The sequence below is a fragment of the Notolepis coatsorum genome (assembly GCF_963971535.1).
Source record: "Notolepis coatsorum genome assembly, chromosome: 20".
NCBI lineage: Eukaryota > Metazoa > Chordata > Actinopteri > Aulopiformes > Paralepididae > Notolepis > Notolepis coatsorum.
The window spans coordinates 10,002,711-10,074,799 of record NC_140184.1 but is presented as its reverse complement, the minus strand read 5'-3'; the positions used below and the strand labels follow the sequence as shown (position 1 = coordinate 10,074,799).

Below are 72,089 nucleotides of genomic sequence, written 5' to 3'. Positions count from 1 at the left end.
TGGCTAGGTTAAGTTATGAAAGCTGGAGGGAAAACAACATTGTATTTGAAGTTACTGCACGTTGCCTGTACATTACCTGTATAATTATTTAAGGAAATCGTGCAGCAGAGTGCAGTATCTGCTTTTTTGGGGTTAATTAAAATAATTACGTCATATTTTTGTATGCCTAAAGATTACTTCATTAATACATGTTAAATCTGGGTACTATCATCTATCTACCTTTAACACATTTTGGATGGCAAGTCAAAACACTTTAAAGCCATTTTTCTCAGTTTCACTGTTTGGAAGTTACTGCGGTCTGCCTGGGTTTTGAGTGTGATTTTGTAGTTACTACAGTTTTTAAAACCCCATATCTCCAAAACTGAGCGACATTAACATCTGAAACTTGGTCACAAGATAAAACATTTATTGACAAGTTCAATTTCACTCATAACTCAATTTAGACTTTTTTTCAAGTTACTGCGGTTAGCCTTGACAGGGCAGTATAGTACAAGTGGAGAAGTACAAATAAAAATTTAATAAAAAGGCAGTGTAAACAATATAACAATATAATTAACTCTGGACATGCTCATATGGGCACCAAGGTGCGATATGAGGGTATATATGCCCTCTCAGTTATATTTGCCCTACAATAAATATAGTTACAATATATAATATATAATACAATACAATGTTTACAAACATTACCAATGTAAACAAACCTTTTACAGCACGAGAAAACATTATAAACTAACATTTAACTAGCAATTCTACGTTCTGAACAGGGCTTCCCTCTAGGCCCTGTTCACGAGGAACAGTCAGACATATAGGTGGGTAAACACTAGCAACTAATAACACTGGGTCTGCTGTATTTGTCCTTGTGTATCCTATATAACGTTAGGTTATGACTATAACCAAGTTCTGTTAGTTAGGGGCGATGCTTGGCTTCGCCTTCTGCACTATCTCGCGTACGTGCACGCGTACTGAATAAACCACAAATGTACCTCTAATACCAGTATTAGTCTGACCACACCCCTCATCAGCTTACCTTCATAAGCAGGTGTGTGGTCACCTGCTCTCCTCCTTCCCAAGCTTTCACCACAAGGTGAGGTCAAGGGCTGCAGCGGCCGTCCGAAGCCAAGCATCGCCCCTAACTAACAGAACTTGGTTATAGTCATAACCTAACGTTCTGTATCGTTAGTGGCTTAGCTTGGCTTCGCCTTCTGCACAAGGGAGGCCAAGCGGAGCCACTTGGCTGACAAATACACCCCGCTGACAGCCCCCCAAAACCATCAGAACAGGGAGGGCCGAGCCCCCCCGACCCCCCCTAATGGGGGGTATCCCCCCTATTAGAGGCTTCACGGGAAGGCGACGGACCCGACCGTGCGAAGAGCTCTCAAGCAACTTAACGCACAGGGTGAGCAGACCGTGGCTTGACCCACGACTACACACACGCACAACCCGCATGCCACCCGGGAACGAACGGAGGAACAACCTCGTTACTGCCCCCAGAATCACGGGGTCAAGGGCAAACCCAACCCCGTGGCAAGGCCGTAGCAGCGGAGCACGAAGGAAGACCCAGACCCACCAAAAGGACTGGACTCCCTGGAATGGGGGCCCGGAGAAGTCCATGATGCCAGCATCAAGACCCCACCAGGTGGGCACGTAGTGCCCCGCCCCCCACATCGCCAGCGTATTCGGACAAAGGCCCCTCAGTTACTGCACCTGGTATTCCCAGGCGGAACCAACCAGGCCAGTAAGCCGAGCGGGCCCCGTCCCCCCAATAGTACACCGCCTGGCACACTGACCCTGCAGAATAGGCAGTCAGCATGGCCGTAAGCACACAAAAAAGGTTAACCAACGGAAGCAGGCAGCGCACCGGGGAAAAACCAGGCAACAGGCTGTTAACCCTAGCCTGGAGACTGCGGACGAGACAGGCGCCAGAGGGGACAGCTGAACACAGCCGCCCCGGCGGAAGGAGCGTAAGCTGGCGGTGTTGCATGACCAAGCCTCCATTTAACAACCCCCACCCAGAGGGGTCGAGGCAGAGAAGGCTGACACGATTGGCAGACGTCATGAACGTGCAGGGGCACCCTCAACCGGTGAACCCGGGAGTTGACACTGCTCCAACACACCAGGGAATCAACCACCTCGGTGTTACCCAATGCGGTGGTTGTTCCTATAACCCCTCAAGAAAAAACTCCAAAACACACCTGCGGGTATACACCGGCTATACCGCAGTACAAGTGTTTCAGTTTCCAAAAAGGGTTAACCCAGGCCTACGGGTCGCAAACATCACTTCGGACCGGGCCTGGCGGTACGGGAAGCACAGGGTCACCAGAGGAGGTCAAAAAACCACCCCCACAGGCCCCTCTTCGCCATGCGTGAGAGAGGAGCGAAAAACAATGGAGAACCAGCCCCTAAGCACACCGTACCTGGTATTCCCCGGCGGTCTCCCAACCAAGTACTAACCAGGACCAACCTGTGTAGCGGCCGAGATCCGACGAGATCGAGCGCGTACAGAATGGCATGGCTGTAAGCCATGACGACAGTGCTGAGTAAAAACATACCCAACCAGGGTCTCCATAGCGCTTAACCCTGTGACACCCAGACCGACCCGGCATTTTTCCCCCTGAAAAAAGCCCAAGTCCCTCAGGGTACCAGAACAGCAGATCTGCATCCCCGGCGGACAACGGGTTCAACTGATCTGGACCAGCGTGACCAGAACCAGTCCCGTGCCCTAACCACGCCGACATGCCCCAGGAAAAGGGCAGATATGCGTGTTGATCTTAACATGAAAAGAAGGCGCCACCCAGACGTCGGGACGAACCGCGCCTGGTGGCCCACCCCAAGGGCGTGAGACCCCACTACATATGTTCAGATCCATCCCGTCATCATCCCCCAGACATGAACGAGGATCCGTCGACAACCCACCCAGGTCATGGGATGTGGTCGCCGGAAGAGGAAAAACCCCCATCTCAGTTGCTTTATAAAAACGCTGTTTCAACCACAAGCAACTAAGGCGTGCCAGTCAATCGCCTGTTTACAGCGAGCTAGCACTATACGTGCGTCGGGACACACCCCCATCAATGAACAGGCTATTTAGACCTGCCATTGAATCCCCAAGGCGCCCAGGGGAACGACAAGAGGGGTGTGACACTCCCTAACTCCAACACTTCTGGAATAGAAAGAAGGAAGCATCAACAGTATGTATCCCAGTCTACACAGCCGGGGTAAAAAATGTACACATTTTTACATCCCACCACCCTCCCATAGGAAAGAGACGGGGATCCCCAGAGAGACTTCCCACGCGAGCTGTACAGATTGAAAAGAATATATTGCACCTTGAGCCATGTAAAAAACTGGTTTTAGGGCCTCCGGGGAAGAGGCACCGAACCCATACACACTCAATAAACGAATTGAATCGAATATACATACAATAGAAAAGGACCCTTCTAGAGGGTCCACTCACTTTGACAATCTGAGGAGGAAGGCTCTGTACTCTGATGGAGGCTTCCTCACATGGATCACATGGAAGAAGGAGTCCGAACTCACAGAAGGCCTGAGTAGGCGCTTGGTGAGGAGGAGCCCTGACCACCCCCCCTGAAAACAGATCCATCACATGGACCTGAACAGCACACGGAAGTCCTACCAACAGAGACGCGCACGGTGACGTACTCTATGGCGGGGGAATTCCTGCGGTGCACACGCCCAATATACCAGGCCGTGGGACCAGGAACTCCCTCCCCCCCCCCCCCCCCCCCCCCCCCGTAACGTGCCGAACCGCCACGTGACGGGAACCTTGAAGGACAGGGGGTGTACCCCTGACCGACAGAACAATGGGGAGAGGAAAGGTTACCAGTTCACCCCTTTACGACCCCACACCCATGATACGACGTAACGACAAAAAGAGAATATGACACAGTCATAGTCAGCTCTATGAAGCGTTTCACAGCTCCACACAGCGCACGAGCTAACCTGCTATCTGATTTTTACTAAGGAAAAACACAGAATAGAGAGGGCTCTAAGAACCCCGGTCCAACATACACATGTGCTTCTGTGGCCAGTACAACCCAGTTGTAGGTCACATGACACACACAACCCATCATCATCACAATGAGAGAATACATCATTCTTGATTAGTATCGACCACAGGCCTTGCTAAGCACACGACAGCAACCAAACCAATTTCCCTTTAGGAAATAAGTTTCTCCAGCAGATTTAGCACAACCTCAGCAATCAAGCTGAGAGTTACATCGTATCCCTACCACACAAAAGACACAATTAATGCACAACATGTCTGATAGGAGGTGATAAAGTCCCCAGGGAACCGGGGGGGGAAACACAATCCTCCTATTTCACCCTCAATACGGCCAGTTAAAACAGGAAAACCTGTTAATGTGTGAACTCACTGTTCATTGTCATTACAGTCTGAGAAAGAACATTCTTTTACTCACTCGTCACCAAGCATAGCTTCATAGGTTAGTTGCCTTAGTAGTGAGTACACGGTACACATAAACACCATGATGTTTCTCACACAACAACCAGATCAATACATCACGACCTGCACGGAGAAGCTACTGCCAGTGACAAAAACAGCTCACACACAACCCGCAACGTATCTCAAATGCATTGCAACAACACACGTTTTGGGAAAAAACACCGTCATTCACAATACATTTAGCAAGGTAAAACCAGAAGACGTGTTATGAGGGTCTGGCCAACCCCGTACCTGCCCGGAACGCAGATCAGCGAAGTGCAGTCACAAGCGTCCCGTGTTGTTCGATCCGGGCAGCGTCGCCGCTCCACCAGTCGCTACAGTCCTCTTTGTTGACGCAATCCCCGTCTAGGCTCGGGCAGGGTTGACGAACATCCCCTGTCAAGGATGACGTCGTGGTCAAAAGTGTAAAACATGTTAAAAATCAAAGCACGTTCAACAGAATAGCATCAAGCTAACGGCTGCTCCAGCCGTTCGGGTGCTATCGCTTCCGCTCGCGAGACGCCGATCTACGACGCACGCGATCAGGAGCGAGCTCCCGGCGGCGCGCGAGAAGCCAAGCCACCCCGCGCCAGGCCACCGACCGGCTAACCGTAAGCTATGAACATGTAAACAATGACATAACACTCACCCAGACAGGCCGCCGTTCTGAACCCTCCTCACTTTTTAAGAGAAAAGGAAAAACAAGACGTCAACACCGCTTCACAACGGTGATAATAACACGTCCGGCGGAATCAGCACAGTACCAACTGGCCTGTATAGCTGACTTTGAACATGAATCTGCCGCTATCGCACATTACATGCACATATCCCCTCGTGAAGGAATACTCTCATTTGGATATGAAAGATGGGGTCTTAACACGGTGACAGAGAGAATCCACTCGTCCAGAACACACAGGGATCACCAGTGTCAATGGTCGCGGCCCACTAGTTAAACTATAATGGTCGCCAGACCAAGGCCTTCTGTCGCCTAGACGGCTAACAAAGGACCCTAGCCTGGGGCCGGTTTCCATAAACTTCGTCTAGTAGCCCCCATAGCACTAACAGACAAGTGGAGCCCGCCAGCAAACACTACTCACCCAACCTGGAACGCACCGCTCCTCACAACAGCGGCATGTCCGACAGTTCAGCTGTGGCTTGACAGGTTTCACCCCAACAAACACAGCAAGGAACTGCAGTTGAGAAGCATGCAGCGGCGTGCTCCCAATACGAAAACCGGTGGAGGGTTTGTAGAATGATCATCATCTTCTAGACACTCCAGTACGAAGACAATATCGCCGTATTTTCTCGAAAATAGTGAGAGAGAAAATAAAGATATGATGTCAACGTATCCTTGTTTCCCAAGCTGTTCCTAATCCAATTTCTTCCATCATGGTGTCAAGTGTGGGGATCTACCGAGGCACCTCTTCCTTGTGGTGAAAGCGAGAAGGAGGAGAGCAGGTGACCACACACCTGCTTATGAAGGTAAGCTGATGAGGGGTGTGGTCAGACTAATACTGGTATTAGAGGTACATTTGTGGTTTATTCAGTACGCGTGCACGTACGCGAGATAGTGCAGAAGGCGAAGCCAAGCTAAGCCACTAACGATACAGAACTGCAAGGGCGGAGAAAATCACTTAAATGGAGTGTAACCAGCTGGCAGAAACCAGCAGGTAATTGTCAGCCTACAAAACAAACAGCAATGTTGAACAACTGGGCCGTAGTAGCCGTCCTAGTTGATCATTATTACCAGCATGGACAATACCAGTCCGGTTATGTTAGCGATATGATTTTTTATTAATGTTTGAATGACAATCAGCAAATCTCAGGTGTTCTTTATGTCAGCACATTATGGCTATCAATCTTGCTGATGCTTCAGGGAAGCACAAGTGGCATCATGGCATGTTGCCGGGCTTACTGGCATGTTTATGTGTTGCTATTCGCTACTGACAGAGAGTTTGAGTCTGTTTTCTGGGCACTGACACGTGGAATCGAATGCGGCTTTGAGGAGAAATGAATCATAGATTAATCATAATCCTAAAAGTGTAGAACTTGGCTAACTATATAGCTAGCTGTGCAAACCCACATTGCTGTAAGAGATCAGACCGACAAAATATCCTCTGCACTGAATTTTGAACGGCAGGCCTATATTTTGATCGTGCCACGCCTCTTTTGGGAGGAAAACAAATCAGGGAATAAACAAGGATTAGACTACTCTGTTCATAAACTACAACTTTAGGACAAAACAAAGGGAATAAATCACATGGAAGACTATCAAGGACCAGACATAGTCATTACCTCTTAGTTTTAGGTCGCTTGGAGATGCATAAGCATAATAGTAAATGTCCAGGTAGGGAAATAAGAAATTATAACTGACTGGAGAAATAGGCCTGAAAACGGTTTAAACGTAACTTTTCACAATGGTGTGAACGCTCAATGGTGGCCATTTTTGGAAAGTAATTGCTTGACTTAACGTGATGCACTAACAAAACAAACTTTTCAAGCGTTCTGCTGACAGTTTTTATACAGACCAAATACAATGAAAAAGAAAAAGTCTTTATTTGTCATGCAGCAACACACACATGTAAGATGGGCGCCACACAGGAACACACACATGCATTGGGTTGCCGATTAAATACCTCTCTGCACTTTGACCCTAGTTAAAGTTCAAGTTTGTTTTTATTTGTCACGTATAAGGTACATGTACATTACAGTGAAATGCTTGGTTCTGTATGAGCCCCTGAGAATTTGCCAATAAAAAAGTAAGTAGAAGAGGAATAACTCTAATATACAATACAATATACAAACTAAAGTACAACCTACTGTAAGTACAATCTAAGTACAATGAAGTAAAAATGCAGACAATGAGATACAAATGCAGACAATGAGGTACAAACACTTTTTTAAGACGAGGTGAAAATGCAAATGAGGTATGAATGTAGTGCAAATCTCTTTAATAAATAGATACAATGTAGTGTTAAAGTGTCTAAAGTGAGTGTTGAGGTGAGTGTTTGTTTAAAGTGAGTGTGTGGAGGATGTGTGTGCAATGAGTGTAGATGGATGGGTTGATGATGTTACATTGAGTCATTGAGCATCCTGATGGCCTGGCGATAGAAGGTCCTTCTGAGGCTCTCTGTACTGGCCGCACCCGGCGTGTGGCCGCACCCGGGGACCAATCCAAGTGCTCCTGTTCCCCGTCTTCGTCAGGGACACGACAGCATTAGCGATCTGTTCTGCATGTATTTCCATTGTGTGAGATACTTGTTGCTACGTCGTGTCCTCACAGTCTATGGTCCTCACCTCTGTGATGTTATCACATGTGTTCACACCTCTGTATCTGTGGTTGTAGGCCTGTGTCCTCCTGTCCTTAGCTCCTACTGATGCGTGCAAGATAGCATCCATACACGCTAATAACTAAGTAACTACATTTGGCAAAAAGCAAACTGGCAAAGAAAGGCATCGTTAGAAGCACAAGTCATGCCTGCCAGATGGTCCATGAGTGAGGGAGCAGCCACAATATGCCACACAGTGGGAAATAGATTTTGGGAGTGAGGTTCCACCTGCGATTTCTCCACATTGTAGCCAGCCACTGAAGATCAAAAACTATTACAGCCAAACCGTATTGTGTCGGTTCATAATCTTTGATGGAGGTATATATTATTTATTATACAGTATATATTATTATACTGTTACAACCAATAAAAAGTCAATGTTTTATAGATTCAGTACAATGAAAAGCAAGTTTTTCAATCACATTGCATTTTTTTTTAACAGAAGGTACTCTATGTTGACATACAATTACCCCAAATATTAGAACTGTTGTTATTGTGAAAATGATAGACTAAAGTCCATATATACAAAATCAAGCCAATTCAGATAACCAATCTGCTTCCTCTGAAATATTGCATAATACACACAGGTTTCTCTGATTGGCCCATCGGTCACATCTAGCTGCTCTGTTTGACCCATCAGTCTGAGTTAGAGGACTTGACTGTGGAGCTTTTCTAATACAGTATCGGGACAAAAGAAGGGAACAGCCAGCTTATTGTGCAACTCAACCCAGCGTCTAGTGAACAGGCCACGCCCCCTCGGCCTAGTCGGCTGTGCTCAGAGAGGCTGCACTAAAACACCTATAACAAATCAAATGATACAACTGAAGCTAAAAGAAAAACTATACTCAACATTAATAATAGTCCAAAACAAGCTATTTATAACTTAAATTAAAACAGCATTATTCTGGATCTTTAAGACCAGTAACTTAGTTTACTTCGATATCAAGAATATCCGTACATTCATTAACAATATTGAATTGATTTCCTAAAATGTGTGTAAGATGTGTGCGCTTATTTTTTTTAGACACTTTTTCTCCTATTTTTCAAATTTTCTCCCATCCCAACTGTCACATCTTTTCACCTGCCAGCGTGGACTCTCATTGGCGAGGTGTAACGTGTGGGAGGCTCACACTACCCCCGCCATTTCCTGTCCTGCTGTGCAGGCGTCCCCCAACCGACCTGTAGGAGTCGCTGTTCACAACGTCCAGATTACCACCCATCGACTTCCACCCGCTAACTCTGCCAATTGAGTTAGTATGACGGCCGGCCCAAGCCGGAGGCAACGCCGATAGCCGGATTCGAACCCGGTGTCTCTTGCGTTGGTGACGAGCGCAATGTCCGCTGCGCCACCCAGCCGCCTATGTGTGCGCTTCTTGTAACCTGGTTTCGGCATCAGAATCTTGGAGGCAATAGGCATGGGTATAAAGGCATTTATAGCCCAAATGTGTGCAACATTATCAATGTGTGCAATGAATAAAGACTTCTTCAAAGTCCAGTTTAATCTCTTGAATCTAATACATAACTATTTTGATTGGTCTGGCACACAATGTTCCTATTTTGAGCTTGTTTTATTTTTAAATTACAACGAATTCTCATCCACCACCCCCCGCCAAAGTCCTGTTGTAGCTACAAATCTATTTTGAAACGCATTAATTTGTGTTTTTCTTTGCGTGTGAGATCTATATAAATGATTATATTTAAGTGGAAGGGAAAATGTCTACTTATACAGTACAGTACAGTGCTATAATGTGAGAGTTTTTATTTGTAGGACTGTGTGTGCTTTCTGTTTGATATTATAGTGGTTATATTATTGGTGTTATAGTGCACCCAGTTATGTGCATAGAAGCAGATCAATTCAGCGGTAAAACCACATTAAAATTGTATTGCCATGTCATATATTCAATAAATAATTTAAGATATGCGAGTCCTGACTGAAATACGTTTTTTTTTTTTTTTTTTTTTTTACAGACAACTAAAAATGAAAGTGCTGTGACTTGTCTTCACCAGAACCTGGGCTATTGTGTTCCTGTTCCTTCAAGTATTTTCTGTAGGTATTGGAGTAAAGGTTCACCAAGACAAGCATTTTAGTAGCCACTTCAAGAATGAATGAATACATTTGACTCTCTTGGCTTATGTGCTCTGGTTTGGAGCAGCAGTGATGTACAGATAGGATGACTCTTTTCTCAAGCCCCAAGACACTTGAATTGTGATAATAATAATTAACTTTATTTGCATAGCACCTTTCATACGAGAATTGCAGCTCAAAGTGCTTCGCAACAGTAGAAAAGACAGGCATAAAATGTGCACAAAATTGGCAATGCATAAAGTGCAGACATAAAATAAGTATAAAACGAGCATAAAATAGACAGCAGCAAAATAGACAAGGTCAAGGTAAGGCCTAGAACATTAAATCACCACGTTTTTCATATTAGGATCTAACATCCATCTAACAGGCGTCTTTGTTTACGGTTTTATTATATGGCCATTTTAAGATAGACAGTGATAAAAGAGTAAAATAGAATAGATCTTTTGTTTGTCTTTTGCTGGAACTTAAAATACTATATAGCCTAGTACAGATAATGTAGCTCACTGACTCAGTCACTTTTCAACTGTGGAAAATGTCTCTGGCAGCTCCATCATATTAGATGGTATAGATAGATAATGGAACTATCTCAAACCCTGCCTTCTTGATCCTCCAATCACAACCGTCGCTTCCCTCCATGGTGGAATGAACTTCCCACCACAGTCAGGACAGCTGAAACCATCACAATCTTCCGCTGTAAACTACACTTTTTCAATCAAAACGAACCTTCTTACTACTATGTTCTAATCTACGCTGTCACAGGTTGAGGTAATCAAACCTGGACCAGACAATTGTAGGTTCCCACACAGTAACACAACAACACAGTTGATGATGGCACAATAGAGGTCAATCTTTATTTGGAATTAGATAATAAATAAGGGCACAGGCTAATACTGCTACAGTCACAGAGGTGACCTCCACCCTAGCAGACCACCATGTCCACAAAACCTATACTAAAACACAACGAATGGGGAGCAGGAAAGATACAAACACAGGGAGACAGTCTACTGGTTAAGGAGGGGAAATAAACAAGGGAACAATAACTCAACCAACATGGTCTCAGTTGACCCAGATCATTCACACCGGGCAGAAAGCCAAAACAACACTGGTGCATAAAAATGTGCTCCGTATGAAATAAGCGGGTCCTCCCATGGTTGCAGCCACATCTGGTCAGTCCCACAGAGTAAATTCAACCTGATGGAGGGAAACCCGATCAGTGGCTGTTTGTTCACATGTTTACATTTACATTTAGTCATTCAGCTGACACTTATCCAAAGGCGACTTATGAGTATCTTCTAGACTCTCCGGTGGTGACGACATTATCCTTTCTTTCTCCCGTAAATTAGTGAGAGAGGGAGAAACAAAAGAAAATGCCAACACAGCTCCTATAACTAAACTAACTACTTTAACACTAAACTTAAAGCAGTGCTATGACACAGGCTTTGGCGGTGAAAGTAGGGAAGGAGCTGTTGTATGGCCATGATCCCGCTTTATAGGAGCGGATGTGGGAGTGGTCAGGCAGGTGGGCAGGTACATGAGGTAAAAGCTTTCATTTTAGGATATGATTAAAAGGGACAGTTCCAATAGAGCAAAGCGTAAGCTATAACGAAATATGACTGGACCACATACCACTTTAACATAACCTATCAATGGATTGAGGATAGAATTTTTTTTGTTATTTCTCACAACATGTTTACATGAACGTTTTGGAGTTGTATTTGGAGTGACTGTTGGGAACTAGGCTACACTGGCACACCTACTTCCAGTGAATGACGCTAAGCTATGCTAACGGTGCGGCTGTTCCCTAAGCCTAATGCATGCACAGAGAAGAAAAGGGTATGTACCTGCTTGTCTAACTCCAGTGTAGATGGCAAATAAGCGAATTTCCCAAAAAGTTGCCGTGTTCCTTTATGTAGAATTTGAATGGAGGACTTTTACTTTTACCAGAGTACTCATTTATCTGGGTATTCCAACTTTTACTTAAGTAAAGGAACGGTGTACTTCTTCCACCACTGCCTGTTATGCATGTTACAATGTACGGTTTGCAACCATTTCCTCAGTAGAACATAAAGAAGACACATCTGGTTATACAGTGAGCTTCCTATGTTTGGATCCTGGCGTTTAAAAGTGAAAACACTTGCCCAATCGGATTGGATTGGATCGGAGCCTGGTGGAGGGGATGCAGCACGGTGCTAAGTTTCTCATTACTGAAGCGATCATTGAAATGATGGCCTGTACTAGTCCACATCATGCCAGACAATGTTTAAATAGGGGCCTGGGTTCAACAAGGACACAGAGAGTCATAGAGGCGAAACAGCGCCGGCTTTGAGGGGGAAACTGCAGTCTGTGTTGTATTGCGCATATAGGCTTTCATACTGTGGTGTTGAGATGGTTACTGGGTGCCCTTTGTGCACTGATTTGCCAGCACAACACACACACACACACATGAACACACGTGCACGTGATGAAACAGGAACATTGCGCATCGACCCTGATATTGGCCAAATGGGAAGACACATCTCAGGGCAATGAGTGAGAGGCTACTCTCTCTCTTCCTCTCGGATCCCCAAATAGGCAATAATGAGAGAGAGAGACGTCTTTATTTGTAGCACACCTTGCTACATTGTCATGCAGCAAACACTTTTTTGGGTAAAAATGTCCTCTGCGCTTAACCCATCCCGTTGTCCTTCCCTCCCAAGGGCAGCCAGGAGCAGACATGGACTGCGGCGTGGGGGCCGCGCCCCGGGGACCAATCCAAGTGCTCCTGTCCGTCTTCATCAGGGACGCGACAGCGTTAGCGATCTGTTCTGCCTGCTTTTCTGGAGAGGAAACCCATGCAAGAACATGCAAAACTCCACACAGAGAAGGCCCAGCAACCTGGTCCCCAAGCGGGATTCGAACCCAGGACCTTCTTGCTGTGACAGTTGTGATGAGGGATTCACCAGGCCATAGACCCCCCCACAGCAGAGAGTGGGGAGAAGCAATCAGCACCCACAGCTGGTGGCCAATCACCCACACCAGGAACTCATCAGGCCTCATCAGCAGCCACATAAAACGAGGCTTCTGACAGCACATGGGAAGGTTAGTCTGACGTGTAAAAAGTACCCAGAAATTATACTTAAGTGAAAGTATGGGTACTGTCTCAAAATCGTACTCAAGTAAAAGTCAGAGTATCTGGCTAAAAACACACTTGAGTAAAAGTAAAAAAGTTTCTACTTTTAAATGTACTTAAGTACTAAAAAGTTAAAGTAAAAACGTTTTTTCTGACTGTCTATTCTTCTGATAGCAGGTGCACAAGGACCAATCAGCATGGGTATGGGCGGGTTAATTTTCCATTGATGGGGATTTGATTGGCTGTTTTTAAATAAAGTGCGCACGCAGGATTAACTCATTGACTGCCACGCTGTTTTCCCATCTTTAATCCCTGGCGCCATGCGTTATTGATCATTTTCACCACGATGTTTGCGGACCCATCGTGTGTTCTGTATTATAGCTATAGAGACAATAGTATGGCTCATTTGACAGGCACTGTTTATAGTCCAACATTGACGAACCAGTTTATTTCCATGTAGCCGGTGTGATCTTGTTGCGTTGTGTTTAGTCGATTCGACCCCTGTTAAGGGATCGCCCTGAGTGGGAGTTGAACCCCGGACCACAGACCACTATACCAAGAAGTGAATTCACTTCTTGCTTCCGGGTCTGGATGCCTCTGGGGAATGAGTTTACTTGCAGTACCGCTTACCATCCACAGCCACTGAACTACTTGTACCATCGTGACTGTGGATATACTGCGGTACTTCCGTTACACTCACCCCCCTAAACTCACTCCACCCAGGGCATCCGGGTCTAACGGCACCACATGTAGCCGGTGTGATCTTGTTGCGTTGTGTTTAGTCGATTCAACCCCTGTTAAGGGATCGCCCTGAGTGGGAGTTGAACCCCGGACACCCGCATCGCGGGCGGCATCACAGACCACTATACCAAGAAGTGAATTCACTTCTTGCTTCCGGGTCTGGATGCCTCTGGGGAGTGAGTTTACTTGCAGTACCGCTTACCATCCACAGCCACTGAACTACTTGTACCATCGTGACTGTGGATATACTGCGGTACCTCCGTTACACTTACATACTTTCGTTTGTGCGCTATTCCACGCTAAACATCGCCCTGTTTCGAAATAATCCAGTCTCGTTTTCTAGATGGTGAGATATGACATGTTATATGCATATGAGCAAATCTTTCTGGTTGCTCGCCTGAAACCTATATTATTTCCAAATCGAAGGTATATACCATATATAGATGTTTCTTCACAAAATCATCAAGGGGGGGGGGGGGTCGTTTCACGAAGCTGCGATCGTTACCAAAAGCATGTTTTAGGTTCGGTAAAATACGACGCTGTGATCAATACAAAAGCATGTTTTAGGTTCGGTAAAATATACCTAAAATAGACCTACTGTACCTTAGTCAGAAGGTACTCCAAAATGAATAATCTGTGTAGTTCTATCGCAATCACCATTACTCGTGTGCATTAAGTCTGGCTATAATACGGGAAACAATAGGTTTCAGGGGAGCAGATCTCCGACAGGTGGCTGTGTGTGCTGCTCACTTTGAGGGGGAAGGGAGTCCTGCAGCCGGAGGTACCTCAGTACTGAAAGACACCTTAGAGACCCAGTTCAAAAGGTAGGCGATACTGCCACCTGTCGGGATTCGATCGTCATTGCAATTATAACGTAGGCAGCGGTGCCAGGGAGACACAGGCAGGTCCGCGCGGGTGTTTAGAATGGGAAAATTGAAAAAAAGAGAAAAGGATCAAAACCCGAGAAATCTCTGGTTTTGGCGCTCAGCGGTTGGATTCGAAACCCGAGAAATCTCAGGTATGGCGCAGAAAGAGTTAATAACGTTAACATTAGTTCAGCCAGAGAGACAAATATACTAATTGAAATTGTTGGACCTGCAAGATTTGTACTTTGTACTTACTTGTACTTAACACATTGTGCGCCATAAACGGCGTAAATCGTTATTGCCCGACATGCGTTGAACGCCAACAACGGCATAAATCGTTATTGGGATCAATATTTAATTTTTTCGCCATGGCATTCATAATTCATCCAGCCTCCCTCTGGACTGCAGCGGCACCCTGTCTGAGATTGCAACGCCTCAATACCGCCGCCTGGTGGACAGTCGGGTCGAGTTACACTCACGCCAAACCGGAAGTGGCGATCGGTGCATCAAGGAAATTCCTCCGCCAGAGATATATTGTGTCAATATACACACTCGAGTGCATTTGGATCGCTTTCGTAATGCAATAATCGATATGATTTTGGCGTTTATTGCGTCATACAAACCAGAAATGGATCTAGGAGATCGACATCAAATAATTGGGATCTTTTTCCTCCAGTCTCATCGGCGAACGGTAAGAGGACACTAGCGTTATTTTCAGCCCGATTGTCCATTTCTTTGTTTGCAATCAGTCTGATCAATATATCAACCCATACTAAATAAAGCCGTTACTGACGATCAAGGAATTATAAACATACCCCTTTCCTTCACGCATGATAAAGCATAATGTATACCGATCATATACATTTGAATTTTTTAATATAGCGTGTAGTTATAGTCAGGGCCTATAACTAGCGTTTTTGGAATTACAGCAGAAAAGCTTAAAAACATACTTATATTCTCGACGGTATTAACACAACAATGTATGAATGAAAAAATATAACGTTCCCACATCCGGAACGATAGATAATCGATGTTGAATGGGCCATAGTAATGCAGATATAGCTATAATATTTAAAAAGTTAAAACCCTGCAAAGAAGGTAAACATCTCCATAGGCTTACAGCGGTGGCAGACTGGGTATAATGATGGGCATACTGCGTGGTAATCAATGTGTTAACTATTGTAACAAAGTACTTTACACCCCTGCCTCAAACTAGACCTCAAACGTTTGTCCTTTTGCCTAGACCAGTGGTTCTCAAACTGTGGTACGCGTACCACTAGTGGTACTTGGTGGTACTGCTGGTGGTACTTGAAAACATTTCCAAAAAAGCAAAAAAAAAAAAAAAAAAAATTCAGGCCACTGAACTTAGAAGCAGGCCAGGCCAGTGTTTCTGGTTGCGGCGGCGCGATAGTTAGATAATCTAAGTGGGGAACAACCAGGAGATCACTGTGACAGAGAGTAATGCAGTCTAAACAGTCATAAATCTTTAATTCAACTTCAGCCCTGATCATAACCATTTATTTTTAGATTTTTTTGTAATTGCTGCTAATCATTGACACATGCCTAGCCTGTAATAATCCCCCCCAGAAAAATTTACTTTGCATTTGATATATTGAAAATATTTTACTTTTTGTGTGTTTTTTTTAACAATAATTTGTGATGCCATCACACAAACTGGCATTTAAAGGGTAAACATTCAAAAATGTATTGAATATGTGTTTTCTTTTCTTTTTTACAATAATTTGTGATGCCCATCACAAACACTGGCATTTAAAGGGTAAAAATTCAAATATTCCTGCACCAGAATGCAGGAAATTAAGTTTTTGTAACAAAATAATTTGTGTGTGTGTGTGTGTGTGTGTGTGTGTGTGTGTGTGTGTGTGTGTGTGTGTGTGTGTGTGTGTGTGTGTGAATTAAGTACATTTGCTGAAATACAGTTGTTCTTAATTTTCTCACTTGCTATGTGAGAATGTTAGTTATTATGTTCTCAATGCCCCTTGCATTGTATGAGTTGTGTGGAAGCGTTTGCTAGTTCTTTATTACATGGCGTTTTACATTCGCCGAAATGCTTGCTTGTGATTGGTCAATAGCCCCCCGACAGCGGTCATTATTTTTCAATAATGACCGCTGTTTTTTCAATAATGACCGCAGTGCGCAGCTGTTCGCAATCAAGCCCACTGACACACACTGTTTCAGTGCAATTAGACACTCGGTGTTCTGCTGCCGGCGATGACAGGGGGCGGAGCGACGAGCGGAGCCAGAACGCAGCCAGAACCAGTGTTGCGAGTCGATGTAAAATGAATTAGGTATATTGTTAGTAAGTTAGCCATGTAATAAGCGGGATAATGTATAGCCTACTCGGTCATTGTCGCAAAATAATTGACCTTCACTACGTTTAAAACACCTCGGCGCGGCGCCTCGGTATTTTAAACTCCGTGTCGGTCAATTATTTTGCGACAATGACCTCGTAGCCATACATTATCCCTTACATAGTGCTATCCCTTTGTACATTGTGGCTGTGTCTGACAAAAGTTAACAATAAATAATGGTATTAGGAATACATTTGCCTCCTGTGTGAACTGTGCATAGCTGAATAGACTGTATTTTAACGCCGGTCATATGGTGGTACTTGGAGAGCTACGTTCTCAGGTGGTACTTGGTGTAAAAAGTTTGAGAACCACTGGCCTAGACGGAGAAGACCGACCGGCCACTCCACCAAGCCTCTACCCTCCCACCTGGACCGGCTGCCCCCGCCCCACTCCCCCACACAGACTTCCTTGGGGTTCACCACGGGCCAGACGGCCTCCCCTATCGTTCAGCACTCTTCTCCCTCCCTCTGGACTCCAATAAATATGGTGTTTGCCCCTTAACACATCCACTGCCATAAACGGCTTACGACGGGTTTGATGATCATGCGAATTCCGCCAATCCATGGCGTACAACGTTATTGAGATCATATTTAATTTTTTCGCCATGGTATTCATAATTCCGCCACTCAGCCTCGGCTGAGACAGTGGGACTCGGCACAACCGTGCAATGCTTCAATACCGCCGCCTGGTGGATGATCGGGCGAGTTACAACCGGAAATGGATCTCTGCTGATCTCGGTGCATCTGGGAAATCCGTCCGGCAGTCACATATTGTTGCGGGACTCTAGACACACATCCGTGTATATGGATCGCTGCCATAACTCAATAATCGATATGGTTTGGGCGTTTATTGTGCCATACAAACCGGAAATGGATCTAGTCGATCGACGTCAAATAAGTGGGATCTTTTTCCTCCAGTCTCATCGGCGAACGGTAAGAGGACAGTAACGTTACTTTCAGCTTGATTGTTTATTCTTTTCAATGCAAACTGCTCTGATCAATATATCACCCATGCTACATAAAGCATTTACTGACGATCACGGAATTATAAACACCCCCCCCCCCCCCTTTCATCCGCGCATGATGAGTCATAACGTTTAGGATCGTATTCAGTTGGATTTTTTAATATAGCGTATATCGCGAATAAACTGCAATCGATAATCTATATTATGCGTTTAGGCCTATAACTAGCATTCTAGGAATTACTGCAGAAAACAATTAAAAACATACTTATATTCTAGGCGGTATTTTCGTATGAATGAAAAAGTATAACGTTCCTACATCCGTAATGTCAATTTAGCAATACAATTTAAAAAGTTATAGCCCTGCAAAGAAGGTGAACATCTCCATAGGCTTAGACTGGTGGCAGTGATCATACATTGATGGATACATTTACATTTACATTTAGTCATTTAGCTGACGCTTTTGTCCAAAGCGACTTACAAGTTCTGTACGACAAGCCATCAGGAAGGGCACAACTCTATCAGCTGAGCAATAATGTTCATCAAAGTGTTGAGTGCTACAGTGTAGGTTAGTTTATTAGGACAAGTGCATGACAGTATGGTTAGTTAGGGTTAGATATATATATATATATATATTTTTTTTTTAATTCAGATAATGGTTGAAGAAGTGCGTCTTTAGTCGACGGCGAAAGATTGGATGTGTTTCGGCTGTCCTAACTGGGGTGGGTAGTTCATTCCACCATTGTGGGGCAAGGACTGAGAATAGGCGACTTCTCTTTGATGACCCTCCCGGAGCTTGGATAGGAGTAGGTCTGAGGCGGCCAGAAGATGCAGAGCGTAGGGGTCTTGAGGGTGTGTAGTTAGAGACCATTGACCGGAGGTAGGCGGGAGCAGTTCCCTTTGCCGCACGGTATGCTAGGTCGAGGGCCTTGAAGCGGATTCGTGCAGCAATGGGGAGCCAGTGCAGGTCCCTAAGAAGTGGGGTGACATGGGCCGACTTCGGTAGGTTTGAGATCAGGCGGGCCGCTGCGTTCTGAATGAGTTGAAGAGGCTTAGTGGCAGTGGCCGGGAGGCCAGCGAGCAGTGCGTTGCAGTAGTCGAGGCGGGAGATGACTGTTGATTGGACGAGGAGTTGGGTGGCTTCTTTTGTCAGGAAGGGGGATAGAAGCGTGGCAGTTAATGTGTTAAATACGGTGTCTGTGTTGTGTTGCCCAAACGGCGTCTGGCTAGTGAACTGAAACACTTAGCTATAAGCACGGCTCAGAATGTCAGTAACATGTCATGGGGTTTTACAGAATGCTAATGTTTTATTTGATGCAGAGCACCTCCATGACCGGCGACGTCACTAACTCACTCGTTCACACAGGCAGTCATTCATTCATTCACTCACACTTAGCCAATCTGCTCCTAGTGGCGGCTCAACGACATGGCACTTTGTGTGAGAGCAGTTCAATCTATACTTGACATCTCAACAACAACAATCCCCATGTGCCGACACAGGGCACCCACCCGGAGCTAACCACCTCAAGCTCCTGGTAGAAAATATTTACATTCGGTAGAACACCATTACAGTTTACTGACACTCTGAACTGTGTTTATAGGCTAGCTAAGTATTTAAACTCGCTATTGCCTATAAATGGTAAATGGTGCATTTATATAGTGCTTTTATCCAAACGCGCTTTACAATTTTTGTTCCACATGTAGCATCCTGAATATTCTTCTATTATTCAGAAGTGCTGACTTAACCTGTTACTTCCCCTGTGTGCACAAAGACATGATAACCAGTGTTTCTCTTTGAGATCTTGCACGGACTAATAATGCGAGGTTCTCTTCTTCCCTCCGGCTTCGATATGGATCATTAACGTGACATTAAATCATCTTTCTTCCTGAGGGCGGCTACGTGGCGTAGTGGGCAAGGCGCTCGCCACGAATGACGGAGACGCTGGGCTTGCCTGTTTGAGCCCAGCGCTCCACATTGCTTTCAGTTTAGCTGGTCGTTCATACTAATACACATTGGCCGTATTAGGGGGTGGGAAACTGATGGGTGGGGATCGGGCGTTGTGGACAGCGACTCCTACAGGTCGGTTGGTGCGCCTGCGCAGTAGAATCAGGAAGTGTCGGGGGCAGCGTGAGCCTCCCACGTGTTACTCCTCGCCACTGAGAGATCGAGCTGCGCAGGTGAAAAGATGCGACTGCTGTTACCTCAAGTACCGGAGGGGACTTGTGCTATGTATGACTTAGTCCACATTGCAGCCCGCTTGTGGGAGGCAAGAAACAGCGGTCGTGACAGGGGAGGGTTGAATTGGATGATACGAAATTGGGATGGGAGAAAATATAGAAAATGGGAGAAAAAGTGGATAAAAAAAAATCATCTTTCTTCCTGCCTTGAGTGTCCCATTGTGGGAACAGTTTGCGGTCGCCAGCAGGGGGCGGTAGTGGCAGGAGGAGCGGAGGAGGAAGGAGCGAGCGAGTGAGAAGCTGGTTACCTGGAGGGCGGAACAGGAGGAAGTCCTCTTCGACAGTGAACTCGAACGTGAACGGACGTGTGCTCTCGAAGAGCCCCGTTGAAGAGCAACGGGAGAGAACGAGTAACTCTGCTATAACACGTGTTATCCTAGAAGTACAAGCGATAGAGAAGTGTGTGAACAGTGAAACGGAAAGAAGAACAAACTTCAGTAGATAACACGGGTTATCCTAGAAGTTGAAGCGGTTTATTAGCTTGCTGCTAACGGCTATAGTGACTCGGAGTGTACCACTAGGCGAGCGTCGCTGAAGACAGGTGGTGCACATAGCCACGTTGCGTTAGCTGTATAGGCGACAGCAGGAGGGTCCACCAAGACCCACAGTTTAGCTGTGTTTAAGGTAGCCCACAGATTAGCGCGCGCCAGCTCAGCCAGCAGCAGCAGTGGACGTCTCGTCGACGCAGCAGAGGACACCTCTTCTTCCAGCAGAGGTCGCCACAACACAGCACGCTCCTCCAGCTCTGCCACTGCCCCTGCTGTCTACCCCAGCCCGCTGGCTGTTATCGCGGGATCGCCCGACGGCCATCTTGTCACCCGGACGAGTGGTGGCGAGAGTGGACCCGCCATCTCTGTTAAGTACAGCGGTACTCCGTGTGCCAAAACAATATCTATTCGAAACTAACGCTAGCAGCAGCGTCTAGGGGTACCTCAACCATTTTAAACCGGCTTTAGCTAGGATCTTTTATTTGGTAACGTGGGCCCACATGTAATTTCTTTTTGAGTGTAATAATTGTGTGACGTTATTGAATTTCCCATTGAACTCCTTAATATGTACCTGGGTCTTCCCCACCGCAAAGCGGGGCAGTAGAATTCATGTAATGAGCACAAGGTGCCTATTTTGGGAATAACGTTCCCCTGTATTGTGAGTGAGAGCACCCGGTGCCTAATGTGAATCTATTGCATATTAACCACATTAAGATATAACCCTGTATTTGATACTTGACCAGGCCTTATATAAAGGAGACGTAGATGGGAGCACGGTGTGTGTGTCTGTTACTGAGCCCTTGTTTTAACCTTTGTTGCCCGGGTAATAATATTACTATTATCATGACTATTTAACCCTTCTCCGCCATATTCGTATTCCATGGTTAAAGGTCTCTGCAGGTCGTTGGGGAAGGGTACTGCTTTGGGGAGCGCAAAATCATTAGTCAACTGACAGTCACCAGGTGTGGGAGGGCTAACGGAGGTACTGGGGGAGGTGGGAGTGTGTGGGGAGCTACTGCTGACCGCCCTGGAGGGCGAGGAGGACCAGAGTACCACACAGTAAATCCGCTCCTGCTGCCCGACCTCCAGTTCGACGTTCCGGGCCCGGAGACGGGGGTTCAGCTGGATTAGACTCTGCTGCATCCCGCTACCGGGTGGCCGTGTACAGCCACTCCCATGGGGCAGGGATAATCCACCCTGCTACACACACATTCACACATCGACGGCGGAGGCGACCATGCAAGGTGCCAAGCTGCTAATCAGGAGCAATTAGGTTGTCTTGCTCAAGGACACATCGACACGCTGCCTGGGAGGAGCGAGAATCGAACGGGGAACCTTCCGACTACGAGACGACCGCTCGACCTGTACGTGGATGTCCCGGTGTTGACACGAGAGGACGATAAGAGAGAGGGGGCTCGCTGTGTTATTTCAATATTTCGGGCAATATCACAGTCGATGCATGTGTCTGTAGTTCTGCCGAATCTGTGCGCAAAGGGCAACGCCAAGCTAACACAACACGGACCACAGCTCCCCCCCCTTAAAGACTGCGATGCTTCGCATCTATGACAACGCATGTCCTTGTTCTACCAAGAGCTTTCATACCGTGGTCTTGAGATGGTTAGCTTTGGGTGCCTTGTATTGGCATGGTCTGCAAGTGTTACACGTGGAAGTATGATTGTTGTTGTGATATCAAGCTAATGCCTGTTGGCTGCCACTAGGGGGCAGAGCAGCTAAGTGTGAATGAGTGAGTGAGTGAGTGAGTGAGTGAGTGAGTGAGTGAGTGAGTGAGTGAGTGAGTGAGTGAGTGAGTGAGTGAGTGAGTGAGTGAGTGAGTGAGTGAGTGAGTGACATTTCCAGTCGTGGAGTATATATAATAGTGTCAAACAGCACCCTCTAAGGGGCGCTCCAGTAGCACACCACATAGCGCGCTGAGTCGCGAAGTGGTAGCCCCGGGTTCGATTCCCCGACCCGGTGGCCATATGCCGCATCCCGCATGTCTTCCCCTCTTCTCCTCCCGCTTCACCCTCTCTCCTCTATTGGTCCTGCGTGGCCGCTGTCGGTCCTGCGTGGCCAAAAGGTCCGGCGTTGACCAAAAAAAGCTGAAAATGCTATAAATAAAATCTTTAAAAAATAAAAACAGCCCCACTTGGTATTGCACTTTGTTTACTTTTTGGTTTTGGTCTGAATTGATTGATTGATTGAAAAGTTTATTAAAGGGGAACTATCTTATAAATGGCCTTTTTGAGTGTTTAGCATTGTTTCCTAGCTATGTGAACTTATATTAATATGATCTATGTCTCAAAATTCTCATATTGGTGCATTCTTCCAATTCTCCTCTCACAATATTCACCCTCACTGAACTGAGTCGTTTGAAAATGTGCCTATATGTGATGTCATATAGTCACTGCTGCATGTTAATGTTCAGGCGAACACGACGCTCAGCAGGCCCGGCGCAGTGGTTTAGGAGCCCAGGCTCAAAACAGCTCGAGATCTTGAGGTCGAAAAATGCTGTTTTTGAGGACTTGATTAGAAATACAAAACAATGAATAAAAAAAATATATATATTACAGAGGTGTTCCATAGACTCACAGGAATTGTGTAAAAGTGCCCAAATAGTGAAAGAAATAGTAAAATAGTTCCCCAGATTGCAGAATGGGTACAGTACAGTACAGCTCAATACGTGTGTGGGTTGGAGTTTAGTAATTTATGATATTGTGAGTTTCTCCGGTCCTCTCTTGGTAGAGCCTGAGGTGTCGTCAGCAGTAGCAACTCCTCCCCGATAAACCAACTGAAATCTAATCCACGCATCAGACAAAAACAGAAACTATAAACAAAGCGCAGTACCATGTTGTCATATTTTGCCTAGAGGTCGCTTTTTGAATACATTACAGATTCTACCTTTAACATATCTATGTTAAAGGTAGAATCTGTATATCATACAATGTGTAGGTGAAGAAAGAGCATAGCCAAAAGATGTGTGGAAGATAACGTCAGTAATATAGTAAGTTAGTAAAATGTTTATACTACAGAGAAGTGTTAGCTATTCAAAACAAAACAAAGCATAACAAAACAAACCAATAGCCATTTATTGGGAAATTAACTAGACTGAAATAAACGTGTTTGCATAATACCATAGGTTAAAGCATCTTTAACCACATATACTCTACAGGTAAATATAGTAAATTGCAGTCATTGTCAAATAACTTTAATTATTCACTCAGAATTGCTATTATTTCGTTTGCATTTTTTTCTTTCTTGATGAAGCCTGTCAACGATGTGAATTCCATGCTTCGGTCAAGAAAGTACCTGACTGTAGTATGTCGCATTGAGGATCAAGGAATTATCCTTTAAACTTGGGGTACACAAGATGAATGTTAATAACTTCTGTGCACTCAGATTAGGACTCCGCGACCATAATATTAAGCAGACAGACGTGGGGCTGAGAGCTTATTCTAGGTGGGGGAATAGTTGAAAGCAGCAAGTGCCACCACGGCAGTAGTGTGGGGAGAAGAAGTGTGACTCTCTCTGGTGCTGAGGTGCTCTCACACTAGATCCAGTAGAACGTTGGACTTGGAGTAGATGTGTGCACTTCACTCGCTCAGTTGCTCTGGTCTGAGCTGCGGGGTGCTGTATGTAGATCCTACTGTTGTCTACCGTTGTTGGATTCTTTTAGGGAGCGCAAAGAGGTTTGTTTTTGCAGCACTACTTTTGTGTACATCCGAGAATTCTTCTTTCAACACATTGGAAATAACGGATTACGGTTGATTTTTAAAGCACGATAAAACCGGGAATGCACTCGTGTTAGTTTCTATCTCGAAACATTGTACTCGGGTTGGATCGTGAAGAAGGACGAGAGAGTGTGCTCGCGTATCCCATGGATCTACTTCTTCTTGTGGATGGCGGTGCTGCGCCCTCCTCCTCCTCCTCGCTCCTGCGCTCGCCGCCGCCATCTTGAATTTTAATGTTAATTTACAAAAAAAAAAAAAAAAAATTGTTTCCTGTGATATTTTCATTTAGGGTGTCGTGCCAAATTGGGATTGTTTTAAAGGACTGGCGTTATCGGGTTGTATGTCGTGTTTTCCCCACACGAGATAAGTTGAGTAAGTATTGTTTGTTTATGCGGTTATTAAACCGAGACGTTTGTTACTACTTTCCAACAGCGTGGAAATGTTTTCAACATCGACGCTAATGCTGTTTACAGGGGCGTTCTTATTTCCTCCCAGTGCGAGTTCAAACGTTGCTCTGGTACAATGTTCGAAATAATAACATCGATCTATTCTGTTACTTAACGCTATAGCTAGCTCGCCAGTTAGCTGAGATATAATGGCTTCTTCTTCGCGACCAAACGTGAGCTCACAGTCTCCTCTGGTTCAGCTCAGCAGCAGGACGCTGACCCGAGCAGCTAACGTTAGAGCCGCCGAGTAGAGAAAGGCGTGCGGTTTCTTTCAGTGCCATCAACGTTGTCAGAACACACGCTATTTTCTTTGCCGCTTAGTATTAATAAATATATATATATGTCGTGAAGTGTGCTGCTTGTGCAACACTCTGGTGGATTCGTGGTTAGCTAGCTGAGCCTCGGTACTAAGCTACCCCGCCGCATTAGCAGCAACCCGCCGTGTATCTTTTTTCCTATTTCATTAATGGTGATGCTTTTCTGCTTTACGCGATAACAACGTTACACCGACTTGACAGCAAACCAGGTGGGAAGTAACATTGTTTTCATAACGTCAGCTAAACGATTGTTTTTTAGCCCGCTAACGTTTTAAATGTTTGGCTCTTTGTGTCCAGATATAACGTCAGCTAACCGCTAGCTAGCTAACGTCTCTACTGTAGCCCCTTTCAGTGACTGTGATGCACCGAGTGAACCCACAGTCACTTGCTCCTCGATAGCAAACCTACCTGTGTTGACCATGAAGGACTGGTTCTGAACCGAACCGCTCGTTATACAAGAATCACAGAGACGTTTCAAAGGTGCTCACAGTTGCACGAGGGTTTCGGACAGAGATACGGGATGGTTTGAAAGCTCGGCGTTGCTAATAAACATTTTAAATATTTTTTATAAACTTGATCAACACTGCCATTATTTCCGGCGTCGGGTGCATGATGCGCATGCGCTGTGATCACAGCGCAGGCGCACCAGGCAGCCAACGGCCGGAAATAACACCGTTTTGAGCAGTGTTGACCAGTTTATAAAACGATATTTAAAATGTTTAATAGCAACGCCGAGCTTTCAAACCATCCCGAAACCCTCGTGCAACCGTGAGCACCTTTGAAACGTCTCTGTGATGGTTGTAGAACGAGCGGTTCGGTTCAGAACCAGTCCTTCATGGTCAACACAGGTTGTTTTCCTATCGAGGAGCAAGTGACTGTGGGTTCACTCGGTGCATCACAGTCGCCGGGTCACAGCGTGCGGGGTGGAGGGTGGGGAGGCAGGCGAGCTAACTTGTTATCTGAGGCCCACAGTTCGGATTATTGGCCTTCCGGGTGTTTGAACCTTGTTGTGAGGCTTTTTGTTTGGCATTTCCAGCTTAACAATAACGTTAGCTACTAAGCTTTGAATAATCAAATACAAACTTAAGTTAGCTAACGTTAAGCTAACTGTATGTATTCAATAACGATAACGGTAACTTTATAAACGTAACGCGTTGTTGTTGGGCAACATTGTTATTAATAATGCAGCCCGACACAAGCGTAATGGGATGTATAGTTAGTCTACGTGGGCCATACATTAATTAATCCGCGATCATGCGTATTCATGATATACTCTCTTTTCTGGACTCTTTTTGTATCACAAACAGTACTGTATTTGCAAATCTGGTATGTCATAAATGTATAGATGTAGCAGTACTGTCTATCTGTATGTCGTGTGTGTCATGTTATGATGAAATGAAAATGGGGGACCCTGATGTAAACAAGACTAAAGTCTTTCTCTGGCTGCATCCCCTTAACAATTATGTATTGAGCTGTACTGTATTGTACCCATTCTGCAGTCTGTTAATAAAGTTTTCAATCAATGCATGGATGGTGGCACTCATGACGTTTCTATTGGGTTTGACAGTAAGCCGCCGCTATATGGGGCTGTTGGGCTGTGTTTGGACCTAATGTGGTCAGACAGCAACACAGGTCTGCTGCTGTTCCTGTGATGTTCCAGGGTGTAGAAGTAAAGCTAGTCAAATGATGGTCAATTATGTCTGTTGTTGGTGGTAACTTTGTCTGGTCTACCAACCATTATTTGGACTGGATGTTTTTCTTCTTTACTAAAAATAAAGTTGGGCTTGATGAAGTCAGTGGTGCAAATTGTGAAAGTGGCTGTTGCATTTTTGGAAACCATGGCCACTGCCTGAGGCTAGTAAATAGCAAGCTTGGTGGATTACACAGTGTACCTCCATTTTGCCTAATGAATCATATGATGACATTATCATCCATGCTACTTGTCTACTTCTGTATAGATATAGAGTATCTTGGCCCTGAAAAGTCACAAGATGTCCCTACGAATTGAGTCGCTTTCTTATATATTCCGTTGCCATATTTGAATGAGAAGACTAACTTTTAAGTCTGCTGTCAAGGCTATTTGTAGCTCTATTTGCAGTTGGTTAAATGCGTTTATTATTTGCATATATTGTGCTGGAGGTGAAATACCTTGTAAATACAAATCTGCTGTATAATGCGGTACGTTTCATGCCAGTGTGTCAATTCAAGGATATGTGCCATTGGTATCCTGCAATTCTCATGGCAGTATGACATTATGTGCATCTCCATCTGTTCACTTGTAAACTAGTCTCAGTACATACATTAGTCTCATGTCATTACATTTATAGTTGAGTACAAGGCTAATGTTGAGCCATTCTACATAATGTTGTGTAGCTAATCTTTGTAATTGTTAACGAGATAAATAGTGATGCCACATAATTTGGATACTTCCATGTCTTTTTTGTTTTTATGTAAATGTCATGTCAATATATCTACATGTAAAACGCCAATGTAGCCTACATTCTTCAAAGTTACCACAACCCTCTGTAAACCTTCTGTAGTGTGGTAGTGAAAGGGTTAACCGTATGTAGTGTGGTGGTGAAAGGGTTTTGCGGTCGGTCGCCAAAACATCTCCTTTGCATTCTCCCTCCAGGTGGAAAAACTCTCAGACCCCAGTCTTCCCCACCCAAGAGTGTTCCTTCAACTCGGAGACTAAATGCAACTGGACCCGGGGGCTTGCGGGCATGAAGTGGCTGGGGGGCGACTCCAAGAACATGGTCTTAAATGGCAGACGACACGGAAGCAGGTTTACCAGTGAGCAGCCCGTCGGCCACAGCCAGACCCGCTCTCAGCAGCACCCTCCTCAGAGGACCTCCAGTAGCAGGAGATGTAGTCGTAGTGAGTGGGATGCTTGTATTTACATTAATATTATTATATATCTAATTGCGATTTTTCTGACAGATATTGCGATTTGCGATATCGGACTCTCTGTATAACGTATCCCAAATTGCAGGCGTTGCGATTTTTGCTAATCGCATCATTTAAAATGTTCGATTTAAAATTGATTAATCGTTCAGCCCTAGACAGTGACTACTGCCATACTGTCTTTACACCTGTATCACTGTACATATTTTACTACAACTTTGTACATACAGTATATCTGATTAGCACTACTACACTCACTGTCGGTGGGCGGGTGACAGTGGCTCGGGAGGTAGAGCAGTTGTCTGGTAATCCGGAGGTTCCTGGTTCGATTCCCACTCCTCCCGGGCAGCGTGTCAAAGTGTCCTTGAGCAAGACACTTAACCCCTAATTGCTCCCGATGAGCAGGTTGGCACCTTGCAAGGTCGCCTCTCCTGTCGGCAGGCATGCAGTGCTCATGGGACGGGGTTGCACGGCGTACCAAACTTCTTTTGAGCAGGAGCACGCACATGCACAGATGTACACGCGCGTGCACACAAGAATGCGCTGCACTCGACTCATGCGCCAACTCGCCAAGTACCCACCTGGCTACTTTGCATAACAATAGCTCAGGTCGTCAGGTCTGTTCAAATATGTCCTCTGATATATTCACACAACTTGTGAATAAAATGTGTTCCATTCCTAGAGGCAATTACTAGTCTTTATTCTGTGCGCACGCAAGGGAACATTTATGCGCATGCACGATAGCACGTGTGCACACTGCACATGACATCATTAAAACACAGTGCAACCAGGTATGAAATCACCAACGCACCACTGGCCGTCAGTGTGTGAGTGAATGGGTAAAATGTGAGTAACAAATTGTAAAGCACTTTGGATAAAAGTGCTATATAAATGCAGCCATTTACCATTGGTACTAATTTGTATATTTCGTTCCCAGTTTAATCACCTGTACATTGTATATTGCTGTTGCCCTTTTACTGCTACATTTTCACTCTGGTCGGATGCCAAACTTCTTTTTGCTGTACTGTACTTGTACTGTATGATGACAATAAATCTGAATCTAATTTAACAAGTTTGTGCACATTACTACAAAACAACCTCAGTTGTTGGGTAGTTTTAACAACATGATCTAACAGATTTTTTGTGTGTGGGTGTTTGTGTTGTGTGTGGGTTTTGCAGGGTTCGCTGCTAGCTTGGAGGCTGAGAAGCGCTATGTGCCCACCTCAGGAATGACTGCAAAGGAGTTGTGTGAGAACGATGACCTGACCACCAGCCTCATCCTGGACCCCTACCTGGGCTTTCAGACTCACAAGATGAACACCAGGTCACTGGCCCTTTTTTCTTTAGGGGTCTAAATATGAGCGACCTGGCATAAATACTAGGGGTGGGACTAGGGCTGGGGGCGATATGGCCTAAAAATTAAATCTCCGATTTTTTCACACCATTTCCGATTTTTATCGATTTTTATCTCTTAAAAACTAGAAACGTGAAATTTGACACACAAATGATCAAACCAAGATGATTTTCCCTATTGGGATTAATAAAGTGCAAATCTAACTTTCACCAAACATCACTTTTTGTAATATAAAAGGTGACCCTTAAAAAAATATATATATATATTTTTGAAAATCATTAATTCGAATTAATCTATAAAATCGATTAATCGCCCAGCCCTAGGTGGGACGATACATCGATCCAGATCGATATATATCAATCTATTATCAATGATCCAATAGGATCGATGCGACGTTAAAAGATCGGTTCATATTGCGATACTCTTATTTTGAAAATCCCGTGGCGTGGAGTCGTATCCGCGTAACAGCACAGCATTCTCCCTTTCTGTGTGTGTGTGTGCGTTTGGAAAGACCAGATTAAGTCAGAGTATATTATATTGATAGTAAATTTACTGAGGATGGACAGATAATGTTGATATTTAAACATAAAAAATACAATACATGAGGCTACGTGGCGCAGTGGGCAAGGCGCTCGCAACGAATGCTGGAGACTGGGCTCTCCACATTGCTTTCAGTTTAGCTGGTCGTCCACAGTAATACACATTGGCCGAAGGGTGGGGATCAGGCGTTGTGGACAGCGACTCCTACAGGTCGGTTGGTGCGCCTGCGCAGTAGAATCAAGAAGCGACGGGGGCGGGGCCCCTCCAAAGCCCAGACCCTCGACGCTGAAAGATCGAGCCGCGCAGGTGAAAAGATGCGACGGCTGCTACCTTGAGTATCGGAGGGGACTCGTGCTATGTATGACTTAGTCCACATTGCAGCCGGCTTGTGGGAGGCAAGAAACAACGTTCGAAGACAGGGGAGGGTTGAATTGGACGATATGAAAATTGGGATGGGAGAAAAATAGAAAATGGGAGAAAAAGTGGATAAAAAAAAAGAAATACAATACATAATATATGTATTCATGATCATCATGAAACATAAAACAATTGTAGGAACGGTTTGGGAGAGGAAGGGGTTTTAGGTTGCGTGTTGTGAGTTCCAAAATTTTTTACTTGATTAACATTTTCAGTGCCACGAGGTGGCGCCAGAGTTAGCGCTTGAATGCCACCATCGGCGCCAATGTTACCCTTAATATCGCCTAATCTATGTTTTAAATTATGGCTATGTGTCTAATCTGCCCGTCTCTTATCAAAGAATCCTTTTCCAGTCAGTGCTGTCAAGGCAGATTGTTTTTTTATCGCTTCATTTCCGTTTGAGAGCATTTTGAAAAGCACCCGTTTTGAGGTAAAAAAAAACAGTCATTCTGGACCATTCTATGATAATCGTCTTTTACTGGAATATTCCAGAACGTTGATATTTGTCGGCCTATTTATGAATCGTTTTCAAATAAACGCTAGATGATCAATATTATACGTGCACGCAAGCACATTCGAGCCGCGCACGGATAATCGCCGTGTTCATTTCCTCTTGGATTTTTACAGTGAAACCGATAGAGGACATTTCACAAAACAGCTTATATCTTCATCAAAATGAGTCTGATTATCCTAACACTGATAACATAGATTCCTTACCTGACATCAGATGGTATCCAACTGGTATATTCCAATTCCTGATCACCATTCGGAAAAAATCGATAAGTGTATAGATCCAACGTGATACGTGATGCGGGGCGCAGAGGCTCCAGAATGAACTGTGGTAAGCCCAGCTGAATCAGTGGACTGGAAAATGTGGAGTACAGGATTTTTTTCTCCCCATCCATTTTCATTGAGTCCATTCCAAAATCCCTTATGTCATCTGGGAGACGATAGGGGGCGCTTTTTTCCACATCTGATCGCCGGCGGCGCTCGGGTAGGCTAGGCTCGCGTGATGCAATATGATTTCAGATCGCTAAAAAAAAATCAGAAATCTCGTGAGTGGCTTTCAACGAGATATTAATAATTCCGAGAAAACTCGTGAGTGGCATAGAAAGTGTTAAAGCTCAATATATCAGGCACCTGAATCGTATCGTATTGTATCGTGGCAGACTTTGTGATATCGGCAAATATCGTATCATTGTCCAAAGAATCTATATCATATCGTGAGGAAACTGGTGATTCCCACGGTCCCACCCCTAATAAATATGAATCCGGGAAGGGTGCAAAATTGTCCTGGGACAATACATGAATAGATTATTTATTCATATACATTGTGGGATTTCGGTAGGTTCATTTAGTTTTTGGATGATTTAAAACTAGTTTTGGCAACAATTCAGTGCGTCTTAAAAATCTAAAATTTTGACCTGTTCAATTCAGATTCACTTTTGAAGTGAAGTTATGTCTCGGAGATTGTTAAAATTTCACTTCTGATTTGTAATGTTTGAATTGCATTGTTCTTCCTGAATTTCCCCCAATGAGATCAATAAAGCAATATCTTATCTTATCACCTTGTCTCACTACCACAGGTTCCGACCAATCAAAGGAAGGCAGGAGGAGCTGAAGGACATCATTGAGCGCTTCAAGAAGCACGACAACTTGGAGAAAGGCTTCAGAGCCTTGACGTCTGGGGACTGGACCCGGCATCACTTCCTCCACAAGACGAAAGCCCAGGAGAGGCTCTTTAAACAACACGTGAGATGGATATTCTAATAAGACGTGGCATGATTCCCCTCTTGTTTCTACGTTAATAGATCAGTGAATGAATTCTTTTACCATATTGTTTTCTACAGGTGTTTGTCTATCTTCGGATGTTTGCCACCGACAGTGGCTTTGAGATTCTCCCTTGCAACCGTTACTCGTCGGAGCAAAACGGAGCTAAGATTGTGGCAACAAAGGAATGGTGAGGATATACGTTTGAGATCTTGGTACCGCATCTCCCCTTAGCCCCCCCCTCTTCTACATGCACTTGACTATTCTTGGATCAATTCATCCTTTTACAGCCCAAACCGGCGGGCGATTAGTGCTTCACTTTCACTCCCATGTTAAGACATTGTCTGCCACGCAGTTTGCCCAACTTATACCACTCTGCCAGTGCTGTAACCCTATGGAGTCGCTCACCTTCTTTGCAGGGATATAACTTTTTAAATATTATAGCTATATCGACATTACTATGGCCCATTCAACATCGGGTATCTATCGTTCCGGATGTGGGAACGTTATATTTTTCCATTCATACATTGTCGTGTTAGTACCGTCGTGAATATACCGGTAAGTGTTTTTAAGCTGGTCCCGCTGGGGTGAGGGCGAGGCTAACGTTGGTGGGAGCAGCAGAGGGGCTAGCTTGAATTGGAAATTCTGGAATTGGGAAATTCTTCTACTGCTGGTTCCTCAGACTCGGAGAGCTCATAGTTGGCTGCCGCTGGAGTGACGGTGGTGGTTAACTTTGAGTTTGACCCGAAATCTGTGATTTTTTTTTTTGACGCTTCATCGTTCAATCAATGTTATCTCTCGTATACTATAGATAGAGGCTAGACTACTAGAGCGCTATTTGAAATGGATGCACCGCACGTTAGTATGAGCTTACCTCTGTGTGCAGCGTGCTCACATGACACAATAGCCAATCAATCATTAGGAAACAGAATTTGTCGCTTGTGATAGGCCATCTCTCTCTCTCGCTCGTATAGCTGTTTGTCATTATGGTGGCCAGACAGGCTCAATAAAAAAAACATTCAATCCGAGTGCGCGCCAGCCGCGCTTTATCAGAGTGAAGCAACAATGAAACAAATGTAATGATTGTTTCGTTCATCGCATAGGCTATTTAATTTTAGCCTATTTTAATACAATTCAAATAATCAAATTGTGCTTAGAGGGAATTCTTTTCACAGGACATTATGACCGGAGAGATTTAAATATGTCGGACTTCAACAGATTTTCCCGGTAAAAAAACGGTAATTACCGGACAACGGAAACCCTGGTTTACAGCCTTAAATAATGTTTGGCACACAAAGACCGAACTGACTGAAAAATATAGGCTACATTTGTCAAAGTATTAACTTAGTGCAAACAAACAATATGCTCAGCTAGCACTAGACTTTCCTTTCTTTAATATAAACACAAAAAAACAATGTCAATAATGTTTAAATTCCATGATTGTCAGTTCAGGGAAAGATTAGTTTTCCGCTTGAAATTAAAGTGCAGTATTTGAAATACAATGAAAGGAATATGGTGGATTTTTTTATCAAAGGGAAAAGTGTCACTGTTATTTAAAATAAATAAATAAACAAATTAGATTAGATCAATATAAATTGCAGCATACATCAAACTAACACACACACTGTACTGTTTCAAAACAACACTGCTCTGTTCATTCTATTTAAAAAATACGTACATTATCTGTCTACATTTATTTAGAATAACATTATTTAAATATTGAGTGCAACTGTGGTGGATTACGTAATTCGGTGAGTTGGAACTATCTATGGGGTGGCGGGTCCGCAGGGACATTTTAGCGTGACGGACCATCAGCTCCGGTAACGTTAGGAGTTCATAACATGCAGTGGAAAAGCGGCAATAGTCCCGGTTGGAGTTAGTAAAACACAGTTGTATGTTCGCCTTCTTGGATGTTGAATAAATGCCTATCATAAATCGATCAATGGAGACCGTAATAGATCCCCAACTATCATATCATGGGGTATCATTGGAAAGCCACACTCATTGGCTACAACCCTGTGCAAAGATTTTCGAGATCGCCAAATGATTGACGGAGCTAGAGCCCCGGGAGTCGGGGGTGGTAATGTGTACTTTTGCGTACTTTGGGGCACGCCTCACATATCGGCATGTAACTCGAGAACCGCTGAACGGATTTTGTCACCTGAAAGGGCAATCGACAGGCAACAAATAGGGCTTTAATTGTATCTATATATTGTATTAAAAGAAATGCACACCCGAGCCACTAGAGGTCGGCAAAGAATCGTCCACATGTGGGCCCTTGAATGTTAAGAGGTTGTTTTTAAATTTTTTTTTGTAGCCAAGAGTAAAGACCATAACCCTATCAAAAACAGTAGTCAAAGTGTATATTTAAATTTTTACCGATGTTTTATACGATTTATCGGAAATACGAATTTATCGGAAAATGCTAATTATCGCAAAAACCGCAAGGAAATGACTAAATCCAGATTCAACCCTGCCATTGGAAAGAGGAGCATTTTCCCTATCCACAGATGTATGATTTGGCCATAATAAGGTCAAGTTCAAGGTCAAATATGAATTTATAATTAAAATCGATTATCATTAATTACTGTATCTACAAATCCTTCTATTTAATCATCTTCCCTTTATTCATTTGCTTAGATTTTTTGTACACATGATCTCAATAGGGTGGTGAATGAGCTCAGTGAGCATTTTCTCGTACCCCGCAGATTTAACATGATAAAAGATGCAAAAATCATAATTTATATTCTCCTTTTCTTCATTACAATTTACTCAGCCTAGTAACAGACACAATATTTCTGACACTGGAAATACATACCCCCAGGTCCCTAGATGTTCCTAGATACCAAGAACATGCAAATTGACCTTGCAGAAGTGGAGCAATCTTCCATTTACTTAGGCATGTACCTTTAGGCGAAATACAGCTTACAGCTTAACAGGTTATTAAACACCCCGCCTCTCAGACTCATTTTCTCCTCTGCTAGCTAGTAGCTACGATAACATTTCATTGACTATTAGCTGGCGGGCTACCATAGTTAAAACGTGCGTTGTGTTGTACAAACTGCTAACGTTATGGCAAGACGTGTGTAGGCCTATGTAATGTTAATGGCTATGTTTTTAAAGTCGTAATGAAGATTGATTTATATTGCGCTTGCCATTTACACAAACTGACTAGCAGCTGCGGTGCTGGTGCTGCTGCTGCAGCCAGCGCTCACCTCTCCCGGCTCCGTGCCAAATGAAGTTTTTTCTTTTTATTTGCGCATCCCCTGAACCGTACGATACACAGACGCCCCGAACCGTGGAGGTCGTATCGAACGGTCTACGGTTCGAATGCGTATCGTTCCACCCCTAATTACCACACACATAGATGTTGTTCAACCAGCTGTATCTTTCCCAATACAAATAAACCATAATATGCTTTTTCAGGAGTACAGTCACACTGATCATCATTCTACAATTAATTCTAACATTCTAATTAATTAGATAATAACTGGTTAAACAATGCAAAATGGACAATAGAACACTGGAATCTTCAAACGGGGAGCTGTTCCAATGTAAATGTGCCTTCCTCTGTGCGCTTTCACCCGCTCTGAAGTCGGACTCGGTGTGGATGGCCACGCCCGCGCCTGGTGGGGTCCCGGCGTTAAGAGTCAAACTATATTCACACGGTGGCCATTTTGCTCTTATGTCATGCTCGGGTTGGGATTCTTTCCATGCTGTTGGTCGCAAACGGCTGCCATGTGAATACGGTCAATTGTTTCTTTTCCAGTTTTTCAACCTGCATCCCATCTTTCTGTTGTGGGGAGAACGTGTGATCGCACATAAGACCTACCAGTGTGTCTCGAGAGCTCAACCGCATCTATGGCCGATTATCACGTTCCTCACAACAGAACAGTAGGATTCAGGTAAACATGGAAGCAGTGCACAATAGATTCCTAATGTTCAGGAGCTTATCTCTGGTGAAAGTGCTCCTGATATCTTGGCCAAACACAAAATTTACCAACAAGAACATGCAAAACAACATGCACCAAAACACAGAGGCGACCGTCCGTGGCGCCATCCTGGGTTGATATCTATGCAGATGTTTACATATTGTACCGTTCACGCTCCTTGTAAGTCGCTCTGGATAAATATTTCCGTTTTGTGTGTCTTGCAGGAAGAGGAACGATAAGATCGAGTACCTGGTGGGCTGCATCGCAGAGCTCTCGGAGAGCGAGGAGAACATGTTGCTCCGGCACGGGGAGAACGACTTCAGCGTCATGTATTCCACACGCAAGAACTGTGCTCAGCTGTGGCTGGGGCCCGCCGCCTTCATAAACCACGGTACCCGGATAGTTGTCATCAGTGTCGTAAAACGACAATTTTCTATTCCCAGCCAGTAATGGCTAAGATGGTGCAACACGTGTTTTTTAGAGAGCTAATATCGTCTCGTTTTTATTTTCAGATTGCCGACCGAATTGCAAGGTGAATATCTATCCCTCTGTCGGGGGGGGGCCCATCTGAGTTCAAGTTGTTTTATTTGTCACGTATAAAGTACATGTACATTATAGGAAATGCTTGGGATTACCATTGGAGGAGAAGAGACTGGTGAATAATCCAAACCTTGTTGTTTCAGTTTGTGTCGACGGGTCGGGACACGGCCTGTGTCAAGGTTTTGCGGGACATTGAACCAGGGGAGGAAATCTCCTGTTACTACGGAGACGGATTCTTTGGGGAGAACAATGAATATTGTGAATGCTATACATGCGAACGGTAGGTGTCGTTTTATTTATGTTGTAATAGATGGGACACTTATCAGAATAATAAACACATGCACCTTGGGGGTGGGATGATAAACCTGAGAAGAGAAGTGCGCCGGCCCTTTTTTTATAGGTCTTTGGGATTGTGTGGATGACGAATCATTGAGCAATCATGCATACAAGCAAACAAATCAACTGAACCATAGAGCACGGTTGTAGAGGTGCTTCTACAGAGTGCCTAAAAACTACGCCGTTTGACCTTGATTTAGGATAATATTTGGTTTAATCTAGGCCTGTCAGTTTATCGCGTTAATTAGATTAATTAATTACACGGCAAATTATCGCGTTATGAAAATTAATTAAAAAAATGTATATGGTCCATTTGCATGTTTTTGGTATCTGATTCTAGGGACATCTATGGATCTCAGGGAATGTATTCCCAGTGTCAGAAATACTGTCTGTTACTAGGCTTGAGTAGATTGTAATGAACCAAATGAGAATATCAATAAATTTTTTATCTTTGACTGTGAATAACACCATGCTAAAATTGACCAGACCGGAAAATCTAAGCAAATTGATAAATGGAAGATGATTAAACAGAAGGTTTTGTATACAGTACTGAATTCTGCCAATCCGGACACATGCAATTTGAAATATGATTATAGCATATCGGGCATAAAATGGTTATGCGATTAAAATGCGATTAATTAATTACAAATCCTGTAATTAATTAGATTAAAAAAAAGTATCGCCTGACAGCACTAGTTTAATCATGTTTATTAATTAACGTCATAAAATAACATTTGGTTTAATCTAGGGATGCACCGAATGGGAAATTCTTGGCCGAAACCGATACCGAAAATAGGAAACAGTTGGCCGAAAGCCGAAAGGCCGAAAATGATTCATAGAATAGAATTTTTTTTTACCAATGTTGTTCAGCTACCTGATTATGGAAAAATATATGATTATGGCAAAACTTAACTTAAATAATAAATAATCACTATTATGGGTCTTTTTGTATCACAAACAGTACTGTATTTGCAAATCTGGTATGTCATAAATGTATAGATGTAGCAGTACTGTCTATCTGTATGTCATATATGTCCTGATGAATTGAAAATGGGGGACCCTGATGTAAACAAGACGAAAGTCTTTCTCTGGTCTGCATCCCCTTAACAATTGTGTGTATTGAGCTGTACTGTATTGTACCCATTCTGCAATCTGTTAATAAAGTTTTCAATCAATCAGAGAGAGAGAGGCGGACATCTGTGCTCTACTGAGCGCACCTTTCTAGTCCCCAGATGACTTTGGCACAGTAGACGCGCGACAGACAGCGTCAATGTGAGAAACACAATCCCTCCCCCTCTCGCTCTGAATAATATGCATATTAGATCAATCAGTGATTAACCGCAACGGGCATATAGTAAATAAAGGATAAAGTATGTTAAAGACGCATTTATTGGACTCGTTGCGCGCAGAGTTTACATAGAAACAGCGCGACTCCCGAGGAGATGCATTGCTCCCGAGTCCCAAGAGGAGTATCACGCAGGACTGAAGAGCTCACAGCGCGCATGTAATGAATCCGCGTTTTGATGACATCATCACAACAACACGCGTTAGGCTACAGGTTGCTTCTGTTTCGGTGATATATTTTCGGTGAAAAAACTCTTTCGGCCGAAAGGCCATTTTCGACCGAAAACTTTCGGTGGCCGAATTTTCGGTGCATCCCTAGTTTAATCATATGTTGATTAAATTACATCCTAAAATAACATTTGGTTTTAATCATATGTTGATTAAATTACATCCTAAAATAACATTTGGTTAACTATTTGAATTTACCACTATGCAAGCATAAAACAACAATTTACCTATCTCAAATCTTTTCCTGATCCTCCAATCACAACTCTTGCTTCGAATCACAACTTCCCGAAGCAACAGTTGTGATTGGAGGATCAATAAAAGAGGGCTGGTTTGAGACTAACATTACATGGAGAAATGTTTTAGATTTAGTAAAATTAGACCAAATATACTAACAAAATATCATAGTTTTCCTTGTAATTTTTTTATTACTACTTATTTTCATTGTAGTCTATGAAAAGACCAAAACCTACAATGCATTTCTTCCACTCTCAATACTCAATCCCAGGGTTTGCGTTAGCTGGTATTTACCGGCCAATAGTCCTTTAGAATTTCAGGCAAATATAAATCACAACTGGCATTGTGGCTGGTAATCTTTTATTTTGTATTATTACACTGCCTGTGGCAAGTGAATATGTGTTAGTGTGTGGCAGCGTGGGTTACTGAGTGCTGTCCTGCGACAAGAGAAGGAATTTTCTATGCAACATCACCTTCTGGCGACGCACATTCACGAGTTCTGCAACAACCAAGCCCTCCGTTGTAGTAGGCTACAGTAACGGACGTCCCTTTTGTACTAAATCCCCCCACTGCTAACGTTAACAATGAAGAGGAACTGATCTTTCAGCGAGGCTGTAAGGCTGCGAGTATGAAGTACGCAGGACGAGCTACACTATGCTTTATGAAGTACACAGGATGAGCTACACTATGCTTTATGAAGTACACAGGATGAGCTACACTATGCTTTATGAAGTACACAGCTACACTATACTTTATGAAGTACACAGCTACACTATGCTTTATGAAGTACACAGCTACACTATGCTTTATGAAGTACACAGCTACACTATGTTTTATGAAGTACACAGCTACACTATGCTTTATGAAGTACACAGCTACACTATGCTTTATGAAGTACACAGGACGAGCTACACTATGCTTTATGAAGTACACAGCTACACTATGCTTTATGAAGTACACAGCTACACTATGCTTTATGAAGTACACAGGACGAGCTACACTATGCTTTATGAAGTACACAGCTACACTATGCTTTATGAAGTACACAGCTACACTATGCTTTATGAAGTACACAGGACGAGCTACACTATGCTTTATGAAGTACACAGCTACACTATGCTTTATGAAGTACACAGCTACACTATGCTTTATGAAGTACACAGCTACACTATGCTTTATGAAGTACACACAGCTACACTATGCTTTATGAAGTACACAGCTACACTATGCTTTATGAAGTACACAGCTACACTATGCTTTATGAAGTACACAGCTACACTATGCTTTATGAAGTACACAGCTACACTATGCTTTATGAAGTACACAGGACGAGCTACACCATGCTTTATAAAGTACACAGGATGAGCTGCACTGCTTGTTCATTTTGTTAGCGTTAGGCAACGTTAGCAGTAACATGAGATTGTCCGAAGGAGTCATCTGCTAACAAAGATATAGTTTACATCGGAGAACGAATTTCTTCACAAAATGGATCACCATTCAACATCGTTCCAAGACCGTAAATTATGTCCCCGTCCCCATCTTTTCACACATTTCTTGATGATCGCACGTGTATTACATGATATTGCCATAGAATTCACATTTGGCCCGTAAATTAGATTCTTATCAGCCAAAAAATGCTAGCGGAAACCCTGCTTCCTACTCGCCTACTCTTAGGAGCTGTAAACCAGGAAGCCATACCTTCCCATTGTATGCTAAAATCATTAAAGACAGCTGGCAAACTCGTATCATAACCTACAATATCATCATCATGAAGAACAGGGGCATTGTAGTTATTACAAAAGGTACTTAAAATGCAACGGGCTGTTTTTCATTTTTATTTATTTAACCAGGTAAGTCTCGTTCAGATCCAAAAATCTCTTTTGCAAGAGAGACCTGGGTCGAGATGGCAGCATTTAAAACACACATTCAAGTTGCAGATGCTACAACATAAAACGACCGCAGAATAAATGCATACAACACAGTAATGTCATACAAAACGCATTAAGTGTTCAGGGCCGGGGTTAGAAACGCAGACTGGTCCCGATTGACCCCGTTTCCAGGTCTTTAATTAATGTTTTAAATTCATCAAGTAATCAGATTTTCCAGCTGCAAGTTAGCTTGTAATGTATTCTAGGAAGAGGGAGCGGAAATTGCATAAAAGCCGACTTACTTAGGCCATGTCCAGACTAAAACGATTTTGGTCGTTTTAGGCAAAGTATTTGATCGTTTGCATCTTTCTGCCACACGGAACTGCGTTCTGGCAGCCTGAAGACGGTACTTTCTGATACCACCTCCCAGAGTGTGCAATTCTGAAGACGCCCCCCATTGCGTCACCATCTTTACAAGCGAAGCGCGTCTTCTCCTGAACCGATGACGCGATAGCGCAGCGGGGGCTCTGCTGTGCTTACACACTCCCGACCGAGGCGCACACACGCGCTGTGCTAATCTGTCTGAAGCGGAGCGGGGCTCTGCTGTGCTTACACTTATTACACTGATGCAATACATGATACTAACTAGAGATTAGCGTCGCATAGCTGGCCTTTTTCTGAAAACCCAAGCACATATTGTTCCATAGCATACACCTTCAGTTGATCATGACAAATCCTCTCTTACCTTGACGATTAAAAAGTCTCCATAATTTAGTAAATAAAGCTGTTGCCAGCCAGCTAGCATTGATGCTATTCAAAATGCTATCCACATTAGCTAAATAGCTAATCAACTAAATACAATAGACAGTGGTATCCTGAGGTAACGTTAAACACAGACAATGTTTGCTAGTCGAAATGACTGGACACACATGGGGACAAGTTAAACATCAATCAATTAATTTATTCCAACAGGTAGTTTGAGTTGCATGTGAGCCGCGGTCTTTCTCTCCTCTCGAAAATCACAGAACCGGCCGACACAAGTTAAGCTGCTAGCAACAGACACTATAACACTTCCGGTTGGCGGTTTTCAAAATAAAAGAGCTAAAACAGGAAAGACATTTTATTTTGTAAATTTGTGGCACACACTTATTAACTTGAGACGTTTTCGTTTTTACGGAAACCTTAAAACGAAACGAAAACGAAAAAGATCAAAATCGTTTTAGTCTGGACATGGCCTTAGTTCTGTGGACCTTGAGGTACAGGTCAGACCAGCGCAGGCTATAGCGGCTGCCAATGGTGCGTGATATGAAAGTGCACAGATGGGAGCAAAGCAAGAATTGGCTTATAAAATAAATGTGAGCCGGTTTTGTGTCTCCGTATGGACAAAGAGGGCCACTTGGCCTTGGTGTACAGGGTACACTGTATGTGTAAGAGCTTTACACACAGAATCGCAAACCTCAGTTTACGATGATGGACAGTATCTAACAGTAAACGCTGGTCTGATGCATTCATACGAAGCGGATCACTATAATCTAGCAAATATAAAAAATATAGAATTAAATTGAAAACCTTTATTTATCCCTGAGGGGAGATTCAGATGTCCATCACAGCACAACATTTAAAAACAGTTCTTTTTATTATCTTTTTTTCCCATTTTTTTCGATTTTTCTCCCATCCCACTGTTAGTCATTATGCCAATTCCCAACCCCCTTCCTGGTTGTTGCGCACCCCCCCCCTACTGTTGGTCCGGGAGGCCGGAGACTGTCGCATGCTTTCCTCCGACACATGTGCAGCCAGCCGGCAGCCAGCCGGCAGCCAGCCGGCAGCCAGCCTGGCAGCGCAGATTCTCACCGGGAGAGTGTAACGTGTGGAAGGTCACACTACCTTTCTCCAGATCCTACCCTTGCTGTGCAGGCGCCCCGACCGAACTGTAGGGGTCGCTGTCCACAACGCCCAGGACCCACCCATCAGCTTTCCCACCCCTAACACTGCCAATTATGTTAGTATGAACGACCAGCCAAGCTGATAGCAACGCCAAGAGCTGGGCTCGAACCCAGTGTCTCCAGCGTTGGTGGTGAGCGCCTTGCCCACTACACCACCTAGCCGCCCCAATTTAAAAACAGTTAATAGAAACAGTTAATACTAGTGCTGTCAGGCGATTAACTTTTTTTATCTAATTAATTACAGGATTTGTAATGAATTAATCACATTTTAATCACATAACCATTTTAGGCCTGATATTCTATATTCTATAATCATATTTCAAATTGCATGTGTCCCGATGGCAGAATTCAGTACTGTATCTACAAAACCTTCTGTTTAATCATCTTCCCTTTATTCATTTGCTTAGATTTTTTTACATGGTGTTATTCAGTCAAAGATAACATTTTCTTTTTTTAAATTGAATTGATAATCTCATTTGGTTCATTACAATTTACTCAAGCCTAGTAACAGACACAGTATTTCTGACACTGGGAATACATTCCCTGAGATCCATAGATGTCCCTAGAATCAGATACCAAGAACATGCAAATGGGCCATTTAAAAAAAAAAAAGGTCTGTAAATGTTTATAAGATAAGATAAGATAAGATAAGATATTCCTTTATTGATCCCCTTGGGGAAATTCAGGCATCATAGCAGCATGGGGGGAGGGGGGACGGGTACAGGTAGTAAAACAAAACAGTATACAGGTAGTAAAAGACAACACAGGCAGTGTAAACAATTTGATCAATATGGTCAATATAATTTACTAACTGACTAGCTGAGGAATATTCACATTATTCACAGTGTCACATGAGGTGCAGTATGCAAGAGGTGGTGTTATAATAATTTACTATCTACTGAGTATACATTAATCAAAGTACCAGGGTAGTCTACTTTGTCCCCCTTGGGTTCCTATAAGTCCCAGGTCAATGTCTGGTAGCAGTCGCTGTCGCTGCCCCCTGTTGTGGGGCCTGGAGGCTGCTAGTCGCTGCCCACTGTTGTGGAGCCTGATGGCCGCTGGTATGAAGGACTGTCCGAGGCGGTTAGTTGAGTGTCGGGGGGGGATGAGTCTGTGGCTGAACGAGCTTCTCATCTTGACTAGCTCGTCGTAGAGGGGGTGGTAGGGGTTCTCCATGATGGCATCCAGCTTCCTTATCATCCCCCTCTCTACCATCACCTCAAGTCTAGGTAGCTCGACTCCCACCACGGAGCTAGCCTTCCTCACCAGCTTGTTGAGCTTGTTGGTGTCCCTTGAGTTGATGTAGCCTCCCCAGCATGCCACAGCATAGAAGAGGATGCTGGCCACAACAGACTGGTAAAAAGACTGCAGCAGTTTGTTGCACACATTGAAGGACCTGAGTCTCCTCAGGAAGAACAGCCTGCTCTGTCCCTTCCTGTAGAGGGCCTCTGTGTTGTCCGACCAGTCCAGTTTATTGTTCAGGTGTACCCCAAGGAACTTGTATGAGTCCACCATCTCCACATCCACCCCTCGGATGGAGATGGGAATCGGGGGGGGCCTCTTCTTGCCCCTCCGGAAGTCCACCACCAGCTCCTTGGTCTTACTGGTGTTGAGTTGGAGGTGGTTGCTGTCGCTCCACCCCACGAAGCTCTCCACCAGGGCTCTGTACTCCTCCTCATCATCGTCGGTGATGTAGCTTACGATGGAGGAGTCGTCTGAGAACTTCTGCAGGTGGCACCCGCTGGAGTTGCGGCAGAAGTCTGAGGTGTAGAGGGTGAAGAGGAAGGGTGACAGCACAGTTCCCTGGGGGGCGCCGGTGTTGCTCACCAGTACGTCAGACTGACTGTCCTTTAGTCTGACGTACTGTGGCCTCTCAGTGAGGTAGTCCTTGATCCAGGCCACCAAGCCGTGCTCCAGCTGCATCGCAGAGAGCTTCTCCGCTAGCAGTGACGGCTGGATGGTGTTGAAGGCGCTGGAGAATTATTCTATATATATATTCTACGTTCTTATGGAATGAATGAGATTAGAAAACTTTTTTTTAAATAAAATTTGCGTTAATTTTCATAACGCATTAATTGGCTGTGTAATTAATTAATCAATTAACGCGATAAACTGACGGTCCTAGTTAATACATAACATACACTTATTTAGTATGTGTTAAAAACAAAGATGGACAAATACATAGGGCTAAAAAGAAGAGCTAAAAGTGGTGAATGGAAGAAAAGAAAAAGAAACAAGTCCAATCCTGATGTTAATTAGTTACAGTCCACAACCCATCTTCTCCAGTCCACGGCAGTTAGCCCGTCCTGGCCCTGCCTGGTTGTGGAGCAACAATCTCTTTCTAGATTCAATGGAAAAACAGGCCTCATTCCTAAAATAAGTGTTTCAACATGTTTAAAAGAAAGCTGACATATCAATTTAAATAGTATTTGTACATTCTTCACACCCTGTGCAGCAACAACCGCTACCGGTGTCCAGTAGTAAACGGCACCCAGTCCCGAGCGCATTACACTCCAGGAAACGATACAATATCCCATGGTCATCGCAACGTTGAATCATGCTGACCAAAGAGCCAGTCTTGTAATCGGAAGGTTCCCAGTTCGATTCCCAGGGCAGCATGTCGAAGTGTCCTTGAGCGAGACCCTTGAGCGAGACCCTTAACCCCTAACTGCTCCCGATGAGCAGGTCGGCACCTTGCATGGTTGCCGCTGTTGGTGTGTGAGTGAATGGGTGAATGTGAAGAACTAAATTGTAAATGCACTATTTACCCATGGTTTTATGATTTCTGGATATTAACTATAATCTAGAGGAGAAATGCATTGTAAGTTTTAGGCTATATGGACAAACGTAAGAGAAAATTACACTGGCCATATCCTTTTTAAAGGGATATTTCACTTTAATAGAACTTTTGATGTTGCAGTAGTCTTAATACTATGTAAGAGTATCTACAAGTAAGCTAACGACCACTACTGTCAACACCGCCATTCCTCCCGGCTGTCTAGCTCCTCGCTCATTTCGGGGACCTAGTCTTAACACTTTCAGTGCCAGAACTCGGTGCCCCGGAACCTCCTTGAATGCCGCGACCCACTTCAATGTTAGCATTAAAAACACCTAATCTATGTTTTAAATTATGGCTATGTGTCTAATCTGCCCGTCGCTTATCAATGACTTGTTTTCCAGTCAACATTGTCGAAGCGGATTGTTTTTTTTATTGGTTCATTTTCGTTTTATAGCATTTTGAAAAGCCCTCGTTTTCAAGGAAAATATAAAGATTCCATGATAAAAAGACATTTACTGGAATATTCTAGAATACACAAAAACGTTGTCATTTTTCGGCCTATTTATGAATCGTTTTCAAATAAACGCTAGATTATCGATAGTATATGATACTATATGTGTACGTATGCACGCTATAGAGGCAATCTGAAAAATCGATTCTCTTATTTCCTCATCAGCGATCGCGCACAAACAGACACATCACACATAGGGCAAACGCTGAGATCTCAGCGAATACAACTCTGATTATCCCAAGACTGGTAAAATAGATTCCTTACCTCAGATCAGATGTTCTCCAAAAAGATCATTCCAATTCCTGATCGCCATTCCAAATATCGATCACGCTTATTGATTGAGTATTGGCTGCTGTAAATATATATTCCAGGCTGATTCCTGTCCCGCGATGACTTCCATGTTGATCAGACTGCTCGCCAGCCCAACGAACCAGCTGGCTCCGCCCCTACATATCTACAGATCCCAGGCAGTTACACAGGGATAGACGATAGGGGGCGCTTTTTTCCATTCTGAGCTCCTGTAGGGGCTGCTGTACCAACGGGAGACTCGGTTGATGAAATATGATTTCAGATCGATAATAAAACGATATTTGTCGTCATGGGCACTCAGTGGGGGGGCTAATAAAACGAGATATGACGTCCCTGGCACTGAAAGTTAATATATAATACATCTGAAGTATAAACGAACTCCTGCTGTGTCGATTCCAATACCACAGACACGTCTGAGTCAAAGGTGTGGGTTTGTTACCCATGGTTACCTGCTTAAAAAAGTACAATATATTATAAAGAATAATATTGCTGTTCAAACGTAAGTATGATATTATATATAAAGAACATTTTTTAAGTTCTAATGTGATATATCCTTTTTAACATTAACATTTGATAGATTAAAAAAAAAGTAAATGGTTTCTCTTTTATTTGTCGCATATAATGTGAAATGCTTGGTTCTGTATGAGCCCCCTGAGATTGTGCTGCATACAGTAAAAAGAATAAAGGCCAAACACTATACAAAATATACAAACTAAAGTACAAAGGGAAGTACAAAATGCAAACAATAAAGTACAAGGATGAGGTAGGATGTTGTGCATAATCTTGTTGTAATGTTTTTTTTTCTTCTATATTGTAATGAATAGATACAAATATGGTGTAGTGTTGAAAGGGTCTAAAGTGAATGTTAAGGTGAGTGACGGCAAAGGTGACCATGCAAGGTGGCAACCTGCTCATCAGGTGCAGTTGGAGTTAAGTGTCTTGCTCAAGGACACTTCGACACGTGGGAGGAGCGGGAATCGAACGGGGAATCTTCCAGATTACCAGACGACCGCTCTTACCTCCTGACCCACTGTCTCATTCGGTAATTATTTAATGGGGAAAATTCTAACGTTTTTATCGGTTCAACTTGTTTTGTCTTGTAGACGAGGCACCGGTGCTTTCAAATCCAAAGCTGGGCTGCCAGTGGAAGTGCCAGTGATCAACAGCAAGTACGGCCTGCGGGAGACGGACAAGCGTATCAACAGGCTGAAGAAGCTGGGCGAGGGGAGCAGGAGCTCCGACAGCCACTCTGTCGGCTCCCACACCGACGGAGACTCTCAGGAAATGCCAAAAACACATCCATGTAAGAATCGGAATCGGAAAAAGGTCCTTCTTGCAGAGCAGTTTACACATACAAGCAATTTGATTTGGTCGTACCGAAGGTTAACCTTTCATCACCACACTAGACGGATAACCGTCTGTAGTTTAAGTTTAAGTTTATTTGGATCCCCATTAGCCACAGCAGTGCTGGGGCTATTCTTCCTGGGGTCTATAACATAAAACCCTTATACACTCATAACATTTACATGTCATACAGACAATTAAAACGACAATAAAAACCCTTATACACTCACAACATTTACATGTCATACAGACAATTAAAACAACAATAAAAACCCTAATCAAATTCATAATGCAATATAAAAATATATACTCCTTATGAATGAATTCATAATACAATACAATAATACCTACTCATAATAATTCATAATACAATACAGCATAATATACTATTTAGCTTTTACATACATTATCTATGTTCATATCAGCCAATTATACAATATTTTAATAATATATCCCTATCAGACACATGCCTTTTCATCCATATATACCTATCTCTTTATCAGACACATACATTTTCATTTACGTACACACTATCTATTAGGGAATGTCAATTTCTTTGGTTGAAAATGTTGTTTTACCACGATTTTGAAACGACATTTACTATTCTCCTGCTTAACATGTCTGGGAAGAGAGTTCCATTCCTGCATACCACGGAACATGACAGTTCGCTTCATTGCATTCGACCTCACTTTTGGAAGTGTAGTGTGGAGGTGAACGGGTTAACCTTCTCTAGTGTGGTAGTGAAAGGGTTAACGATCTGTAGTGTGGTAGTGAAAGGTTGGAATAAAATGGAATATAACTCAATTAAAATAGAAGCACAATATAAAATAAAATGGGCCAGGGCTGTACAATTGTGCACAATATGGTCAAGTATACACTAATTAGAATAAAAACAATAATACAGTGGGATGGAATATTTAGCAGGACTGTGTAATTGAGCAGTAATGTGCAAAAAGTATGAACAGTGAATAATGAACAAGTATGAAGAGTTTTGATTGTATATACAAATATATAGTCTGGTAAGAAGCACTCCTTAAAAGCATTCCTCCATTACCTCAGTCATTTAATCATCGGACCGGTTAACCTAGACTTGGCTCCAGTTATTGAATGTTAATTTCTGCAATCATTAGGTAATTCAGCGCACTTCAGTCGTACTAGTGTGGCCTATTCCTGGGGTATTTAAAATGTTCCTATTGATTTAGTCGCTCACCTGTTGCGCAGAGCACACGTAGTGTGTTGTTTTGATGGCAGAGGCGTTCGTGTGCTTTATATCTCTGGCCTCAAACAAATCATTATGAAGGGGCCATGCATCAAAAAAGTATGCAGGCTGCAGTGCATATAACAAATCATGTTGACTTTTATACCGTCTACTTACGCAGGAGTTTTGAATGATAGTCGGAGAAAATGTGCGTTCATTCTGGCACTCCAGTGTCAAGGGATCAGAAGTCCTATTTGCTGTAGGTCCGGGATATTTTGGCCTTTTGGAATTTGTTCTAAAATGGAGCCGTACCTTAGGACCCCGGCCTCTATTAGATGGCATGATAAACTATTCATTTCTACAGTAATTAACTTAATGGTTTTAATTATACATTTTGAAAAATGTGCTTGGTGAATATATGCAATAAACTAATCTAAGATGAGATATTCCTTTATTGGTCCCCTGTGGGGAAATTCGGGCCTCATAGCAGCATGGGGTAGGGGCGGAGCTACAGGTATGGCCAGGGTAATTGTAGAAAGACATAAATATAGGCAATAAAATTATAGTAAAGATCAAAATATGCAGTGTAAACAATATAATTACTCTGAATATGAGCAAGTAAGCAGTGTAATTAAAGGTGCAGGTGAGGGTCTGTATGCTGTATCAGTTATGTTACAATAAATATGGTCAATAACACTTAGAATCTGAATATATATACCTAAGTAAAGTATACACAAGTTTCAAGTTTGTTTATTGTTTGTCACAATAAAATACATGCACTTTACGGTGAAATGCTTGGTTCTGTATGAGCCCCTGAGAGTGTGCTTCATACAGTAAAAAAGGAGTAAAAGGAATATACAATCCAAGTACAGTGAGTAAAAATGAGTAAACGGTGAGGTACAAAACTTTAGGGTAAGGTGCAAATGAGGTATGAATGTAGTGCAAATCTCTTTAATAAATAGATAAATATAATGTAGTGTTAAGGTGAGTGTTTGTTTAAAAGTATGTGTGTGCAATGAGTGTAGATGGGTTGTTACATAGTCATTGAGCATCCTGATGGCCTGGGGATAGAAGCTCCTTCTGAGTCTCTGTACTGGCCATGAGACTCCGGTAGCGCTTGTCTGACCGCAGCAGTTCAAAGAGGCAGTTGTTTGGGTGACTAGAGTCTTTGGTTATTCTTAGCCTGGAAGCCCACCTCCAATTGTGTGTTCGGCTGAACAGGCCACTCTCTGTAGTCTGCTGCGGTCGTGTGCGGTGCTATTCCCAAACCAGGAGGTGATGTTACCAGTCAGGATGCTCTCTATTGTGCATGAGTAGAAGTTCTTAAGGATCTTCTGACTGACTTTGAACTTCCTTTAGAGCCAGGTTCTCTACCTCTCCCAGGTAGGCCCTCTCGTCGTTTGCAGAGATCAGGCCCATGTCGTCCGCAAACTTGATGATTGTGTTGCTGTTTCGCTGTGCCACACAGTCATGTGTACAGCGAGTAGAGGAGGGGGCTCAGAACACAGCCCTGGGGGGCACCTGTGTTGAGAGTGATGGATGAGGAGGTGCAGTTGCCTCCCCTCACCACCTGGGGTCTTCCTGTCAGGAAGTCTAAGACCCACTGGCAGAGGTCGTAGTTCAAGCCCAGGTCTCTGAGCTTGACTACGAGCTTGGAGGGGACTATGGTATTGAATGCTGAGCTGTAGTCAATAAATAGCATTCTCACATAGTTCCCCTGCCTCTTGTCCAGGTGTGATGCTGCTGTGTGCAGCACATGTGCTATGGCGTCCTCCGTGGACCTGTTGGGGCGATATGCAAATTGCAGGGGGTCCAAGGTGTTAGGGAGGGAGGAACAGATGTAGCCCTTCACTAGCTTCTCAAAGCACTTCATGGCTATGGAGGTGAGAGCTACAGAGCGATAGTCGTTGAGGCAAGCAGCCGTGGATTTTTTTGGGTACAGGGACAATGGTGGACTTTTTAAGGACAGGTTGAATATGTCAGTGAATACCGGGGCCAGTTGGTCGGCACAGACTTTTAGGACGCGAACGGGGAAGCCGTCTGGTCCTGCTCCCTTCCTAGTTAGTATTCACTTTCTTAAAGGTCCTCCTCGCCTCATGTTCTGTTATCCTGAACACTGAGTCTCCATCGGCAGTGGCTCTACTCTCCATTGCAGTGGCCTGTAGGCTGTTGTAATTTACAGCCTCAAATCATGCATAGAAGGTTTTGAGCTCGTTACACAGGTGCAGTATACATAAGGTACCCTAACTGGCATGATGTGCGTTATGTTGTAGTCCGTCCAGTTTAGATGGTAAGACACTTAGTGATCAGACATTCCAAGTAGTTCTCTAATGTTTGTTTTTGTTTTTTTCCCCCAACCCATCTCTTCCTGTAGCTGTAAGGAAACGAACTTCCCCTGGCATGAAGTTCAGTAAAACCAGGACTCAAACCAGACAGACTCTTTCTAGAGCTCTTACCTCTACCTCACCTTCTAAACAAGGTCACATAAACAATAACAGGGTACCAAAGAGACTAAAATCCCAATCCAAGCCTTCCCTAAGCAAAGTCCAGCTGCGGAGTCGCAGGCAGGGGGCGGATCCCAAGGCGTCGGCCAAAGGTGAGACTTGCCGGCTGGGTCTCAGGGAGTCAAAGGGGTCGCTGTGCAAAGGTGTCGCCATCAAGAAGGAGAAGGACGCGCACGGGCAGACTCAGCAGACACTGGGCCAGCGGGGCTGCCTGACCCGCCACGCTGCCAAGGAGAACAACAACCTGCCTGGCCCGCCGGGCTGCGAGGGGAGCCAGGCTTGTACTTATAGAACTCGCAGGTCCACCAGGACCCTTGTGAAAGCCCAGGAGGCCGTGGCGGGGGTCAAGCTGGAGCCCAGCGCTCTTGAAGGCCTCAGCCCGGTCCCTGGCGGGGTGGTCATCAAGACGGAGCCGGCCGACCTGGAGGAGTACCTCCATGGACTGGGGTCGGAGCAGCCGGCTCTGGATGCCGCCGGCTATGCCAGGAGAGGGGCGGCGGTGGCGGCATGCGCCAGGCGCAAGCAGGCGACGCGGCTCAGGCCGGAGCGGACGATTAAGCGCGAGGACTCGTACGACGAGCCGTTCGCACCGGTGGCGGTGACGGCCCCGCCGCCCCACGCCGCTACCTTTACGGACTGCGGTAACATGCTGCTGGGTCTCCCCGACAGGCACCGGCACAGGGACTATAGCGGGTCGGCCAACGGCGGCAAGTCCCTCCGCCGGGACAAGAGTAAGAGCGGCTGCCGGTCGCAGGGCAAGGGGAAGAAGAAGCGTCGGATCACACGATACGACGCACAGCTGATCCTGGAGAACAGCACGGGGATCCCCAAGCTCACGCTCCGCCGGCGGAGGGACAGCAGCAGCAGCAAGGAGACCAACGAGGCCGTAGGCTCCTCCAGCACGTCCGCCTCCACGGTCAACTCCTCCTCTTCCTCCTCCTCATCAACAACATCGTCGTCATCGTCCTCCAGCAAGATCAGCATCAAGTTCAGCAAGGACCAGGACAAGGGCAGCTCGTATGTGGCCAAGCTGAACAACGGCTATGCCCCTGGGGGGGTCCACGGCAACAGCTCCACCAAGCTGAAGATCCAGCTGAAGAGGGAGGACGACGGCCGGAGGGTATCCCAATCGAAGTCGGAGCATATCTCCTACAACGGGGACGTGGGCCAGAGTCCGGATGTCAGGAACGGCGGGCACCGGACGCAGAACGTCATGGCGGACTCTTCGTCTGACGATGAGGATGACGACGAGGAGGAGGATGACGATGACGACGAGGAAGAGGAAGAGGAGGAGGAGGAGGACGACGACGACGACTACTTTGACAATGAGTTCGACGATGATTTCATTCCACTCCCGCCGGCCAAGCGCCTGCGACTCATCGTGGGCAAAGACTCCATAGACATCGATATCTCCTCCAGGAGGAGGGAGGATCAGTCTCTGAGGCTCAACGCGTAGAAAGCTCTGGAGCTCATCACTCTACCTTCTCCCCTGTAAATAAAGAGATGACTCACTAATCAACTGTTCTGTTGATGTAAAAGAAGTACAGTAATTTAAAAAACTAAAAAAGTTGCTGAAAAATTTGAAATAATCAAAATGAACGTTATAAAAATTTAAAGGGGGTCGTTGGCTCAAAACAAATCCTCCATTATTCACTTAATTTCTATTATTCATCAGCTGCTCTCGAGTTCGTACTCGTGCTGATGGCAGGCGACAGTCCAGTCGGGTAGACAAGTTTTCCTTACCCATTCTATTTTTATGACATTGTTGCGTGCTCATACTATGCTAAACATAAGCTGCAGGAAGCTGCTAAGTAGCCTTCATTATTGACACTTGTCTGATTAATCCCTGTCGAAGTGAAAAATGAGAGAATTTGTTTTTAGTTGAACTATCCCTTTTAAGTGAATGCACTTGTTATATTCATAATGGACATGGATATTGTAGAAAGTGTACAGTATGGTGACTATCCCCTTCTGTCTCATAGGCAGATTTTTATTGAACTTTCTTTTTTTTTGTTTTTTTTTGTCTCATAGTTTGTAATTTGTGTGGCAAACCAGACTTAATGTAAGGAATAGTTGGTCCAGAAATATTCTGATGATCCGGTCAGTTCAGTCGGGAATGAGTTCCGTGTTCTCGTTATCCAGTTCGCTCCCAAGTGAGTTCCAATAATTAATTGACATCGGCGTGATTTACTGTGCAAAGTGAACACACATTTTCTTTGGTCGTCGATTTTCTTGTCGCTAGGTTTTGTGTTTGTTTTTTTCATCAAATGATTCACCTCGACAACTCATGCAGGCTTTGCTAAAAACACTTTAAGGTGGACGCATCTCAAGTGACTTACTTTCATTTTAATTGACCAGTGCAGAGATATTCCATTCTAATGTTTCACTGCAAGGCTGCCCCTTGTAACCAATCAGAATCTCAAAGGGAATTTGTTTGGGGGGGGAAATATAACATTTAGTTCTTAGTTTACATGGTCCTTATTGTTGGACTGTTGCATGAGAACCGTGTAGATTCAACCATGAAAATAGCTTATTCTAATGAAATTCCCTCCGAGCTTCTCTGATTGGTTAAAAGGGTGAGCCTCTGACACTAGAATGGAATATTGCAGCACCGTTGCTACACTGGTCAATGACTCACAGTAGACTTGAGAGTCTGTGTCCATGTTAAGATGTGTTTGAGCAAAATTCTAACAACATGAACGCTTGAAGGTCTTAAGACATTGTAGCTCTAAGGTGAATTTTCTCTTTGTGTAGCATTTCTACCTTTTAACATGCAGAATTCCAAGAAATAAAAGCACACATTTTTTTCTAGTAGGTTGAGAATAGTAAAAGAAAAAAAAGATACAGTAAAGTTAATGGACCAATGTTTGGGTTGGATGTCAGTTTTGGAGCGACTGTATAATGGTGACACGGTACACGGAAGTAGGTCAAGCCTTGAACCTGAATCATTGAAAAAGGCAAATCCAAATATTCAATGGCGTACATGTTCATGCTTTTAAAAATGCATCATGAAGTCATAAAAAGTAATGTACAGAAAGACTGGCCAATATTTCCCAGAATCTGATAGATTTTCCCTGAAGTTATTAATTTAATTATTCTATGATCGACATTCACATGGTGGCAAGTAACTTCCGTTGACACTGGAGGTATTCGAAAACGGTAACATAATGAAATTTGCAGATTATATTTTTTCTCTCTGCAGCATTTCTGGTGCTATGTTATTTGCTTAACGCCAGTTCGCAAGGCTCCTTGTTTCAAAGGATAACTGTCCTGTAGGACCAACAGTAGTTAAAATATTGATTACAGTATCAAGCCGTATTTAAATCTAATGGGCCCCAAAACCTCTGTTTCTTGAACCAACCCGAACCAACCATTTTCCATCAGTTAAAGCCATTTTATCAACTGTGCAGTACCTGCAGTCTGTTGTAGCTGTAACCTGCCTTTTCTTGTGGCAGGAAGTTATTCAATTTCCGTTTTATTAAATTTGCCAAATTATGTGAAATTTGTTAATCATTGAGCAGCATGTCAAACAGCATTGGGTGCCTTAACAAAGAGCCTTGGACATATTTTAGACCAAATTGGGAAAAAATTACCAATTCGATAACCGTGTAATCGCTGTGTTATCATCTTTTTCCCTTTAAATATCGAAAGAATTTAAGGTCCAGCCTAAGTCCTTCTGTATATTATTTTTCCTTTTTTTTTCTTCTTTTTAATCTTAATCGTGGAGGTACTGAACTGCCAAATAGATCAAGGGATCAACTGATATGAATGTTAACCCACTTTCTTCTGTTCTTATGTACTGTTCATATCACCAGCAGCTAATCACAGTTCTGAACCTGGCTAAATATGTCCTTTTCCTTCTGTGGACGTCTCTCCCATTCTACACTGTATGCTGTTCCAGGTGTACCGTCTGTGTGGTCTTTGTTCGATAGACAGCTGTGGAGATTTCCAATTGAGTAAAATAAAAAGGAAATGTGAATAGTTTGCGAACATTTTAGAGTTGCGTGGATAGAGGGAAAACACGTAAAGAATTGAAAATGGGCAGTGCTTATATTGTCCAATATGTAAATCATGTGAACACATCTTGTACTTATTTAACAGTTTTGAATACTTGAAAACTATATAAAGTTTCTTTGTGAGAATAACCTTGCTCTCTGTGCCATGTTTTATTGAGATTGACTGGTGTTGCCGTAACAATATACAGTGTAATATGTTTGTGTTGTGAAGTTGATGGTTCATATTGCTTGATGGTAGCGCAAGGCTTTTTATAACCTTTCTTGAGCGGATGTATTTTTCAGTGAGTTCTGTTAGTTGCTTGGATACAGCAGGAGGTGGTTTTATATGGTGTACATGGCTGACCTATTAAATTACGTAAGGGCCCCATGGTCATGATCATCGTTGGTGTCCAAATATCTAAATATGTATTTATTGATCCTGCATTACTAATCCTGCTTTACCAATATCAGAGTTTCCTCGTTCTCCTGAAAATGCCAGGGTATTGTATTGTTTTCCAGGTCCAGTTTTCAACAGAAAAGTAAGTATGTATTAAAAAAGAAAAAGCCTTAGCCTACCCATAATGCAGGAAGGGTAAAAAAAAATTACACAACATTAGGGGTGTAACGCGACCTCACAACGATTAATTTCCATTACGATTATTCGGTCAACGATTCAATGCATCATGAAATCTCTTCATTTGACCATGATTCGATTCGATACATTTTCTATCGGTTAATTCCCCAAAAGATGTTGAATACACAAATGTGGCTGGGGGAACTGATTCACTCAGCATGGTCAATAAAAACAATACACACTTTTCTTTTATTTATTTTTTTATTTTGATTAATTTCGATCATAATCGATTCTAATATTTTCAAATCGATGCAGTTGAATTGTCACATTAGAATCGATGCATCGTTACACACCCCAGAAAACATGATTCATGTGTGGTTGACTGGTATGTTGACATTTTCACTGAGCATGTGGATATTTTTCCACACAACGCAGAAGGTACAGTATGTTCTAATATACATAATACTTAGTATGGATAGAACATGGTGTCTGGCTTGTTGACTCATGTACAGAACGGTGTGATTTGTGTGACCCAGAGAGCAGGTGTTACTCCACACCAGGCCTGGGAGTCATCGTGAGGTGGCAGCTGTCACTCAGGTTTGTGTCACTCTTCAGCAATTATCAGGGTTTGTGTGTTATTTTATCTTTTATTTTTATTTAAACTAGGGACAGTACGTATTGATGAAAATGTTCATGTAAATATGCCAGATTACAGCCAGAGGCACATTTCCATCTAGTTCCTTTGCAGGTTGGTAGATCAGACCATTTACAAATGTACACAAACTTCATAATCACAAGAACAGACAACTACATGTACAAGTTAATAAACTACACAAATTTCATAACCATAAAAGTGACAACACTGATGTTGAGAGACAAACCGGGAAATAGGAAGACTAAGGGCTAGATCCACAAAGAATGGATTGCACGGAGCAAGTTGCACCCTTACTTACAATTCATTATGAATTGAAAATGGGGGACCCTGATGTAAACAAGACGAAAGTCTTTCTCTGGTCTGCATCCCCTTAACAATTGTGTGTATTGAGCCGTACTGTATTGTACCCATTCTGCAATCTGTTAATACAATTTTCAATCAATCAATCTGCACGGTTAACACATTGCCTGCCGAGCATTGTACCCATCTAATGCCCCTCTCTGCCAGCGCTATAAGAGTGGCTCACCTTCTTTGCAGGGCTATAACTTTTTAAATTGTATTGGTATATTGACATTACTATGGCCCATTCAACATCGATTATCGTTCAGGATGTGGGAACGTTATACTTTTTCATTCATACAAAAATACCGTCTAGAATATAAGTGTGTTTTTATCGTTTTCTGCAGTAATTCCTAGAACGTGAGTTATAGGCCTAAACGCATATAGATTATCGATTGCCGTTTCTTCCCTAGACACGCTATATTAAAAAATTCAAATGTACATGATCGGTATAGTTATGCGTCATCATGCGTGGAGGAAAGGGGGGGGGGGTCGTTTATAATTCCTTGATCGTCACTAACTGCTTTATGTGGGTTGATTTATTGATCAGATGGTTTGTAAATAAAGAAATTTATAATTGGGCTGAAAATAACGTTAGTGTCCTCTTACCGTGCGTCAAAGAGACTGGCGGTGAAAGATCCCAAGTATATGACGTCGATTGCCTATGTCCATTTCCGGTTTGTATGTCGCAATAAACGCCGAAATCATATCGATTATTAAGTTTATAAAGCGATCCATTATGTACATTGTGTCTGTCGGGAGCCTTGCAACGATATCTGACGGCCGGATGCATTTAATCGACACACAGCAGCCATATTCTGTAAGCGAGTGTAACTCGCCCGACCATCCACCAGGCGGCGGTATTGAGCCGTCGTTGCCTTCACCTTTAGGGTCCAGCTGGAGCGTTGCGGGTGTATATATGAATTATGAATGCCATGGTGAAAAAAATTTAATATTGATTTCAATAACGCTGTACAGCGAGGTCTGGTGGTCAAAGCATGGCGGGCAATAACGTTTTAAAGCGTTTCCGGCGGTGGATGTGTTAACAGATTGCAGAATGGGTACAATACAGTACGGCTCAATACACACAATTGTTAAGGGGATGCAGACCAGAGAGAGACTTTCGTCTTGTTTACATCAGGGTCCCCCATTTTCAATTCATAATGAATTTTAAGTAAGGGTGCAACTTGCTCCGTGCAATCCATTGTTTGTGGATCTAGCCCTAAGTTTAAAGTGCTTTAGGTACCAATTGTTAACACTTTGGACGCCAGTGGTGTAAGCCATCCATGTACTCAATGGGCCACCGCTTTAAGAGATAGTCAAGTCAAGTCAGTTTTATTTGTATAGCACATTTATAAATGACTAGCAGCCAAACCAAAGTGCTTCACGTGATAAAAACACATACAAATTAAAAAGAAATAACTTTTTTTTTCTAGACTTCACTAGGTGTATTATTGATGCTCTCATTGATACTATGTTTGTTTCTGAAGTGTGTGTGTGTGTGTGTGTGTGTGTGTGTGTGTGTGTGTGTGAGAGATATATAGAGGGTGAGAGAGATGAGGAAGGGGAAAGAGAGCTGAGAGTGTGTGAGAGAGAGGGGGGGGGTGTGATTACTACTGGGTGAATGTAATTATTTCATGCACACTTTATTCATTGTTTTAAATTATTCTTTTCTTTTAAGTTATTTTTTGCATCACTCTGTTTTGATTTTGATGCAAATTTGCAATGCATGAGGGTCATCCTTTTGTGTTAAATGGCTGCATAAAGCAAGCATTTGTTGACTCGCATGTTGATAAGAGTATTAAAACTTGGAACTTGAAAAATATCTGTTTAACACATCCACCGCCATCCACGCTTTAAAGCGGTATTGCCCGCCATGCTTTGACCGCCAGATCTCGCTGTACAGCGTGATTGAGATCAATATTTCATTTTTCGCCATGGCATTCACAAGCAAAACTGTACATTGGAATATTGACAACCATACTAGGTGATTTACTGTACATTGGAGGGGGTTGGGTTAGGACATTTACAGGGGCCAGTTTCGAATTGCAGTCTCCCGTAGGTGTTCTTTGAGAGTGGTTTTGAAAGTGGGTAGTGATTCACATTTCTATTCCTATTCCTATTCCTAATAACTTGTGTCTGTATGGGATGGGCGTCTTGCCTAGATGCCACGTATAGCCAGCAGGGGGCATGCTACTTCAAGTCAGAAAGCTTTGCTCTCATGCAAAACTGGAAACTATCAAACATTACAAGATACATTACAATAACTTTTTCCCATTGGTGTATATGTATGTGTTTTAAATGCTGCTGGTTAAACAATCGATGCCTTGAGATGTTGTAGAGGTTAAAAGACCTATTATATACCTGGAGTGAGTCACATTTAACCCCGTTTTTGAAGCCTGGGTTTGAATCCTGCCAGAACCCTTTCTCCCTCCTGTGTTTCACAGCCTTACCGTCTTGGTAAAGAAAGACGTTTACATTTTTTTTTTTTTTTTCTCTGCCTGTAGTTCAGTAACTGAGTGCTGCCTGTGAAGGGGGTTTCCTCCTTCACCGCAGAGCCAGGATGATGTTCCTCCTCACCATCTGCCTACTATAGCGCACCGTGGGGGCTGTTGTTTCCATGGTGACGTGGCCTCTGTCACTTCTCCCGTCAAACTGTAAACGTGCGACTGTGACACAGGAGGGGGCAATCACGTTGAAACCCCTGCTTCTCCTCAAGGACGACGGAGAAACAAATTGCCGTTTTCCTTTACATCTTCTCAGGGGTGGGGGGGTTCTATAGAGATGTATTGTGAGTCATCGCCATACTTCTTTCCTGTGGGAGCAGGGCAGCTGCTCAGATGTTGACGTTTGTGATGCATGCCATTTGTTAACAGAATCCGACTATAGGGCGACAATAATGTGGTCAAGAGGCATGGTTTCCAGTCTTTAGCCTTTAACTGGCTTGGTTTGTTTATTCACATGGTAGGAGCAGTAACACATCCACGTCCTTTCTTGTTGAGAGACTGGGGGGGGGGGGGGAGAAAGAAGGGGGAGGAGACACAGCTACTTATACTCGCCACCTGGTAGTACTCCAGAGTGTCTCCGCCTAGAACGCCCTCTAGTGGACACAGATATATATGCAGGTAGGCAGACACTAGTGTGAACAGTTACATATGCAGTTAGACAGTTACTAACAATCCTACACAGAGCCTCTACCTTCAACACTCCCACTTTTTAGCATACTGGCTGACTTCTTGGAAAACATTTTTACAAAGGAAATAATATAATCACAAAAACATCAACAGAACATGGCAGTCAATATCTACACACCAAACATGGCCTTTGCAAATATCTTCAATTTCAATTTGGAGGCAGGATTCGTAATTGCGTCTGCTACCATGTCGTCCGTGGGACAATACATCAGTGTCATCCTTTCTTCTCTGATGACAGATCTAATGAAATGTTATTTTATATCGACATGTTTACATCTCTGCCGACACACAGGGTTTCTAGCAATCGCAATGGTTCCCTGGTTGTCCTCATAAACAACAGTCTTCTTGTATACATAGGTATCCATCCCTTCGAGCAGTTGTTCCAGGTAGATACACTCCTGTATGGTCATAGCTAGAGCCATATATTCGGCTTCACAAGTTGATAAAGCCACGGGGGGCTCTTTCTTTGTTTTCCACGAAACCAATGAGCTGTTTGCGTTCAAACTCACACAATATCCGGTGGTACTCCTTCTATCTGTGGTGTCAGCTGCCCAGTCTGCATCACTGTAGGCTTTAAGCCCTAGGCCCTCGCTGCTCTTTCTGAAACACAGTTGTCTGTCGGCTGTACCTTTTAAGATAACGAAAAACATGTTTTACCGTAATCCAGTGCTCCTCTGTGGGATCAGCAAAATGCTGTGACAACTTACTCACTAGAAAACATAGGTCAGGGTGGCTACCCACTGCTTCCCTGTACATTTTTACATCTGTCAGTTTCTGAGCATCCTCCTGGTAGTCCAACTTTTTATCACATGGTGTATCCCTTGTTCTACATTCCTGCATGTCAAAACGTTTCAGAATCTTTTCCACATATCTCTTCTGGGATACTGTTACACAATTGGCAGACTGCTCAAAATCCATACCTAGGAAGTGTTTTAACCTCCCAAGGTCTTTCATCTTAAATCTATTGGAGAGCATCTCTTTCACCTGAGCTAGGCTCCTGGTGTTGTCCGCTGCTGTGATCAAATCGTCTACCCAGATGACAATGATCACTTTCCCCGACTCCTTTGATTCCCTCGAGTAAACACAGGGGTCTACTGGGTTCTGTAGGAAGTGATCTTTGATAAGGCATGTATGAAGCATCTCGTTCCAATTTCGCCCAGACTGTTTTAGGCTGTAAATGGATTTTTCCAGCTTACACACTAACTTCTCTCCTTCCTTTTCGTAACCCTCAGGTTGTTCCATATAGATCTCCCTATCTATCGGTGCGTGCAGGTAGGCTGTCTTCACATCCATCTGATGTAGAATCAGACTGTCCTCAGCTGCTTTCTGAACCACTACCCTTACACTGGTCAGATTGGCTGTGGGGGACAATGTTTCACCATAGTCTATCCCCTCCCTCTGACTGAAACCCTTAGCTACAAACCTAGTGTAGGCGCCGTAATGGAGGTCTCTTTATTATGATTCAGTATTCTATTTGTGTTGTATTATTAGTTGTACTGTCACTTTAGGTGGTGGGCGTGCTCACGGGGGTGTGGCACTAATGGGAGTGTTTTATGGAATTTCATTCACCTTTTCACGTCTGACTGTTCTCAGTGTTTGACAGTTCACAGAGGTTGACAGTTCACGGAGAGAGGGGGTGAGAGTTAGGAGAGCATATTTTCTTTTGACCGCAATAACGCAAAGCGCAAATCGCAAATCGTATTTTGTTTGTCTCATGAAGCGAAAGAATAAAAGCCTCAAAAGTATTTCCTGGACGTGGAACGGAATTATTTCACGGTGCGCGTCAATTGTTTGAACTCCTCCACTCAGCCCCTCGGCACTGCCTGTCTATGACAGTCTACTGCCGCAACACCTAGCTTTGTATTTATCTTGGCCTTCAATTCCCTCCTTGATTGAATACACCCATTTTCCTCCCACTGTCTGTCTGCCCTCCGGTAATTTGGTGAGAGTGAAGGTGTGGTTGTCCTCTAGGCGGGACCTCATCTCCTCGTCAGGGGACATTATGGCCTCTTTAAAGGTCTGCGGGACCCCACTGACTACCCTGTAGCAGTAATCAACGGTGATGGGTGTACTGTCCTCCTCGTCACTCCCTTTCCGAGCATAGTCTGTCAGATACTTTGGGGTCTGTGTTCCCTTGAGGGATACCTCCCACTGCTTGGGGCACTTGACGTCACCCTCGGGTGCTCCTCGTCATCGCCCTCTGGGGGTGGCTGACTGTCTGTCTGCACGACTGTGCCAAGTACACTGGGCTGATGGGTCTCGGTTTCTACACACCTTACTCTTGAGTCCAGCTCTGGCTCCTCTGTCTGTGTCTCGCCCTCACATGTTGTCTTTATGACAAACTTGACTAGCCTGTGTTTCTGCACTATCCCTTTACCGGAATAATAAACCAGGAAAGCGGGGCTTCCCTTGTCGTGTCCTACAAAGAGCCCTTTTACACACCTGGACTCTAGCTTTCCTCTGTCCTGCAGGTACGCATAACACTCCAAAACGGTGCATTCTGGCTAGATTACACTTCTTTCCTGTCAGTGCTGTATACGGGGTGGTGCCTGTGTGCTTATTGAAGCACCTGTTTCTGGTGTAGGCGGCTTCTTGTACTGCATAGTGCCATAGGCTCTTAGGTAAGTTACTGCCTACTAGCTTACACCTAGCCATCTCGAAAAGGGTGCGCCATTCTCTCTCTGCCACTCCGTTCTGGTGTGGGGAGTATGGACATGACGTCTCGTGCCTTATCCTGTTCTTCCTCAACAGTGATTGAAACTCTCTGTTTGTGAATTCGGTCCCGTTGTTGGACCTCAAACATCTTACTGTACCATAAGGGGCTATGTCCGCCAGGAATTTTGCCACGAGCGATGGGATAATGTTAGCTGCTGAACAGGCTAAGCTAACTAGCATTAGCCGTTAGCTTAGCGTTAGCGTTTGCCATTGCTATGTCTACTATACTTTCTTGTTCGAATGCATTTATTTCTATAGACCAGTGGTGCCCAACCAGTCGGCCGTGATCGACCGGTAGATCAATGACATTCAATATAATTGATGCAAGCAATGTTACTAGTAATAGGCTAAGCTAACTAGCGTTAGCCGTTAGCTTAGCGTTAGCCCTGGGAAATGCTCAAAAGCGGACTCCACAACACCATCCATTCGTGAGAAAAGCGGGTGGGTTATATTGACAAGGCTTTGAACAGAGGTTCAAATATAACTTCATATTTATTGGTTATTTGTTGATTTTATATCAGCATCCAGTCTCCACCGCCGTGTTATCACTCTTCCTGTGTTTACATTTTCGAGCGTGACATCATCGCCTACGGCAAGCGTACACACTCAAAACGCAAACCGTAAACAGAACCCGGAGCGAACCAAGACTGAAGTGTGTACACAAACTAGAGGGGGGAGAGGGGGGAGAGGGGGGGGGGAGTTCGCATCCAAAGACGGAACGAGACGGTACGGAGCTGATTCGACCCCGATGGTGAGTGAGAAAGCACCCTTAGAAGGGAGATCCCCCCTTGAATGGCCCTTCTAAGGTTTCTCTCCTCCACACTGCCTGTGGTGCATTTTTTCGTATTGTTAGGTTTTAGTGAGTTTTTCCTTACCTTCGCGTGGGGTATGTCTGGGAGTGTTTGCATTCATTCATTTATTTTGCATTTATTTTAAATTTGTTGGACCTTATGGTGTTCTTGTTTTGTTCTTGATTTATTGTTATGTTTCTCCTTGACTTGTTTAAAGAAGACGTGTCCGGCCCATGGGGACATTAACGTGTGTTGTCGGGCCTTACAAATAAATTTGATTTGATTTGATTTAATTGCCTATGTTTTTACCCTGTCGCACTTTGAGATTTGGTTCCAAATGTAAAGGGCACTACAAATTAAATGTATTATTATTATTATTATTATTATTATTATTATTATTATTATTATTATTATTATTATTATTATACACCTTAACACATTCCCTGCCATGCTTCTATCCATCAATTTATGATCACTGCCACCAGTCTAAGCCTATGGAGATGTTTACCTTCTTTGCAGGGCTATAACTTTTTAAATTGTATTGCTAAATTGACATTACTATGGCCCATTCAACATCGATTATCTATCGTTCAGGATGTAGGAACGTTGTACTTTTTCATTCATACGAAAATACCGTCTAGAATATAAATATGTTTTTATCGTTTTCTGCAGTAATTCCTAGAACGCTAGTTATAGGCCTAAATGCATAATATAGATGATCGATTGCAGTTTATTCGTGATACACGCTATATTAAAAAATCCAACTGAATACGATCCTAAACGTTATGACTCATCATGCGCGGATGAACGGGGGGGGGTCGTTTATAAGTCTGTGATCGTCAGTAAATGCTTTATGTGGTATGGGTTGATTTATTGATCAGTTGGTTTGTAAACAAAGAAATGTACAATCGTCTTGAAAATGACGTCAGCGTCCTCTTACCGTTCGCCGACGAGACTGGATGTTAAGATCCCACTTATTTGACGGCGATCGACTCGATCCATTTCCGGTTTGTATAATAATAATAAACGCCCAAATCATGTCGATTATTGAGTTATGGCAGCGATCCATGCATGCCAGTGTGTGTCTGTAGTCCCGCAACATTATGTGAGTGCCGGACGCATTTCCCAGACGCACCGAGATAATGTGAGATCCATTTCCGGTTGTAACTCTCCGATCATCCACCAGGCGGCAGTATTGAAGCGTTGCAGAGTTGTGCAGGCTCCCACTGCACCAGACCAGGCTCCGTGAGGGAATTATGAATAACATGGCGAAAAAATGAAATATGATCTCAATAACGTCGTACGCCGTGGAATGGCAGAATTAGCATGAACTTGAATCACGTTGTACGACGTTTATGGTGCAGGATGTGTTAACTTAAAAAAACTAAAAAGCTCTTGTTTATGCACTTAGAAAGATCCGTCTTTTCTGTCTCTCTCTCTGATGTCTGTATTAACAACAAAGCTAAATTAAAATGAATGGGACTCCTCATTTGCTATACAAGTTATGAAAATGAAGGCCACTTCAGATTTTCAATACAACAGTAGAGAATAACTTAACTCACCCAGCATGTGCTTACTGGCAGATGTTATCTGCTGATGGAAGGAAAGTGAGCTAACTCAAGCCTTTTACTACATACAGTACATGGCTACTTACATTCACCAATAAATATGACCTCATGTCTCTCTTTTTCTCGCTAATCCAGACTGAATTAAGAGGAACTATTGCAGGCAGTTGAATCAAACAATAATTCATTGTAATGTTAATTTATATTAACCCTATAGCCACACAGATGGGATTTGAAGGGGGGGGGGCCTGACTCGTTTACCAGGCGAGCTGCTGAGGGGAAGAAACTCAGTCTATGGCGGGACTGTGAGTGTCTTGGGCAGCCGTAGCCGCCTGCCGTGGGGAAGCATGTTGAAGAGGCACCTGTCATTGGGTTCTGTGGGTTGATTTTCCCTGACAAGGGGCAGGTGTGCGAGTCTAATTGCCCCCTGATTAGGGTCAGGTGTGTGAAACCTATATCTAGCCCCTGGTTTCCAGTGTTCAGCGCTGACTCATTTTCTCATTCTTAGGAGTAGTGAGAGCAGGGGTGTATGAATCTGCATAAATTAGTCGATAACATAGACCAATAAAAGCAGATCTCCCCGCCAAGTCCAATAGCACCGTCCGTGAGTGTCTACGATATGAAAGGGGCGGGCTTAAGTGTAGGGGGCGGGACAAACATAGACCACTAAGACCAGTGTAAGTGGATGTCCCCACTGAGTCCAACAGCACCACCCACGAGTCTCAATGACAAACGGTCCTCACATTCACCCATTCACTCACACATTCGCTGCCGGAAGGAGTGGGAATCTAACCGGGAACCTTCCGATCACCAGATGACAGCTCCACCTCCTGAGCCACTGACGTCCCGCACCCGCAGGCCAAACAGAGACCAATGTAAGCGAATGTCCCTGCTGAGTCTAATGACGCTACCCACGAGTATGTTACTTTCATTCTTAGATGCTTCCATAGAAAGTAGGTAAAACAAATAAAAAAGTTTTCTTTGCCCTATAGGGAAAAAAAAGTTTCCTTCGCCCTATTTTTTTATTAATTTTTTTAAACCTACTTTAGAGGGCCTAAATTTAACCAGTTGGAAACCAGGCGTACAGTAATAAAATTAGCAATCAACCAATCAATCAATTCAATAGGCCATGCTCACTTAAAACAGCACAACACCCGCGTGCGTGCGTGTGTGTGGGTGTGCCAGACAGTGTGAGAGTGAGTCAGGGGGAAGGAAGAAAACATTTAAATAAAAATTGCAAATAATCAATCAATCAATCCGCGATTTTTCTTTTGTTCTACAATGACTCATGACCCATCAATTACATCATCCAACATTGTTTAAAGGACTAAGACATTCGCCGTGACAGAATCGCTTTATATTTAGTCGTTATGACGCTATCAACATATCCATTTGTTAAAGATTATTGTCCGCCATCTTGTTTTTTCCGACAAATCCGCACGGCGGCGTGATGTGATTCGGTTGTGGGCGGGTCCTGGGACCAGGAGCGTGGATTGTGACAGATACATACGTGTAAATGGACTGTTTCAGCCAATCAGAATCGAGAAATTTGCATGCCGTTGTATAATGTTGCATAGAGTCATTGAGCAGCCTGCATGACCTGGGGATAGAAGCTCCTTTTGAGTCTCTCTGTACTGGCCATGAGACTCCGGTAGCGCTTGCCTGACCGCAGCAGTGCAAAGAGGCAGTCGTTTGAGTAGCTAGTAGTATTTGACTATTCTCTTAGCCTTGGCCCTGCAAAGCAATGCCTGGTGTAAATGTCCTGAGAGTGGGAAGCCCACCTCTGATGGTGCGTTCGGCTGATCGAGCCGCTCTCTGCAGTCTGCTGCGGTCGTGTGCGGTGCTATTCCCAAACCAGGAAGTGATGTTACCAGTCTGGATGCTCTCTATTGTTCAGATTCAGATTCAGAGTTTTATTTGCCACATGGAATCAATACAATCAGAGTTCTTCATACACAATCATAAATAGCATACCATGGACAAAAGGAGCAGGAAGAAGAATAAATCTTATAGTTACCTGCCCCTTATTCCTAAACTAAACTGCTCTCTATTGTGCACGAGTAGAAGTTATTTAAGATCTTCTGACTCACTTTGAACTTCCTTAAAAGTAAGGGAGTAGAGGCACTGCCGTGCTTCCTTCATGACTACACTGTCTATGTGTGTGTTCCATGTCAAGTCCTCGGATAGTCCTCGGTATCCCCCGGGCTCACGCCTGACACAGATGAAGACCTCACAGGAGTCCTGGCGACCTGGCTCCTAGTCTGCTCTTCTCTGTGCTCCTTCCCTTGGATTGTATGTTGTCTTTTGACAGATAGCTCCATTAGGCTGGCCCCCTCAATAGATGCCTTCAAATCTAGGCTAAAAACCCACTTCTACCTATTCGATTTTCCCGTTCACTGACTCATGCCCTGTGTTCCTGTGTGCTTGCCTGTGTGCCCCCCCGTAAAACGGAGTTGTGATTGTTGTCTATATGTATCTATGTACCCTCTGTACAGCACTTTGGTTGACATGTGTCATGTTAACACTAGCACAGCCGACAAGGGGTCACATGACCCCTAGGCATTTTCAATAAATGTATCCTCGTCACTCGGTCGAGCTCCAGCTCTGTTACTCAATGACTTTTCCTAAAAGTACCCGTTTTATCTGGCACAGTTTCTGAAATTTCAAAATGACTTCAGGAAAATGTAATTAGAACGTTATTCCACATAATGCCAACACGGCTCAGGGAGTATCAAAGTTACATCTCATTTAAAACTAACTTAAAATCATGGTTGAGAGATGGTCAAGTGTGCGACCATTTTAACTGAGGGGTTGTATTTTAATGTATGTATTTTAGTGTATTGTAACCTATACTGATTCCTACTGTGTTTTAATTATTGTACTATGTTTTTTAACTGAGGGGTTGTATTTTAATGTATTTATTTGTATGTATTTTAGTGTATTGTAACCTATATTGATTCCTACTGTGTTTTAATTATTGTACTATGTTTTAATTATTGTTGTGCTCATGTCACCTGCCCCAGAGACTACAGTTGAAAATTAGCCAACTTGGCTAAACTGGCATATTTACAGTCAAATGTTCCTTAATATGCACTGTCTCTGTATTTTAAACCAATAAATACAAATACAAATGGGCCGTTGGAACAGATGAAAGTCACAGCACTTTGCGAGCGTCTAGCGCAGGGGTGGCCAACCCGTGGCTCGCGAGCCGCATGTGGCTCTTTGCCCGTCAATGTGTGGCTCTTCCATCCAAAAATAATAATAATAAATTATAATTTTCTTTTTCTTTTTTTGTATTTTTTTTTGTATTATTTTTTAAACAAACACATAAACAAACATGACAACATAAAATTAGATATACAAGCATTAATTAACAGTGCACATCCAATGAAATCACCATTTAAATAAATGTCTTATACAAGATATACACCTAATACCTGCTATCTAATACCCTACCTACACACATATGCTCTCGCTCGTTCCCCCCCCCCCCCCCCGGGCCCCCCCTTGGATAATCCATCCATTATCATTCGCTCCTAACCAGGCACTACAATTATATGCTAGCTTTTATTCTCTCCACCACTTCTAACCACATTGTAATTTTGGATTCACTGAGACCCAAAATTCTTGCTGTAGATATTTCTAGATAAATCACAAATCACATCGAGATATGTAAGAATCCAGACCTTCTGGCACATTTTTTCCGGTTGAAACCATCGTGATGCTATCAGCTTTTTAGCCGCTGTGATACCAGATAAAACCAATCTCTTTAGCTGTATAGGTACTGCACACTCAAAAACATCATTCAGCAGTAATACAGAGGGGTGTACAGGTATATTCAGAGTTAAGAGATTTGATAATTGCTGGGTCACTTCTTTCCAGAATATCTTAACTGGTGGGCAGTCCCAGTACATGTGCATAAATGTACCCTCGTCCCCATTTGTATATAAGGAGCATTTGGAGTCTTGTTTAAGACCCATTCTGTTCAGTCTTATAGGAGTCAAGTATGTCCTATGAATATAGTTAAGATTGATTTGTTGATGGTCCGGGTTCCGTGATGCAAGTCGAACATTTGCCCAGGCTTCTTGCCAATCAAAATCTATTTCCAGGTCTGTATATATCTCCTCCAGACTGAGTCTAGGTGGAGGATTTCATACGAGGACGTTAGTAATTGATGATAAAAATCTGATACAAAACCTCTCGATGTCTCTCTTTCATAGAAGAATTTGTGGTATCTGTGGTGTACAATTGGTATCCTTAACACTTTAACTGCCGAAAACGCCGGAACTCGTCATTCCCCGCCATGTTCAAGTTGCCGAGGACGCCGTAACTCGTCTTTGATATCAATATTTCAAAAATCTGTGATCGAAATCATATTTCCGTTCTGGAGCCTTGACACACAGTGCTGATCTCCTCTCAACCCTCTAGCCGGCGGTTCAAGAGCGCCATCTGGTGGCCGATCGGCAGATCGAAACCGGATATCAACCTTTGAACCGGCAGGACTCACTCCATATGGGGTCCGGGCACTCGCTAATGTTAGAGAGACTCTGTTTTCACACAGTGAACATCGATCGGTGGAAATAACTCGAAAAAACAACATGATTTGGACATATATACTATTATACAACCTGGAAATAGATCGGGCATTTCAACATCCCATAATCGAAAACTGTCTACTCCACGCTGATCGCCCAACGGCCCGAGGAGACTGGGGTGAGTTTTAGCGTGTAGTATTACCGTGTTCGATATAAACTGCTATGATGAACATATGACCCACATTAGATGAATGGAAATTTTTGATCTTGCACAGATTCCTACCAAACTGTATTTGATCATCAATATAATGCATTTGGGGCTATAAATCACGTTCTGGAGAAAGCTGCAGAAAGAGATGAAAACATACTTATACTTTAGACCATATTTTAGTATGAATATGTGAATGAAAAAGTTTAACGTTGCTACACCATGAACAATACATATAGGACATTGAATGGGCCCTAATAATGGCAATCTAGCAATAGAATTTAAAAAGTTATAGCCCTGCAAAGAAGGGGAACTTCTCCATGTTAAATAGAGCTGGCAAGGGATGGTATATCATGAATTTAACCTTGGGCAATCAAAGTGTTAATGGGACACCATGAGCCTTCAAACATAACAATAACTGTGCGTAAAAATAATATGTGGAACTGGTGAGATAAAAATTTTTGTGTATTTCCTCATAACTACAAAAACCCTGTTTGTTGAAAACATCTCCTAATGTGTGTATGCCCTGCTTTTCCCATCGAGGGAATCTTATAGGTCGTTTTCCAATCAGGAGTGCATTGTTATTGAATAAGGGAGTATGATTATGCCATTTATGTGGGTTAGAATATTTCTTTTGTGTTTCACGCCATATCCGGATCGCATGAGTAATAATGGGGCCAAATTTCAGTTCGCATTGCTTAATTGATAATTTGGTGTATACTATGTCCTGCAGTCTGTGTGGTGCTACTATATCTACTTCTAAATTTCTCCAGGATACTGATGCTTGGGGATCAAACCAGGTTGTCAGTGGTCTTAAAGTGTACGCCTTAAAATAGTGGAAGAAATCTGGAAACGGTAGCATTGAGCTGATGAAGTTGATTATAGGTAGAACGTCCATCTTAACTATTGATACCCGTGCCTGTACTGAGTTTTTAAGTTTTGACCACCTGTCAAAGTCGTATTTGATTTTATTTTGGATTTTTATGTAATTGTGCTTCACCGTTTGGCTTATGGTAGGGAATACTTCAACTCCCAAACATCTAAAGTGTTTAACCATTGGTATCTCTTCTGGAAGGAGTATATTTTTTTTGCAGGGGCGTTAAGTGGAAGGAAAGCCGACTTCGGCCAATTTATCTTAAATCCCGATAGATCGCCAAAGTCATCAATCAACTTGAGAAGATGAGGCATTGCGGTGTTGGGGTTTTGCATGAACAGTATTACGTCGTCCGCATATAAACTAATTTTATGTTGTGTGCCCTTGATTACGATTGGTTCTATGGATTGGGATTGTCTTATATATTGTGCTAAAGGCTCTAATGATAAATCGAATAGTCCGGGACTAGGAGGGCAACCCTGTCTAGAAGAGCGTGATACCGGAAAGATTTCGGAGGTGATTATACCTGTTGTAATCATGGTCTTTGTATAATACTTTAATCATATCAATGAATCCTTTTCCTAACCCCATCCTTTCTAATACTGCCCATAGATACGACCATTCCAACCTATCAAAAGCTTTCATTGCATCCAGGGACAGCATCGCCTTAGGTGTGGTGTCATCCTTGCTGGCATCTAGTACGTGTAGTAATCGTCTTATGTTATCAGTGATCAAGCGGCCTCTTATGAAGCCAGTTTGATCCGGATGAACTAAAGACGTCATATGCTTTTGAAGTCTGATGGCTAATACCTTAGAGTACAGTTTGATATCGGTTCCGAGGAGGCTTAAGGGTCTATAACTACCGCACTCGTGGGGTCTTTGTCTTTTTTAAGGAGGACTGTTATGAGTGCAATATTATCGGTCTTATGGAAGTTCCCCTCCTTGACTGAGTATAAAATCATATTAAGTAATAGGGGTCCAATTATGTCCCAACATGAGAGGTACATTTCTGGTGGGATACCGTCTCTTCCAGGAGCCCTACCACTTTGCATTTCGGATATGGCCTTCCTGAGTTCCTCTAGTGTGATAGGTGTTTCTAACTGTTTAGCGTCATCCTCTGAAAGTTTGGGGAGGTTAATTTGATTAAGATATGCGTCCATTTTGTTTTGATCGAAGGTCGTTTCTGATTCATACAAGTTGGAGTAGAACTCTTTGAATTTTTTTAGGGTCTGTAACAAGTCCTTGTTGTGCTTTAATGGTAGTTATATCTGTGTATATATTAGGTTTTGCGGTCTGTAACTGAGAAAGCAGTGTGGAACGTGATGACTGTGTTGATTAAACACTAATCCTTGTTAATGAAGAGCAGACTTAATATGAACCCAAGAGGAATGGCATGTTATCCGTTAACCCTTTCACTACCACACTACAGCAGGTTAACCTTTCACTACCACA

The 72,089-nt window shown here is 43.5% G+C and overlaps 1 protein-coding gene across 2 annotated transcripts; it reads left to right on the top strand.

Moving 5' to 3' along the window:
* Positions 1-24,233: 24,233 nt before the first annotated feature.
* On the top strand, positions 24,234-55,295 carry kmt5b (lysine methyltransferase 5B). 2 transcript variants are annotated; one of them, XM_084337151.1, is made up of 10 exons: positions 24,234-24,332; positions 27,770-28,014; positions 29,221-29,365; positions 31,939-32,104; positions 32,203-32,312; positions 36,279-36,445; positions 36,567-36,586; positions 36,738-36,874; positions 47,250-47,449; positions 51,063-55,295. In XM_084337151.1, the coding sequence occupies exons 2-10, from the start codon at positions 27,861-27,863 to the stop codon at positions 52,646-52,648; spliced, it is 2,685 nt and encodes an 894-aa protein (XP_084193277.1). In that variant the 5' UTR covers positions 24,234-24,332; positions 27,770-27,860; the 3' UTR covers positions 52,649-55,295. The 2 variants fall into 2 exon arrangements, with proteins under 2 accessions (XP_084193277.1, XP_084193276.1); XM_084337150.1 differs by lacking the exon at positions 24,234-24,332 and adding an exon at positions 24,640-24,746.
* Positions 55,296-72,089: the final 16,794 nt, after the last annotated feature.

Coding starts and splice junctions, on each gene's coding strand:
- kmt5b (XM_084337151.1), top strand. CDS start 27,861: ATGAAGTGGCTGGGGGGCGACTCCAAGAACATGGTCTTAAATGGCAGA. Junction 28,015..29,220: donor TAGCAGGAGATGTAGTCGTA/GTGAGTGGGATG, acceptor TGGGTTTTGCAG/GGTTCGCTGCTAGCTTGGAG. Junction 36,446..36,566: donor CGCCGCCTTCATAAACCACG/GTACCCGGATAG, acceptor TTTTATTTTCAG/ATTGCCGACCGAATTGCAAG.